Source organism: Phaethon aethereus (assembly GCF_964289735.1).
Source record: "Phaethon aethereus genome assembly, chromosome: 2".
Classification (NCBI taxonomy): Eukaryota; Metazoa; Chordata; class Aves; order Phaethontiformes; family Phaethontidae; genus Phaethon; species Phaethon aethereus.
Window position 1 is genome coordinate 134,615,526 of NC_138582.1, and position 72,089 is coordinate 134,687,614.

At 42.5% G+C, this 72,089-nt stretch overlaps 3 protein-coding genes across 4 annotated transcripts; 1 reads left to right on the plus strand and 2 right to left on the minus strand.

The window, feature by feature from the left end:
• Positions 1–14,405: 14,405 nt before the first annotated feature.
• On the minus strand, positions 14,406–23,621 carry CBX3 (chromobox 3; the record flags this gene model as incomplete). 2 transcript variants are annotated; one of them, XM_082015144.1, is made up of 5 exons in its annotated part: positions 14,406–14,871; positions 16,470–16,564; positions 17,936–18,101; positions 19,628–19,770; positions 23,598–23,621. In XM_082015144.1, 5 exons carry the CDS (start codon positions 23,619–23,621, stop codon positions 14,745–14,747), a joined length of 555 nt encoding a protein of 184 aa, XP_081871270.1. In that variant the 3' UTR covers positions 14,406–14,744. The 2 variants fall into 2 exon arrangements, with proteins under 2 accessions (XP_081871270.1, XP_081871269.1); XM_082015143.1 differs by lacking the exon at positions 23,598–23,621 and adding an exon at positions 21,635–22,145.
• Positions 23,622–25,736: 2,115 nt separating this feature from the next.
• Positions 25,737–40,128, plus strand: HNRNPA2B1 (heterogeneous nuclear ribonucleoprotein A2/B1; the record flags this gene model as incomplete). The annotated part of the gene is made up of 12 exons (XM_082015295.1): positions 25,737–25,766; positions 31,043–31,153; positions 32,135–32,281; positions 33,570–33,780; positions 34,149–34,250; positions 34,340–34,420; positions 35,836–35,898; positions 36,418–36,537; positions 36,801–36,923; positions 37,749–37,831; positions 39,152–39,282; positions 40,111–40,128. The coding sequence occupies 10 exons, from the start codon at positions 25,737–25,739 to the stop codon at positions 37,808–37,810; spliced, it is 1,050 nt and encodes a 349-aa protein (XP_081871421.1). The 3' UTR covers positions 37,811–37,831; positions 39,152–39,282; positions 40,111–40,128.
• Positions 40,129–47,087: 6,959 nt separating this feature from the next.
• Positions 47,088–54,328, minus strand: NFE2L3 (NFE2 like bZIP transcription factor 3; the record flags this gene model as incomplete). The annotated part of the gene is made up of 4 exons (XM_081996491.1): positions 47,088–48,299; positions 50,660–50,743; positions 51,689–51,828; positions 54,262–54,328. The coding sequence occupies 4 exons, from the start codon at positions 54,326–54,328 to the stop codon at positions 47,088–47,090; spliced, it is 1,503 nt and encodes a 500-aa protein (XP_081852617.1).
• Positions 54,329–72,089: the final 17,761 nt, after the last annotated feature.

Consider the following 72,089-nt stretch of genomic DNA (forward strand, 5'->3'; position numbering starts at 1 on the left):
TTATTTCATTGAGTTTTATTTTGTTTAATTTTATTTCAATTCAGCCTATTTTATTTTATTTTTTATTTATTTAGAAATTTTTTTTTTTTTCTTATGTTATGTTATGTTATTGTGTGTTACATTATGTTGGGTTTTTTTTAACTTTTTTGTTTCTATTTCATGTTGTTATTTTATTTCATTTAGTTTCATTGTATTTTATTTAATTATATTTTTTCTATGTAACATTATTTTATTTTTTTATTTTTTAAATTTTAAATTTTTAATTTTATTGTGATGTTACATCGTTATGTTATTTTTATTTCTTTTTATTTTCATTTTTCTTTTATTTCATTTTATTATATTTTAATGTTTATTCTATTTCATTCCATTTTTTAGTTATTTTATGTTATTTTATTTACGTTATGCTGTTATTTTTTGTGAGTCTGCTCCGGAGCCGACGCTCACCAGCACTGACACAATGCGCATGTGTAGCAAGGAGCAGGCAGATGTTCAGCTTCAGTTTAGCTTGAAACCCATCCCCTGCAGCCCGGCAAAGGAAAGCCACGGAGCTGCCGAGAGCAGCGGCAGGAGCGCAGGCCGAGCAGCCCCCGTCTCCTGGCGAGTGAGAATGTGAAGGATGAGAACCGGTCCTGACCGCACACAAAGGAAGAAGAGGTGTGTGGTACCATGGGGTATCCTCAAAAGTATTAAACTTACCGATGGCAATTGTTGCCTTCCAAAAATTCCGCCGCTGTGCTTCCCGGCCAGCACTGCACGACAAGCGCTCTGGTGCCCGCCTGGCGCTCGTATCGTGCGCAGGGAGAGCCGGGAGGCGGCGGCTCCCGATGGTGCGGCAGCCTGGGGCCCTTCCGAGCGCAGGCGGTTTTGCACGAGAACCCCCGGGGAAACGGAGCCGAGGAAGAGCAGAGCTCGCTCCCGCTCCCCCCTCGCCGTGGGAAAGAGAGCCCGCGAGAGCCAGGGCACGAGCGGTGCCTCGGGGCTGCGAGAGCAGCAGGCAGGAACCTTGCCAAAATGGCCCAGAGGAGCCCTGGCAAGGGGCTGTGCTCAGTGCGACAGAGGACAAGAAGCAACCCCGGGGGCCACCCCTGGGGCCCACCCTGGGAGTCTAGAAAGTCTCCTCCCCCCAGATGTGGGGCACGAGGGCCACCTTCGTGGAGCAGGAGCAGCAGGCACCTGGCAAAATGGCCCAAAGGAGCCCGTTGGCTGTGCTCAGTGCTGCAGAGGAAGGCGAAAAGCCCCCAGGGACACTCGCTAGCCCACCTTGGGGGAAAAAAAGCCTTCCTGCCCCCAGCTGCAGGGCACGAGGGGCCATCTTCGTGGTGCACGAGCAACAGGCAGTGACCTAGCCAAAAGGGACCACAGGAGGCCTGGCAAGTGGTCATGCTCAATGCTGCAGAGAGAGGCAAAAAACCCCCAGGGGCCAGCGCCAATCTGCCCCGGGGGAAAATTCCTTCCTGACCCCAGGGCTGGCGATCGGCTGTTCCCTGAGCATGTGAGCAGGACCTGCCTCCTCGTCCCACAGGCTGGTCACACCTCCCAGGAGACACTACCACTGCCCATCCCCTTTGCCCCTCAATCTGGAGCCATCTCAGGGGCTTCCAAGAGTAGTAAAATGCCACCAGCCTGATCCACCTTGGGGAAAGAATCATTCCTGTGCCTGTCAGGACACCAGTGGGTGCTCCAAAGCACCGGGTGAGAGTGCTGGGACTCCTGTGTATCCCATTTCTTACAGCTACTGCCACTGGCTCCGCAGAGGATGAGGACGGCGAGCTCTGCAGTGCTCCTCAAGTGCCAAGAATGCATTCCCTTGGTCTTGGCGCTGCTAGCCAGCTGAAGAAGCCTGACAGCCTCAGGCACCTCCAGGGGTTGATGGTTCTTCTCATGTCCTGACAAGCTTGCCTCTGTTCCTCAAAGGCTAAAGCATGGTTTCCATCCATCAGATGAGCTTTGAATGTGGCCCCACCGGGAGCTGGAATTGCAGTGGAGAACCTCCAACAGCCTTGTCCAGCTTCAAGTCTTCCTCCCTCATCCTCCTCCCAGTGATTCCACCAGCTCCTCAAGGAGTTCCTCTTGGATGTCTTCAGGCTGCCCCCAGATCAGCTCTGTCCTGCGAAGAGGAAGGATGCCCCCTTTATCCTGCCCCAGAGCACTGTGACTGCTGCGCTGGCAGGTGGTGGCACTGTGCCATGGGTGTGACAGGGGTCCCCACAGTCCCACCCACTGCAGCCCCACCTGCTACCCCTCCATCCCTCGGGGGAAGGCCTCTGGGGTGCTGGCCCCAAGGCAGTCCCTGTGCCCAGGAGGTCCAGGGCCTGTCCCTGCCCCTGGTGGCCGTGCACTGGGCACAGCTGCTGGGCATCCCTGTAAATTAATCTGTATGTTCAGACTATGTAAATAAGCGCATTTATACCATATACCAGAGGTGAAAGAAAAGGGTTTGGTTCCCGCTGCATGAACTTTGCAGAGATGGAGAGAGCATGCAGGATTTCCTCACCGTTCCTTACGAATGCACCAAGTGACATTTCCTGCTACACTGCTTATGGTGAGGTCTTCTTCTTGGGAAGTAGTCCTGAACTGTTTTGTGTTCTTGACCATATTTTCCCTTGCACTTCCATAGCTCTTTTCCTCCTTTGGCCTTCACCCTTGGTATCTTTCTTGAAATTGGTGGCAGCCCTCCTAGCCTTTATCTTGCTCTTTCTAGTTGTCTTCTTCTGTAGGCCCTCCATGTCCCTAATCAACTGCTTAGCCTTTGTTTGCTTTCATCCTAGAAGGAATTTATCTTTCTTGAACCTGAGTAATGAGAAAAGTCCGTAGTGGTACAGGTGAGTTCTCACCAGGGCTTTGCACAATGCTTGCCTTTCCTATGGAAAGGCTTGTAGCATTTAAATCTCTTTTGCATTTGTTACAGAAGGTGTTTAGAAATTTGCTGTTTTTTATTAGAATTAATAAGTGTCTAGTTTGGGGGTTTACCCATTGCATTACTACTATTGATCTTGAATGCAACACTTCACTGATTGCTGCTTAATTTCATGTTGTTGACAGATCAATAAAGTTCTTTGAGCCAAATTTGGGTTAAGCTGTGTGGACTGAGCAGGTTTTCCCTGCAACACTCAGGAAAAACAAGTAACTGACTCAGTTGTGTAGAAGAGTTAAAAAAGCTCAGCTAAATATTACGTAAGGGTACTGTATAGAGGGTAGAAATTTAGAGATTGACAATAAATAATCCTGGCAAGTTTGTTCACTTTGAGAGAGGCCTGTGCGACATAAAACTAGTAATAGATTTTCTTGTTAGGTCCCTATATTCTTTTATCTTATACCTATCTTCTTCAGAAATGTCTTATTGAAGATTCCTGCAGTTACAAACGTGATCAAGGTTTTTAAACCACAGACAACACAACATAATGTAAACTTTTCAGTGAAACAAATAAAAGCCAACAAACAAAACTCATATAGAGTAGTAGCAACTAGGTCATGCTGGACAATAAAGGGAGTTCCCAATTAAAATCTGACAAACTAATTAATTCATTTTACACAGACATTTTGAAAAACACTTGTTTTTTTAGTGCCCCAAATCCAAACCTTTTCAAAATGAAAACTGGAGTATGACACTTCAGTTTTCAAAGGACTATGATCATGTTTGTTTGTTTGTTTGTTTGTTTGTTTTTTAGTTCAAACATCTGGAATTGACCAGAGGATCTCCTTCCTTTGACTTCAGAATGGCTTCACGTCATCCGTCTTCAAAAACCCAAGTCAGATCATGACCTCATCAGTGGGACCCAATTCGCTGCAAGGCTGGTCCTTAGGTGCTTTAGCAAAGTAAAAACTCTTGAAATTATTACAGTGTCAGAAGAGTGTTTAAATATTTTCACATAGGTAGTCGGAAATCACACACGCATATATCTAAGTATATATTTCTTGAGTGGTCTATCAAGGGCAAAGGGAAAGTCATTGAGTTTGTTATTGGAGATGTTGCTGTAGGCTGCAGAAGACAGTCCCAGCTGGGTTCCCATCTGAAATGAGGAAAAGTTTGTGTCTGTCTGAACGAACTGTTCTATTAGGCAAAACACCATTATTCACATTGACAACAACAGTAGAAAATGCTACTGCCTCTGCCCACTCCTGATACAAAACGAGCATAATCACCTCTTAGAAAGAAACAGGAAAAAATAATACATACACACACACACCTCTCTACCTCTATCTCTACCTCTACCTCTACCTCTCTCTCTATCTCTATATCTCTATCTCTATCTCTATCTATCTCTATCTATCTCTATCTCTACCTATCTCTATCTCTATCTCTATCTCATCTCTATCTCTCTTGTCTATGTCTATGTCTATGTCTATGTCTATGTCTATGTCTATGTCTATGTCTATGTCTATGTCTATCTATCTATATCTATATCTATATCTATATCTATCTATATCATCTATATCATCTATCTATATCATCTATATCTATATGATCTATATCTATACCTATGTCTATGTCTATCTATATATCTATATCTATACCTACATCTACACCTATATCTATATACCGATCTCCTGGGTTAGTGCAAATAAACCCTCACATCACAGCAGTACTGCGAAGTCCAATGGAGGGCATGTGCTGGGGACACCAGTTCAAAGCACCAGAGCTGCAGCCGAGGCAAAGGGAGAGGAGCCGGGGGGAAGCGCAGTACAGAATGCTGTAGCAGGAGCTGCTCAGAAGCAAAGGCAGGAAACAAGAGAAGCCATGAGGGACAGCTTCTTGCCAATTCACGCGATGTCCTGAGCTGGTACTGAAAGGCAAGGGTAGGCTGTAGGAGTAAAGAATCAAGAAATAGTGACTTCCCTAGCCAGGAGAAAAGCCGGGCCGTGAGGGAAAAGAGGCGATGGGTTGAAATCTCTTTTCTATGGTAGAGAAATACATTGTGTGCTCACTAAAGAGCAGTACTGATGAGTTTTGCTGTGCTGGGCAAAGGACTGGTGTCCTTTGGCACTGGCTGGCATGTCCGTTCATGGGCCCCAATGTCAGCCCAGAACCAATGGTCCCTTTACAGAAAGAGCAGTCTTCACAGCCTGTAACGCCCCAGGAGCTGCTAGAGCCCCTGTCACTGTCATAGTTACCCACGGACTCACACCACATACCAAAGGCAGCGACTTGCAAAGGTTTCTGCAGCATAGGCTACATTTCAGAGAGCTTTTCAGGTATCGTCTGTTTTCACGACCATGCAAACCACCTCTTTTCTTAACATTCCTGCCAACATCTGTGTTACATTGATGCCATGCACTGATACACGAAGATAATGCCTTAAATTACTACAAATAATCCCCTTTGTGACTGTTTTTACCTGAGAGCTGGTGAGAAGTTGGGATACAAATATTTCCTCTGCCTATATTCTTACACCCAAAAACTCTACAGCAAGAACTAAAACACAAGCTTTAAGCATATAAACTCTGAAGTATCATGGCATTGAAGGAAAATCACAAGCTTGTCAGCATTTAGATATACTATGACCAATCTCTTATCATGCTCCTTCCTGCTTGGGGGAATTCTGTGTACAGTGGCTAAACCTGACTGAGAGAAACTAATTCCCCTACAAGAGAATGTGTCCTGTGAAGCATCTAAAAGAGCTCAAACCAAGGAAAGTGAGTTTTGGAAAGTCTGAAGTTTCAGACTGAGTAAACGTAGAAAGTATAAACTCTTGTTTTAAATCTGCTGAGTGTGAAAAGCTGAGCCGTGACTTGCAGAAGTGTACTCCTGTTAAGACTTCTCTTCCCTGTTCTTCTCCCTTCAGGTAGAAATACTGTGAGAAACAATTTCATAAGTTAAGCCCAAAAAGCAGTGTTCCAGTATGAAAAATATTTGTGCGGAGCATCAATTTGCTTCAATATACTCCTGTGAACAGCTGCCTCTGTATACATCATCACAAAATATCAAACCACTGCAGAAAACAAAACAAAAAAAGGAATACATCTTTCACTAAGCATGAATGAAACTTATAGTTCTGCTTCATTAGGGGTAGGTTAGCTGATACTCAAAACAAAAATAAAAATAATGAGAAGCATAATCAAGGTTGTCTTTCAGTCTGTAAAAACTCCTACAAATAAAGAGGTCTACCAGGTTAAACCAATTCCGAGTCTTAGCTCTCAGGCCCAAGAAAAACCTTCAGCCTAATGAAGATGACTATGGAAAAAGAAAAGGCGGTGGCTCAGTGCCACAGTATACAGCTGATGCATTAGCCAAAAGAGACCATTTCTGACTGAAAGTGTTTAATCTAGAAATGATTGAGAAGGAACAAAAAAAAAAAAAAAAAAATTACCACCATCTTCTTTCATTATGATCTCCCAGAGCAGACATGTGCCATTACATGTGTGAACAAATATTCTCAGTTCTGGAATTTAAAACACCTTCAACTTGGGAACAAGGTGGAGATTTGCTCATCTTCCATCCAAAGAGACGTAATTCATCTTTGCTCTGGATGGGCCATGGTGCTCCACTTACAATCTTGTGATACGATGTTGCATAAAGTCTCCACATCCTATCCTGACATTAGAACTGTCTTTAGGATTATTTTGTAAAAATTCCTTGGATAAAATTAAGCAGTATCAATAGATTTGCATCATAGACAAGTTGGTGAGTGAGACAATAGGGAAGGCGCCATGCTGGACCTGTTGTATGCAAACAGAGAAGGACGTGGTGATGTGATGGTTGGAGGCTGTCTTGGGCACAGCAATCACGAGATGACAGAGTTTTCAATTCTCAGAGAAGTAAGGAGCGGGGTTAGCAGAACTGCCACCTTGGACTCGCGGAGGGCAGACTTTGGCCTGTTTAGGGGCCTGGTTGAGGGAGTCCCTTGGGAGGCAGTCCTGAAGGGCAAAGGAGTCCAGGAAGGCTGGACATTATTTAAGAAGGGACTCTGAAAGGTGCAGGAGCAGGCCGTCCCCATGTGCCAAAAGATGAGCCAGTGGAAAAAAACCCGAGCCAGGCTGGAGAGGGACCTTTGGCTGGAACTCAGGGAGAAAAAAAGTTTGTGACCCTTGGAAGAAGGGGCAGGCAACTCAGGAGGACTGCAAGTGTGTTGTGAGGCTATGCAAGGGGAAATTAGAAGGGCCAAAGCCCAAATAGAACTTAAGTTGCCTACTGCTGTAAAAGACAACAAAAATGCTTCTATAAATACATTAGCAATAAAACGAGGGCTAAGGAGAATCACCATCCTTTATTGGATGTGGGGGGAAACATAGTGACAAAGGCTGAGGAAAAGGCTGAGGTACTTAATGTCTTCTTTTCCTCAGTATTTAGTAGTAAGATCAGTTGTTCTCAGGGTACCCAGCCCCCTGAGCTGGAAGACACAGATGGGGAGCAGAATAAAGCCCCCATAATCCAAGGGGTTATCCAATGGTTAGTGAACTGCTGCACAAGCCTATGCGGCCTGATGGGATCCAGCCAAGGGTACTGAGGGAGCCGGCAGAGGTGCTCACGAAGACACTTCTGTCATTTATCAGCAGCCCTGGCTATCTGGGGAGATTCCAGTTGACTGGAGGTTAGCAAATGTGACACCCATCTACAAGAAGGGCTGGAAGGAAGATCTGGGGAACTACAAGCCTGTCAGCCTGACCTCTGTGCTGGGAATGGTTATGGAGCAGATCATCTCGAGTGCCATTGTGTGGCACGTACAAGACAACCAAGGGATCAGACCGAGTCAACATGGGTTTATGAAAGGCAGGTCCTGCTTGACTAACCTGATCTGCTTCCATGACAAGGTGACCTGCTTAGTGGCTGAGTGAGAGGATGTACATGTTGCTTACCTGGACTTTAGTAAAGCTTTTGACACCATTTCCCACAGCATTCTCCTGGAGAAACTGGCTGCTCATGGCTTGGACAGGCATGTGCTTCGCTGGGTGAAAAACTGTCTGGATGGCTGGGCCCAAAGAGTTGTGGTGAATGGATTTAAATCCAGTTGGTGGCTGGTTGCCAGTGGTGTTCCCAGGCCGCAGTACTGGGGCCAGTTCTGTTTAATACCTTTATCAATGACCTGGATGAGGGGATCAAGTGCTCCCTCAGTAAGTTTGCAGATGACACCAAGTTGGTCAGGAGTGTTGATCTGCTGGAGGGTAGGAGGGCTCTGCAAGGAGATCTGGACAGGCTGGATCGATGGGCTGACACCAACTGTATGAGGTTCAACAAGGCCAAGTGCCAGGCCCTGCACTTGGGTCACAACAACCTGTCACGGTTTAACCCCAGCCGGCAACGAAGCACCACGCAGCCGCTTACTCACTCCCCTGCAGTGGGATGGGGGAGTGAATCGGGAGGGTGAAAGTGAGAAAACTCGTGGGTTGAGATAAAGACAGTTTAATAATGTCCTGGTTTCAGCCAGGATAGAGCTGGTTTTCTTCACAGAAGCCAGTGTGAGACTGTGTTTTGGATTTGGGAGGAGAAACTGTTGATAATGTGCTGATGTTTTGGGTTGTTGCTGAGCAGTCAAGGACAGTCCAGCTTCTTGTGCTGGCCTGCCAGCGAGCAGGCTGGGGGTGCATGGGGAGCTGTGAGGGGACACAGCCGGGACAGCTGACCCAGACTGGCCAAAGAGATATTCCCTACCATCCGACGTCATGCCCAATACATAAACTGGAGTTGGCCGGGGGATGGAAATCGCTGCTCGGGGACGGGCTGTCGATCATGGGGTGGTGAGCAATTGCTGTATTGGGCCTCACTTGTTCTTGTACATTCCTTTGTTGGTATTATCATTGTTGTTTCCTTCTCTCTTTCTGTCCTATTAAACTGTGTTTATCTCAACCCACGAGGTTTTTTTTCCTAATTCTCTCCCCCATCCCACTGTGGGAGGGGGAGTGAGTGAGCGGCTGCGTGGTGCTTAGTTGCCGGCTGGGGCTAAACCATGACAAATAACTAGAGCAAAAGCCGCGCACACAAGCAAAGAAAAACAAGGAATTCATTCGCCACTTCCCTTGGGCAGGCAGGTGTTCAGCCATCTCCAGGGAAGCAGGGCTCCATGACGTGTAATGGTCACTTGGGAGGACAAAGGCTGTAACTCTGAACGTCCCCTGCTTCCTTCTTCTTCCCCCAGCTGTACATGCTGAGCATGTCGTCATATTGTATGGAATATCCCTTTGGTCAGTTGGGGTCAGCTGTCCCAGCTTGTGTCCCGTCCCAACTTCTTGTGTACCCCCAGCCTCCTCGCTGGTGGGGCAGTGTGAGAAGCAGAAAAGGCCTTGATTCCATGTAAGCACTGCTCAGCAATAACAAAAAGACCCCTGTGTTATCAACACTGCTTTCAGCGCAAATGTGAACCACAGCCCCATACTAGCTACTCTGAAGAAAATTAACTCTATCCCAGCCCAAACTAGCACGCAACCCCATGCAACACTACTGGCTCAAGGAAGATGGGCTGGAAAACTGAACGATGGAAAAGGACCTGGAAGTGTTGGTCGACAGCTGACTGAATATGAGCCAGCAGTGTGCCCAGGTGGCCTGGAAGGCCAACAGCATCCTGGCCTGTATCAGAAATAGTGCGGCCAGCAGGAGTAGGGAAGTGATTGTGCCCCTGTACTCGGCACTGGTGAGGCTGCACCTCAAATCCTGTGTTCAGTTTTGGGCCCCTCACTACAAGAAGGACACTGACGTGCTGGAGCGTGTCCAAAGCAATGAAGCTGGCGAGGGGTCTGGAGCACAAGTCTTATGAGGAGCAGCTGAGGGAACTGGGGTTGTTCAGTCTGGAGAACAGAATGTTGAGGGGAGACCTTATCGCTCTCTACAGCTACCTGAGAGGAGGTTGTAGTGTGGTGGGTGTCGGTCTCTTCCGCCAGGTAACAAGTGATAGGACAAGAGAAAACGGCCTCAAGTTGCGCCAGGGGAGGTTAAATTGGATTATCAGGAAAAATTTATGCACCCAGAGGGTGATCAAGCACTGGAACAGGCTGCCCGGGGAAGTGGTTGAGTCACTTAGATGTAGATGTGGCACCTAGGGACATGGTTTTGTGGTGGACTTGGTAGTGTTAGGTTAATGGTTGGACTTGATGCTCTTAAGGGTTTTTTACAGCCTAAATGATTCTATGATTCTAAGTTTCTTTAACATGCCTTTTCTTTATAAAGACAGAACTTCCTGATTGTTGATTCTGCTTATAAAAAGTCAGACAACAAGGCTCAGTGCTTTTTGACAAAGATTTTGAAGCAAAAATACATAGATTTCAAATGGAAAATCTGTGCAGAGCAGTGCACCTGAATAAGGAAACCATTTTTGGGAAGGAGGAATCAGACATAGAAGCCAACAATGCCTCCACTAGTCTAACAAATCTGAGCAATTTGTACATTCAACCAAGGGAACAAACCAAACCCTGCCATCCAATACCATATCCAGAAGGGCTATCTTTTCAACAGATTAAAATAACTTTGCAGACGCTGCAATGAATGGAATTACTTGACCACTTACTAAAACCATTACCTAGTAAGAAAATCCATCACAAAAGGTTATTGCACTCTCAAACACTGTCATCAATGCCAGCATCTTTAGACATAAGAACACGAGCTCCTATCTGGCAGATGCCACCTGGAGCCCTGAGAATCATATCCAATTCTCTCACCATCTTAGTAAGTCCCACAGCACTTTACACTGAAGAAAAGCACCGTTCCCGTTTGCATGGGGGTGGATCAATTGCAGGGTCTTTCTCCAGGACAAGTGCTTCAATTTTGCTTGGCATATTTTATTTTTTTTTTTTTAGCTTAAACCATCTATCATTTATTGTAAATGAGAGGCCAGAGTGCTTCAGTAAGAGTTCCTGAAAGGGATTTTGGGAGATGGAAGTTTTCCATTTGAAATTCAAAAGGGTCTGATGTTACCCAAGCTGATGGCTGGGATTGTCCCAACAGGAAGGAGCAAGAGCAAAGCTCAAAGCTTCTGCAGCTCTTTCCAGGTCCTGCTGAGATGAATGTACCACCAAACACTTTTACCACAGGGCTGTGACAACTCAAGGCTGGAAGAACAGCAAAACACTATCAGGTGGAAACTGTCCATGAACAGTGTACATCCGAGACAGATAATCCCCACAACAGCTAGTTGGCATATTTGCGCTGCAGACCACCACACAACTCCCTGAGCTAGTGGAGATACAACTTCATAAATCAGGAGGGGAAAAATGTGGCTCCGATTGACCCCACAACGTTTTGGTCCAGGAACCATACAGCCGCGTTTCCATGGTATTGCACTTCAGCTTGTAAGGTGTAGTAAGTCTGTACAGCAAGGCTTTTCATTTTGGGGAAGGCACCTCAGAAACAAATTTGGGGGTGTCTGGCTTGGCTGCTAGTCCAAGTTGACAGGCCTCTGTCAGCAGAGTAGACATGTCTTAACATAAGCATCTAAATTCAGAAGTTAAATAAAAGGTGCCATTTTGAGAAGAAATTCCAAACAGAAAGAGGCCATGAGAATATACCAATGGCAAGGAAAATGCTGAGGATGTTGGAGAAAGCTCTTAGAACAGGAAAGGGGGACAGTCTTTTACAGTGCAAGAGCCTAATTCAGGTGAGTAAATAAGATGAATAGTAATTTGCAGTTAAAGGAAAAATGTACTTCTAGTTACATTTGAAATTACAGCAACATATGTTGAGCCCTAAATGTACTATAATCTATTGTTAAGAAACTGTCAAGTAGTTTTTAAAGAGAGCTGGGACATAAATCTAGAATTACCATGAAGTGTGTAGAATCTGTTTGTGCTGAACTGGTAAAACTCACTTGCAATGCTGATAGCTTTGTTTGCAGGTACTGAGAATACCCGTTTTATTCCATTTAACAGCAATTTCTCTTTAATTAATTTGCAATTAATTCAATACTGATGAACATATTAGGAATCTTATTCTTTCCTAGCAAAGAAGCAAGAACAGCCCTGTGAGAGGATGATGCCATAACTGATCATGATTTAAATTTTGCATAACCTGGCACTACCTGGTTGTGTTTAACTCAAGAGTATTTTCTTCAGCCAAGGTGAGAAGCAGTACTGGAGAAAGCACAACTGGTGGGGTTTTTGTTGGGTTTTTTTGTTGGTGGTTTTTGGTTTTTTTCAAGACAGCAGCATCAACACAAAGTCATGGAACAACAGCCTGAAACCTACTTGTTTTGGGATCAGAAAGGACAATGACCAGAAATCTCAGCACAACTCACTAACTACATAAGATATCTCATTTATTTAATCAGTTAATTTTAAATTAATAACATTTGTTAACTTTTTGCATATGTATGCAGCACATTCAGCATAATTTTACAGAACTTGTAACTTTAAAGTGTTGCATTTCATTACTATCAAAATGCAGTTTGACACAAAGTGAGGAGAAAAAAAAGGAAACAAATACCAGTCAGCATTTCCACCATCATAACGTAAAAAATCAGAAATCTAAGTAATTGTCTAACAAGCTGTAAAGTAGTTTAAATGTGAATACAGTGCATTTTTACGGCTAATCAGAAGGAAGAACCAAATATAATGTGAAAGCTGTATCTAGTTGCAAATCTGAATTTTAAGGGTTACAAATTGAGGAGAATCAACCTTTCAACAAAAATCTCTATGTCTACCACTTACAATAACTGATTAAGTGAACTGTTTAACCTGTATTGCTTCAAACAGCAACTTCATATAAACTTGATACCCACACTTGAAACAAAGTACAGAAACTGCAAAGCTTGAGACAGTAAAATGCGAACTGTAGAATAACAGTTTTAAGACTCTTTAAAAAGCACTCCTTAGTGAAGAAGCAGCCAGGAAAATGCTTTAGAATTCTTGTTTAGCGTGTATATTTCTCAAGTTACTGGGTAAAAAAAGCAAGGATTTCAGAACCCTATATACTAATATTCCTATTATAGGCCCCAAAGAATTAAGCCATGAACCCTGTAGAAGACTTACACACATGACAAATTCGAGGTAATTTGTCTAAGGAACAGGCGAGAGAAGCTAGCTAAGCTCTGAAATTATCATTACCTGGTGCAAGGGAACACACACACACACACCCCCCCTGCCGCTAACAGGGACATCAGATTTTTCCTAGAGCCACAAATAGACAGCAACTGAATTCTGCCCAAACCCAGTAATAAAAATCTTGACAAGACAAAGCAGTTACGCATAAAAAGGTAATTTAGCATCAGTGTAGCCACCCCAGTGTTTAACTATAATTAAGTGTTTTATAATGACAAGTTTTGATTCACAATGTAAATGGCTTTTGAAACTATGCAAGGAGAAATAGTTACAGTAGTAATTTGTGAAACAGTATCAAAAGAACATCAGGCACAGACTAAATTCCTTCATTTGCCCCTCCGCACACCAGGTGAGAGTTTCCAGGAATACCCATCTTTTTTTAACCTTCTAAGAAAACACCTAGGCAATTTTAACTGTCTCACACAGGACTCTGTCAGTAGCATATGACAGGAATTTTTTTTTAGTCAAAACTCTAAATTAAGGGGAATTCTGAAACAAGCTTGGCCATTGACATATGGAAAGGCACAGCTCAAGGCAAACTATACCATGGTAGTCAAAATACAAATAAAAGAAGGTGTGCAGATGAAAGCAAGTCAAAAGAGGAATGGCACCTGAAGGAAGAATGGAAAAAGGCAACTTTCTTCCTCCTGAGCTCCCCACCCCCTACTTCAGTCCTTCTGCAAGCAGCTCATTATAGGACTCACTTTAAAATTCAATCCGAAACAGAAACAAAATATTTTGTTTAAACTATATGACTTCATATATTCATTAAAATACTCCACTTTAAAGGCAGAGCTAGGTAAATATTCTTCAGGTGATGGCCTGGAGAATAATTGCATCTGAAACACTGCAGGTTACAGCATAGCCTTGCATTAAGACCTGAAATTAAAGCAAAGGCTGATACCTCAACACATGTCAAATATTTCCTAGTACATCTGCAGAGGCCACTTGGCCTTGTGGCCAGCAACCATGCTTAGGCAGGATGGTTGCCATCTGCGACTGAAACAAGTACCCAAAGCACATTCATCCCATAGGCCCTTCCTGACCAAAAAACCCTATATGCCTCAGGCATTGTTCACCAAAAAAATACAAATAATGAAAGCCTGGTATTTGTCTGGTATTGTGATTACAGAGTAGCAATGGGGTAATAGTAATAAATCAATCTATCCCCAAAAACCAACTTACAGTTAAATATATTACGAATTGAGCGCTTAACGTATCAAAAGTTCAGAAATATCATACCGCTTCAAAAGAGTCACAGCCTATCAGTATAAAGGAAGAATATAAAACTATTTTATTGACCACTGTTCACCAGTATTTACAATAAAGTAAACAATATACAGTCTGATAACATTCAAATTACTACAAAGTTAGTTTTCACCTGGTCTTCTTGGGACCAAGTGATCCCAAATACTAAAAAGAATGATTCTACAGGTTTAAAGGGCTAGGTTTGGGTAAAGAAGATACATGCACATCAATAGTATAGAAGACTACAAAACATCTGTGAGTTTGTTTAGACATTCATTATGATTCTGTAATAACTATGGAAGTTTATGAATGTTTTATAAAAGCTTTTACCTAATATGGAGGAAGTAGTAGTATCAAATGCTCTCTTGTGATAAATGAAACAAGTTGCAGAAAGCTTTTATTTACTTGCTGTTGATGCAAAACATACTACTTCAAAAAATATCAAATTTGATTCTTGTTAGAATGTATGCTTCTCACATTGCTAATAAATCAAATTTCAGGTTTTAATATTCATATATATAAAAAAGCAATGCAAACAATTATTGTGCTTCATCTTCTGGGCATGAATGCCAAGTTAGTCGCTCTTCATAAAAAGCAATTACAATCTGAGGACACTTCACGTTAGCTTCTTTGGCCAGCACCAGATCTGCCTCATCAGAGTCTTTCCTAATGTAGAAAAGAGTTGGATTTAAGAAAATGCATAATCATTAATTCAGTAAATTTAGCTCTTGATCTCTCATAAATTCTGAAAAGAACATCAGCTAGCAATCAGTTTTCAGCGTACCTTTCACCACAACTACCAAGCATTTCCACGCTAATGGCACGGTTTCATAGCTGTGTCTTCCTTCCCTTCCCATGTGTTTTTTTTTTTGCTTGAAAGGAAAATGCTATTCAAAGGGAACCACTTATATAGTTACCTTATTGCAGTATGTAACAAAAGTAGTAAAACTTTGCTAATTTTGACTTTTAAAGCATAATCAGGACTTCAAAGTGAGACTTTTAAAAATCAATAGCATCAGTCTTAAGACGTGGTACTTACATCCAAATTATATTTACTGTTTATGCAAGTAACTTCTTGTATTTCATACTGCTATTCTTGATGCTGTCTTGCGTTAATAAAAAACCCAAAACTTCCCAGTCTGACATGCTTCAGATTCCATTTTAAAACATATGCTGCCTTTAGAAGTCAGTTTTGTGCATACATATTCATATCTATGTTTGTTGCCTGCAATCAGTTATGAAAAACTCATCAACTGCAATTGAACTAAACAAAAAACAATACCTTCTTTTTGTACGTTTCCTCTGTTTGATTTTGCCAATTATCACTACAGAAATTCAAATAGTCACAGTCTATATTTTACAACTCCTCTAAGTTTCACATAGTATTTATACAGAATTTGAAAAGGAAGAAGGGAGACAGAATCTTCCAAAGCAGTAATCTTCAGCAGTCCAGGCACATCACAAGACAAAATTTTTTTCTGGAGACCACTCAGTTTGACTCTATTCAGAAAATCATGCCCTTCTCAAAGACTGTGGAAAGCCATCATTCTTATCCCACCACCATAAGAAATCTGACGCCCAGCAAATGTTAATTCAGTCTCTTGTATTCTCAACACTGGAAAAAAACCACTACCTCATCCTACTTCTTCACAGGGCAAGAAGTCCTTCTGTCAACACCATAGCTAATGAAGCTGGTCTCCCTCCATCCTCCCAACAACACAAACTCCCCCCACTCTGCCCTCTTACTAGCCCATAAGGATAAACATCTCATTCATACTGTTTATTCTTCATTTCAACCTCAGTTTCCTCAAACTAGTAGCTCCTTCCAGTTCTCTGTCTACTTGGTTGCACGCAGAACAACAGCTGGCACTATGGTTGGTTAAATGTTTGGCTACCCAGCAGCTGGCTTCTGCTTATTGAAACATGTAAAGCTGGAGTTCTGCCTGCCATTCCCTCAGCAAGAACACTGACAAGATCCAGCTTTTTTGTGCAAATGCCAGTTTTTCCATATTTTATCAGAATTTACCTTTCAAATTTCTACTTCTGTAAAACTGTACCAATAGAACCTAAAGTTATTTTCGGTTTGGAAGAAAGAGGGAATAAGTACTGATTATAGAAGCCTTGTTTTTCTAAGAATACAAGGTTAATAAGTAGACTACCACCTGCTTCTCTGTCTTAGTCCTGAAATTAAGTTGTCTCATTAGCCTAAGTGCAACTGCCTACCCTCCCTTAATACAGACAAGAACTGTGGATGTAAGACTTACCATTTCATGAGGAACATAAGCTCTCCACTGCTATCTGTAGCCCCAATTATCCGCTCAGGATCAAGACCCCTTGCAAACCCTCTTGGTTTATCAACCTATTGAGTAAATTAGAAGATGGTTATCTAGTTTGAGACAAAATTCTATTTTGGCATTAGTGCTAGATACACACATTCTTGTACATATATATACATGTGTGTCTATCAGAACCAAAAATATAGCCCTACATTATAAAAGCTATAATTACATGTAATTATCTGAAGATTACATCAATTTTATTTTTGCATGACTGATCTTCCGGTCAAGTCATTTAGATGTAGAGTAACAATGAAGGATTTTATATCAACATTTCTAGCATCTATTTTTGAAAACTCAATAGATGAAAATAAGTGGTCTAAAATCATTATAAGTAGATAAACAAACAAGCATGATCAATAAAAGCAACAAAAAAGACAAAGCAAAAATGCACTCCTGGAAGTGGGAAAAACACATCCTTTTCAGCAAAACAATAGGCTTGGGTTGGCTTAGGCCAACTGTGAAACTGCACCATTGGTGAATACCTCAACTCTTCTTGGCTCGCTGAGATCGCATTGGTGGTAAGGAATATCATGTCTATTTCCTGTATTAGTTCCTCTAGCTTCCCAGTATCCTTTTTGAGTCAGTGGCCACTACTGTACCAGATGAAGCCACACAATTGACTTCATACAGAAACTAAAATATTCTTTGTATTATTCATCAACTATTCTTTCTGATGCCTTCCAACTTTTCTGACAGTAACCACACACCCAACAGCTGTCTTCAGTAAACTACTGACGTTGCCAACGAGTTTTGTTTCAAATTGCTAGTTTGAAAATTTACAGAGAAAAATGTGAACTATTGAACACATTATTATACATGCATTATTTTTTACTTATCAGGACTAAATTTGTCATGTTCTTCATTCATTTAAATTGCAGGAGAAACCCAGACCTTTAAGAAAAGGTAGGCTTTCTTCAGTCACCCTTGTTACTTGCTCTCCATCATGTCTGGTCCTAATCTAAGTAACTGCCTGGTCTTTGTATTTTGACATCTTGCCACTCACCCATTTAAAATCATATACTAAACATGAAAGCCAAAACAGAACTTCATCTTTGTTCCATTCATGAACCTTTCTCTCCAGTACAAACTGACCACTTAATATCATTCATAAGTAACTCTTAACCAGTTTTACTTTCAATTACTCAGTAAGTATCATGGGACAATGCAAGAACTTGTAGTCATCATGTCAATCAATCATCTTTTACCCACTATTTGGACAGTCTCATTAACCACCATGAATGATTACCCGCTTCAAACCAGTTCCAGATGCTGTGCTATTTTTACAGTTTTAAACCCATGTTTGGTCTCATTCTTAAAGGCACAATAGGACTGGGGGGCCACATGGAGAGGTAGGGAAGGAAAAAGAGCTTAGCACATGAACATATACTTACAGAATCACGCTTTTTCTTTGATTTACTATCATCGGATTCGCTATCTGACAAAGATTTTCTTTTGGCACCGTCTGTTTTTTCTTTACCAGCTTTCTGAGAGTTCAGAAAAGCTTCGATTAGCTCTGGACAATCTAAGTTTTCTTCGGGTTCCCATGTGTTGTCAGCACTGAAACATACACATATTTATGTAAAACTAGGAAAAGAAGAAAAATGTAAAACTAGCCACATGGCTCACCGTAAGCAAGTTAATTTTTTTCTCATTATGTAAGACAGATTTCTTAAACCTAAGGATGCTTATGTTGCCATCTTTAGTAACCTTCATGTACTGCATTTCATGACTGAAAAAATTATGCTCTGCTATTGTTGAAAAACAATGTTTTTACACTGGAGATACAGAGTAAGTGCTATGATCTGGATGGGATCACAGGAGTTAAAACAAGCAATCCCACCCTACCAAAACATACCTGTCTATTTAAACTGACTCCCTTCCCTGGTTCCTCTAAAGACTGTCCATGCAGAAAACCTAGATGATATGAGCACCAAGACTTACAGAGAACAAAATGTGCGTAACACTCACTACAAACAATATAAGTATATAGGCCTAAGCTTCTATATACAAGGAATACTCTCCAAAGTTGTCTCTGAGCACTGAGACCTAGAACTCTCTCCCTCCTTCAGCTGAATACAGGAGGAAGCAAAGGTTCCACGTCCAGACCTGGGCACTACAGATGTTTCAGTGAGCATGCATTTTGTTAACTAAAATGTTAAGAAGTCCAGGAATGTTCCATATAACAACTAAGCACCTCATCAGAAGTCATAGTGCTACTGCGCAAGCAGGATGTCTACGAATTATTTTCGGTTACTAAAACGTATTTTTACGACTTCTAATCAGACCCTTGAATACTAAACGCATTGTGTTTTGGTTTTATGCACTTATCACTACACAGCTTTCAGGTGCTAGAATGCAGAATGTAGCAATGCAATCACTTTGGGAGGTATGCAATAATGTGACTACTTATGTTCAACTGCTAGGTGCATCACCTTTTTTCAGCTAGTAGTCTACCAGAAAGTGTCAAGGGAGGGAGGAAGGAGGCACAACTATGTGCGTTCTTTAACAATCAACTTTTTAAGTCCACTGTAAGGTTTTCTTGTGCTTCCATAAGCCCTGGGAAAGAGACTCAAAAGATACCTTTCAGGTATGCCTAATGAAGGCAACCATGCCACAGAATTCCTTATGCAAATACATCTAATTTGAGAGCAGTACAGAAAAGTGAATAATAAACAAACTATCTGCTTCAAATTCATTGCTTCAGAGCTGCTTGCAGTTTAAATCCCTGCAAAATTTCTTACTCAGAAGTAACATTTATTCCACCACACATATAACAACTGTGAGTCTAGCTTACCTTAACAGGTATTGACACAAGCTAAATCAAAGAACAGTAGTAAAAGAATGATCACTAAAGGCTTGGTAAAAGCCTTGGAACGTTTTATGTAATACAAACACTAAGCTATATATCTTCTATTTTATTTTCCTACTTGACTGGCCCACTTGAATATGCATTTATGGATGTCCTTCCTTTGAGGTTCTTTAAAACGTATCCCCATCATCCAATCTCCTCTCTGCATAGTTATTTCAAATAAATGGTTAGTACTTAGCATTCTATCAGAAAAATATAATAGGTAATGCCTTACTCTGTAAATCCTTTCCACTTCAAGTAGTATTCCACCTTTCCATTTACAACACGTCTGTCCAGGACTTTCTCCACAACAAATTCTTCAGGCTCTGCCTCTTCAACTTTTTTACCTTTGCCGTTCTGTTTCTTTCCCATTTTGTGCTACAAAAGGAATTGAGAATAACATTTTTCATTCTTTTGCTTTACAGAGTTACTTCATTGGCCAAATCCAACTTTGCTCAGTAAACAGCAAAGAATCATGTACTTATTCACACTAAAGCCAGAATCTCAGACTCCTCTTACGTTAGTGCATGTGGTCAGGTAACCTGAGCAAGACACATTAAATGTTTTGGGTTTTTTTCAGTTGCTTAATGAGATACCCAACAGCAGTTTTTAAAAAGGTGAAATATTTTTGTCCATACACTCAGTGCCTCCACTCCCCTTATAAATTTAATTCTCAGAGTGCTACATGCTCAAAAATTTATGAAGCTCCTGAAATTTAACTCTATGCCTGTGAAAAGGCAGAGGGTAAGAAACAGCATAAGGCGGAAGTAAAGAAAAGTAATAAGGGAACTGTGAAAATGCATAAAACAGAAAAGGGATGCTACTCAAAAAAAGGTGGTTACCACCTTTTCCAAAGGAGAAGCTGATGGGAGCAAAGTTTATGATGTATTGCTACCACAAGCAAAATACTCAGCAACAACCCATAACTATTGAACAGGATGCATGCTAGGAGCATTCCATTACTGCAGTCCCTTCTCATTCTTAGCCACGCACCGATGTACCTTACATTCAAACAAATGTCACAATGGTGCAAAACTTTAAGACAGCTACACTTAAGTACAGCACTTAACAGGTAAATGAAATTTTGCTAACTTAAAAAACTTTATAAGTGTTTTAAGTTTACATTTGATACTTCAAATAATATTCTTTACGTTCTTAAAATAAATATTACATCCACATCATCCTCAAGGCATTCCCAGTTTAATAAGGCATAATTAAATAGTAATAGAAGGACACATTTCAGAATTTCCTTGTTTGTAATCTTTAAAAGGTTGGAACAAGCCTATCATGTTGTCATATCACATTGCTGGAGCACTAGCAGACCAAAAGCAGTTTGCTTGCCATTTTGGACTGCACCTTATAAGGAAAAGTGGCAGCCATAAACTGATGGGAGCAGTATTAAGCTCCTAAAACACAGTCATGCAGCACCCCAAATCAAAGTGGACAGAACTAATTCCTCACTAATGTACTTCCTATAGAACAGAAAATAGAGAAGCAAAAATGACAGAACGCTCTATTTGCCTTGATAGCCTTTCTCTAGCCCTCTCTAGAATTAATGCGGTTTAGTTTGAGAATACTGCAAAGCAATTTTGAAACTGTCAATTTTTTAAACTTTATAGAATTTTGTCTTGATGTGGTGAAAAGGTAAAAAAAAAGTATGTTAGACACATGAAAACCTGTCATCTTTTTGTAAATTGAAGATTTGAAGCCAATTCTTTCCTTCCAAAGCCCTTTGTACCCTTTATTTTTCATAATTAATTTTTCCCTCCCTCCCCAAAATAGCTTTACTCTGGTTAGCAACCGATAAACTGAGGTGCAAGCAACAAAGATGAGGGAAAGTTTCAAGTTTGTCTTTCAAACAGCAAGTTTCTGTATGTATCTCATGTGACATTTGTTTTTATTTGGAAGCACAGAAGAGAGATAATCTAAAACAGAGCATGTATTTCCAATTAGATTTTAACTGCCTGCATATTCCAGGTGTATTTTGACCACAGCATTCATGTCTGAAAAGTGTCAACTTAAGCACACTGGCTTTTTTTGCCTCCACAGTAGAAAGAATGTAACACTGAAATTGAAGGAGAATAAAAACATGAGGATGTCCAACGCTTCTATGAAGGCAGCTTCTTTCAAGAAATGGAAGCATGAAAAAGAGAAACGAGTAGAGATGAAGAAAACAAAAAAAGAAGGGGGGAGGGGAGAAAGACACAGACTCACTATACCATAGTAATAACATTATAATTACTGGTGATGAGGCAAGCAGGCTACAAGTGGGGAACATCTCCATCTTTGTTCTCCGTTGAACTAAAATTCTTTGATTCAGTGGAAGATTGTTTTCTGGTACTCTTTTCGGCTTCACTAATTCTTGTCACTTAAAGATAAATGGTTTGGATTTCTGTATCAAAGCAACATTTTTTTTTTTTTTTTACTTTCTAAGACTTAAGTATCTATATCACCTTCCACAGAAGAAAATTAATGTCAGGGGAGGGTCTCTATTTTTTCCTGAAGTGCTGTGAGAAGTAATAAAATTGAGAGTACGTTGCTTTTTGTTGTAAATATTAGAGATTTAATTAAATCTCACGTGCATCAGCACTGCTTTCCAAACTCTTGAGCCTTTCCAACCTATTAAAGTAATACTTGATTGTAGAGCCTACAGAAATACTGGACATAAGTTAAAAACCTGTACATTTCTGAGATTACACAAGCCAATGTAAATCTCAGAAGTGAATGTGGTACCTGACTGAAGTTAAAGGGTACTAAGTGTCCACTATATCCCTGAAGCTCCCTTCTCTAGGGATTCATGCTGTAAGCTGTAACTTGGGCGTTTGACCACTGAATGCTCATCTATGTCTTGTTTCCCTTTCTGCATTCAGAAGTCACATGACAGATGCAGATGCTCTCCAGTGGATAATGACCCTTTCTTTGAGGGGCAAGATTAAAACACTGATGTGACACTATGGTGAAGGGTTTTAACATACAAGAGGTAACAAAATTGGAATTACAGTTCCAGAGCTATGCTATCCCTTAATACATTTAGGTTTTGCGTGCAAATACATAATGAAGCAGAATTAGTTATGGTTCCCATGGGAACCATAACTGATTTCCCTGACCTGTGCAGCAAAATTCTCAACAACATCAAAAGATTAAAAATACTGCACTCAGATTCTTTCCTCTCCCTGAGGCACCCCCTCCCCAGGCTGGCTAACTCCTCCTCTTCCTCAAATTAGGGAAAGTGGGCAACCAATTACTAACAGAAAGTTCAGACATTCATCTTGGTGAAATCTTTTATAGTAGTTTGTTATTGTACAATGCAAAGGAAGCATTCCATTGCACTTCTAAGCCAGGAGTTAAATAGAAGTTTCTAATATATCTCGATCTGGGTCAACCAGTAATCATTTCAGTAAATTTAAGAACAGGCCTTTTGAGCACATTATAAATCAGTTGTTCTGCTATCCAAATTTTGAACTGTACACATGTATTTTTGCTTACTTCCCCACCTCAACCTCAGGTGCATCTCACGCTATACTTTTTCATTTCTGTCCTTCACAAAACTGTCTATCATTATTAGTTGAATGGTAACCAGCAACAAACTGCCCTCAGAAGTCCGTATTTTAATGTCAAGCAAAGCTTTACAGGACTTGAGATCCATGAATGCATCATTAAAACGGTCCAGGAGGCGTTGACATCTGATAATCTCTACTCCTATGAAATTCAAACAAACTGTTATTTGTTAAAAATCATTTCAAAAGGCATCTTAACTATGCCACATCATTTCCCAATAATGTTATTTTTCATCTGTAAAGACTGTCTTTTTCTCAGGCAGTTAGTTTTCCCCAAATACACCAGGAGAAATTAAATGAATACATGATTTAGATTGTATTTTTTACATATACAATGAATTACATGGTGTGCTGAAAGGAGGCTAAAAAAATCCTTAGTGTTTTCTACCATAGGACAGATGAAATAGTGCAGGGTCCTTTAATGTTTGGGTTTTTTTCCCAACAGGTCTCTTTAGAAACGGCAGATTTATTAAAGCCAAAGACAATGTCCTTTCTAGTAGCCTTACTTTCTGGATCTGAAATTTTGGTCAGAATAATGCTGGGGAGGGGAGATGTGGATGTATCTTTTAAATGGAGATGCCAAGTTATAAGTTTGAAGAAAAATATGTTGATTAAATCCTTATATACTTTAGGTGTGCATGAACTTACCAATGTAGTTTTATTGGAGGCCATTTTTATTGCAGACTTGCAGAGCTTTTACTAGAAAAATGCATGACAATTAAAAGGAAGTTTACATTACTCAAAGAAAGGCATCCCAGTACAAGCATGGTCCTTGTTCCAACCCCCATGTATTCACTGCATATAACATTTCTAATACGGATTAAATCCAGAACAAAAAGTAGGTTACTACTTTGTCCGGCATAACCCAGTAACACACCATTATGCTAGGCAGGATAAACGATACTGACAAAGTGGTATATAGGATTGAAAAAAGGTTTATCCCAAGGCCTTCTAAGGCACAGAGATATTTCTAGGGGAAAGGGGGAGGACCATCAGGGATGCTTATTTCCTTAAACCCAATAGAACAGGAGTTCAGATTCTAGCAGTTAATCCAAATATACCTAGGTATATTAACTGCAAATCTGGTAGGGAGCAGCTACATATCTGCGGTGTAATAATGAGTTACCCTTTACTCTTACATCGTAGTAAATGCTTATAAACAGTAAGTATTTATCTTAACGCAACTATAACGTTGCCTTATGATTGTCAAGTTTGCAAGAGTTAAGGTCCTAGAGCGATATTAACTCAGCTACGTTGTACATACTACATATTTAACCTAGGCAAATGACGTTGAACACAATCCATCCCCTTTTCCATGTCATTCCTCATACCAGCCACCTCCTTAGGCATGTATTGTCCCCGCCCCACTGCAAACTATCGAACTGTTCGAATTCCCCATATGCCTGGGCAAGGCAAAAGAGAAAGTCGTTCAAGGCCAGAAAACCTCCCGGACTCAGCAATCCCGCCCAATTCTCCCCTGACACGGGCGGTGGATTTTGGTAGTCCCATAGGCGGTGGGGTAGGTGAGGTGGGACGGCAGGGGCTAGGGCCCCAGCGCAGAGGGGCTTGTCTCGTCCCCGTTTGAAAGGCAGGAGGAAGGGGAAAAGAAACAACAACAACAGTAATAACCACAATAATAACAAAACCCCCGTGCCACCCCCACCAGAAAACGCAGGCGGCCCTGCGGAGGCCTGCTGGGGGAGGCTGCGCCTCGGGCCTGTGGTGGGCGCACGTGAGGCCGGCGGGGACGCCCCGGGCGAGCTAACGGGACAGCCCCGGGAGGCGCGCCGTCGGCCCGCCGCCCCACAGCGAGGGCCGGGGAGGGGGCCCGCCGCTCCCGCCCCGGGCAGCCGCCGCCACCGCCCGACGGGCCCTGTGCGCCGCGCCCCCGCCGCCAGGGCCCCTTGCACGCCGCCTCCCCCACCCCGCCACGTTTCCCCCGGGCCCGGCATACGCCGCCGCCGCCTCCCGGAGCGGGGACACCCGGTGGCGGAGGCCACCCTTCGGCGCTGGCGGGCTGGCTTTGTCTCCCGAGCGCGTCCGCCGCCACACGGGTGCCGCTGCCCCCGCCCCCCGGCGCAGCCCTCCTTCCCCGCGGCAAAGCCCGCTCGCTCCGGGGCCCTCCCTCCCTCCCGCTCTGTCCCCCGCGCGGGCCGGGAGGCGCCGTGCAAGCGCCGGGGCCAAGGCCCCCCGGCAGCCCTGCTCCGCCCGTTACCCCCCGCCGCCAAGGAAGCGGCTGCGTATTGACGGGGGGGAGGGGAGGGTAGGCGGGCGGGCTGCGTTTCGCATCTGCCCGCGGCGGCCCGCCGGCGAGGCCCGCACCGCCGAGCGCTCCGCGGGGCGCAGAGGGAAGGGGAGTCGGGGGGGGGGGGGGGCGGAAAGGAGGCGGCTGGAGCGAGAGAAAGGGGGAGAGAGAGAGAAGGATACAGACTTCAATGGTGCCCAGCCGCTCGGGTCTCCCGTCTCCTCCTCGCTCTCGCCCTGCGCGCACTGAGCAGCGGCGGCGGCAACAGCGACATCTGAGGGGGGTTGAGGCGGGGGGTGGGGGAAGGGAAAGAGGGGGCGGGTGGGAGCGGCTGGGCGGTGGCGCGGCGCAGGGCGGGCGGCTGGCGGGGCTGGGCTGGCCGAGCACTGCGCGCCGGCGGCTGACGGGGCAGAGCGCACGACGCCGCCTACACGCGAGCTGCAACCTCCTACCGTCGTCGCCGCCAGCACAGGAGGGGGGCCAAGACGTCTCTCCAACGGGGGGCTAGCGCAGGACCGCGTCAGGCGTCCAAAAGAAGGAAGATGCCTCGCGGCGACAGAGAAAGCGACTGGGTGAGCCGGGGGGGGAACGGGCCCGCGGCGCCCGGTAACTGCAGCCGCCATGATGGCCGCCGCCATGAGGGCGCGAAAGGGCCGGAGCGGCCGCCGCCCGCCGCGGTAGCGAGGCCCTCAGTCGGTCCGGGAGGGCGGCCCCGGCGAGCCCTGGGAGCGGGGACGGCGGGCAGGGAGCGCCGGGGTGGGTTTGAAGCTCGTTGCGGCGTGACTGAGGGGGCCGTTCGCAGAGCGGCCATTTCCCGCGTTGCGGCGGGGAGGCCTAGTCGTTAGCGAGGGTGCGGGGGGGGGAAGTGGGCTCGGAAAGCACTAGCGGGGGGGGGTCGAAAACTCCTTAATTAATGGGGAAAGGGGTTGGGGTCGTCGAGGCAGGCTTCGATCCGAGTGAGGAGCCACGGGTGGATCCATGCTGGTTTTCTCGGGGAGCTGGGGGGGGGGGGGAGAGGGGGCGGGAAGAAAGGAGCAGCTCCAGCGCCATTTCCCTGGTGCGCGGGGCGGCAGCACTCACCCGTTGTCGTGGTGCGTGCGGGGCAGCTGAAGAGAGAAAAAGGGAGGGAGGGGAGAGAAGGGAGGCAGGAAGGAAGAACGAACGAACAGAGTGCCGAAGCGGGCGGCGCGCCCGATGTCGGCCGTGCGGGGTAGAGTGGAGTAGGCTGCGGCGAAGTCCGCCTCCCTCCGCTGGCTCCCGGGCCCCGTGCTATGCCGGTGCTGGCGCCAAAATCTGTGTAGTTATCACTTCCTCCTGCCCGGGCGGGGGGGAGGGGGCCAGGCCGCCAGCGACGGGGGGGGAGGGGGGGGGGGAGATTTCGGGAGTGCGCTTCCCTCTGCTCCCACTCGCTCCCTGCCAGTACCACAGGTGGCCGCGGGGAGGGGGTGACACGGGGCCCCCTTCGGCTAATTATACCCCTTCGCTTTGCTGTTTGAGTCTTCGGGGCCTTTCGGCAATTTCCGGTAAGGAAAAAAGGGGGGGGCACTGTGCCATTCGTGATCGGGGCCGTTTCGGCTCGGCTCGGGCACGTATCGCGAGTCTCTTCCGTTGTCGGAAATTGCCGAACGCACTGGATGGGGGATGACTGCAGCGTCCCTTTCTCCGGAAATTGCCGAGGTTGTTCCGAGCGCCGTTCCTGTCTGTTTCGGCAAATTCCGGAAATTGCCGAAGCGAGTCGAATGGTCTTCCATTCCCGTTTCGGCTTTTTCCGGCGACTGTCGAAGCGGATAAGCTCGACGACGACAGCTCCTTCGGCTCATTTCGGAGACAGCCATTACTAACGGGAGTTGATGAGTTTTTATTACGTGATAAAAACATAGGGGCGTTATACAGAACTGCTGCCCCTTTGGAGCTATTTAAGCTCCAGATTCAAGCCTTTTGGGTTTTTTTTAAAACTAAAACCTCGGAAGCGAGCCTGGGCTGGAGAAGGAGGGCGCTAGCGCTACGTGGAGCTGAATTTCAAATTACGTAACAGTTAAGGCAGCCATTACTGACCAGTTGTACGGTACTCTCAAGCAGGAATACGTAAACCATGAAGAATATGGTACGTGAAAAGGGACAATTCAGAGTTTGTTTTTAAGGAGGGTGGCACGTTTGGTTATGCGTACGGAGTGAATTTTTGCGGGTCTGGGCGTCACGGGTGGGGTTGAACCCCTGTCAGCGCAGGTCCGGGTGCCGCTCTTGGCTCCCGATCGGTACGCGGCGGGTAGGGGGCTGGTTGTCTTTCCGCAGAGGAAGCGTTAGCAGGGAGGAAGGTTCTGGAAGCGGCGGTTGGCGCTAGTGTGCAGCCGAGAGAGGAGGCGGAAGCTGCGGTAGCCGTGCATGGCGGGTGGCGAGTTCTTAAATCGCTTGACGTACCCGTTAGCTGAGCTGCCGTTAAGGTGGCGTTGGAGGAGGGGGGCACACGACTATGGAGGTCAGTCACTGCGGGATCCGGGGAGTCGCCTTTGCCCTGCGGGGTGCTGACCGGCCGGGGTGGCGCTGCTAGTAATGGCGGTGGCGAGGGGGAGGGGTAAAATGGCGGCGCCGACACTGGCTTGTGCCTGAGGCCGTGAGGATCACTCCGAGGATGAGGAAGCGGGTAAGGCGGGAGGGCGGTAGGGGCTGACATGCAGGCAGGCAGGCAGCTGTAGTCGTCTGTAGTACCTGCGGGGGCGGAAAACAGTGCTTGCAAAGCTCTTCCTGGTACCGTGTGTGCAGGTGCACCCTAGAAGCGCTTTGGTTTCTGTTTAGCCTGAAGACCTGGGTGTTATTTATCTTTTTTTTTTTTCTTCCCATCTGGGGTCGGTGCTTCCAAGAAGTTCTTTTCTTCCCGCCCCACCACTGTCCCTGGAGGCGACGGCTGGTTCTGGGCGCCATTTTCCCCTTCTAGCTGCAGGGGCCCCTGTGTTCCTGATAGCCGCCACATGGCGGAGCCGGCACGGTAACCGCTTCACTCCTGATAACATGAGGCTGCGAGGACGGGGGAAGGGGGAGAACCAGGCTGTTGGATTGCAAATCCCTATAGAACGTATAGTGGCTAACGGGGCCCTTGGAGAGCAGGAGAGAGATAGAGTAGTGTCTTTCTAGCTTGTGACCAGTAAACCCAGCTTTCCTTTTGGCGGGCTTAGCTGTAGTGGTTCAGAGATCCCACTCACTTATCTCTGTTAACTGTTTTTGCTACTCGGGTTCTTAACTCCGCAGAAGTCTGCGGTCAGTTTGGAGTATTTGTGCACACATTACTGCTAAATGAAACACATTTCCTTGCTCGGATGATGAATTTTCGAACAAAGGCTGCACGTTTTCCAGTCCTTTGAAGTGCTGTTTTAAACATGTGAAGGAGGGCTTAAAATAAGTGCTAATGAAGATTCTACGGAGTTCATAAAGGTTTCCTCTCACACTCCATTCCTGCCACAGAGTGTACTATGGAAACCCTGAAAGAGGTTTTTCTTCCAGCTTTGATATTGTGGCCCTTGGCGGGGGTGGGCTGTATGTGTATTGGGTTACTACACGAGGAGTTTCATCGAGATTGTGAGAGGGACTGGAGTGATAATTTTGTAAATTTGTAAAATAATTTGTAAAGTACATGTTACAGCTTCAGCATAAACTTCAGATGGTCAGAGCTCTCTGGACCCTGGTGGGAGGTTAATGCTAGACTAACCGGAGTTTCTTAAACCTGTCACATTTAAGGCAAATAGTCATTCTCTCTACACCCAGAGGCTGTGCATGTATTAGTGGAACATGTTTATGATATTTTCACACGGTGGTTTTAATTGAAGAACTGGTCGTGAATTTTGTTATTACTGTGTCCTGACGTGTGCAGTGCCTAGATGTTCTGGGTAGGACAAATACTACGTGACACTTAACGTATGGTAGATTCCAGTTTCTAAGAATTCATACATCTGTAAAGTGTATTATTACTTTTAGTGTTTTAGTAATGTGTGGTATATATTTATCCTTTAAAAAACAAATGCAGTTGTTAACAGCTGATAGATTCCATTCTTTCATTGAGTTTCATTTACATGTTTATAACTCTTTTCAAAGGTAAACCTAACACTCTGCAGGAAAAATCCTACCCCCCAACTAAATTTCCTTTGTTCTTACATTTTTACAGGAAGATAAATGTGCATTATTAGACATATTATAATTACATAGGGGCCAATGGAAGTGTAGCAAGTAATTTTCAAGCATCAGAACGGAAGTAATTTGAAGGGAGTGGTTTTTTTTGCAGTATCATTGCTTAAAATTATTTGTCTGCTAGCCTACTCAAATTATAAATTACAGTACGAGTTGCAGCATATGACTTTTTATTTCAAGTCTGTTACGCAGCATCCTTTCCTTTATCCCTTCTAAGAGATGAGGGGGAAGGAAACTTGACATGCCGTGGGTTTGCTGCTTTTAAACTCCTGTGTCTCATTTGGTCTGCCTGTACAAAGAGGAGACAGTACTAGCTTCCTCTGTCTTCCTTAGAAGAAAAATATACTAGATTCAACAGCAGATTCGAAGTGTTAAGAGACATTTAAACTGATAGTTCTCAAAGGGGGGAAAAAAGTTTATTTTTCTAATGGTTGACTTCCTTGTCTCACTGCAGTATCTCAAGCTGGTAATAGGGTGGTGCATTTTGAACAATAACCAGTTCAGTCCTACCTACAGTAATTAAACACGCAAGCAGGTTTTCTTGATTTGTAAAATTATTTAACAGTATAAAGCTGAAGTAATTTTTGCAGTTGAGTTTTCTTGTTCCTAGCAGGACAGTTCTCTTTCAAACTACTTTTTAGTGCATTTTTTTAATTGTTGCCATTTGACATATGAAATTGCAAAATGTATAATGTAGTAATACTGTTGTGTGTAGGAAATCACAACTATGATGCTTGCTTAGTATAAAATGTTATTATAAAAGTATTTTTAACTGGTAGAAGTTGGAAGATTGTCCCTCCTGCTTTGGTATAATACCACACCAAAAAAGTAAATGTAATACCTTATTATTTGTCCTGTTTTTTTTTTAATGATGTACTCGGTCATCACAGCAGAAATTTCTGCTGAACAAGCAGAGTGGTGATTTCTCTGAAAGGTGATAGAACAGAGTCTTACTGAAAGCATAATTTAGACTGGTGGATACAAATATGTTTTAAAGGGAATCCACTGAGGTTTTGATACTGCTGCTATTGAGGGTGGATATGTTTGCCACTAATTCCAATGGTGTAGGATCGCAGATTAATTTTACATATGCTCTGGCTTTCATTCATTTTAATAATTAATGAGAAAATACGAATCCATGACCCATTTTAGAACATCTTCAGCTGTATCTTCTTTTTTTTTTTTTTTTTTTTTAATGCCTTGGCTAAATAGCATGATAGTATTAATGTGCAACAATTAGAGCCAAAATTGTTTTTTAAAATAAATGCCATCTGGAATAGAATCGCATAGTATGTATGAATTCATGTTATCTGTAATGAGAACTTGGGGGTTTGTTTTTAATTTCCTTTTCTTTAAAAAGCATCTCCTAAAGATCTTTGAGAGGACTATTCTGGAAGTCTTTGAGTGTGGTCCCTTGTTCTTAATACTTGGAGAGAGAGATGGGAAGAAGCACACATTATTAAAATCTGTATTGTAAAAGTGGACCCACAGAATTGCATAAACTGCTTAATTTCTTGAATAGTGGTAGAACATTTAGAAGAGCCAAGCCTCATTTTGAAAAATGTGTCTTAACTGAAAGTTTCTGACACAGAAATCTTTCTTAGTGTCTAATTATGCTGATGCGGAGGGGGTATTGTTAATTAAACTAATATAATCTTCTTTTCTGTGATAGAGGGAAAAGGAGCAGTTCCGCAAACTGTTTATTGGCGGCTTAAGCTTTGAAACAACAGAGGAAAGCTTGAGGAGTTATTATGAGCAATGGGGAAAGCTTACAGACTGTGTGGTAAGTTTGGCATACTAATGTGCAACGATGGCATAGATTGTTTAGAAATTGTAAAAGTGAGGAGTTGGTTTTCTGGATAGCTTAACAAAAAGATGGAATATTAAATTTTGTTACATGTACAGTTGGGTTGGTTTATACATAATTCAGTCCATTGAAGCTATGCATAGACTTCCTTTTGCAAATTCTGCAGATAAGAGTTAGGGAGCATTCACAATCTGTTTCCTGTAAAATCTCCCAGATTATTTCTAACCACCTATTTCAACAGTTTAAGTTTACCTTGGGTCTCATTGTCAGGAGTGCTTACACAGAGCACTGTTAATCTGTGTGATTGGTAACCTTTGGCAGAAAGCTGATGTCATGGTAAGCAGCCTCAATAAAGCTAGAAAAGGATGTCTTTCTGTGTGATGTTTTCATAGAAGAACTGTTTAGGTTGGAAAAACCCCTTTAGATCATCGAGTCCAGCTGTAAACCTGACACTACCAAGTCCGCCACTAAATCATGTCCATAAGCACCACTTTGATACGTCTTTTAAATACCTCCAGGGATGGTGACTCCTGCAGAGAAGTTCCTCCACTGAATTTGTTTTGGGAGCAGTAAATACGTACTTTATAGCACAAAGTTAAAGTCTGTGGTCTTCAGAAAGCTTAAAAGAAATGGGTTTTTTGGGGGGTTTTTTGGGTGTGGTTTTTTTTTTTTTTTTCCCCCGAAAACAAACATAAATATAAACGTACGTCACTGATACAGCAGCATTTCTGAGTTGTGTGTCAAGTCTCAGAGGACAACAATGGCTTGAATTTCTGTGATGCCAACCAGTGCCATCCATGTACTTAACCAGCATAGCCTGCTACTTTATTATAATTGTGTTTTGAAATCAAATCAAGGAAAACATAAATTAAGTTTACATGTTTTCTCCAAATGTTGTTAGTGTTAAGCTTGACACGAGACAGGTAGAGATGGTTTAAACGTATTTATTGTTTTTAGGTAATGAGGGATCCTGCAAGCAAAAGATCAAGGGGGTTTGGTTTTGTGACATTCTCCTCCATGGCTGAAGTTGATGCAGCAATGGCTGCAAGACCTCACACGATTGATGGAAGGGTGGTTGAGCCTAAGAGAGCTGTGGCTAGAGAGGTAAGCATGGCTTTGAAAGCAGATACTTACCATGCTTTGAAAAAGGAATCTCTGTTTTGGTCAGACAGTTATGCTTTGTTCTTGTTTGAAATTGCCTGGGCTTAAATTTTGTAGTTAAAAGGCCATAGTTGAGGCACTGTTTCCCACACTTTTGGTCTGTTCAATGACACTGTTACATAAATGTCTATTATTACATTGAATTACTAAGTTATTCTGGTTGTAGAATTATGTCTGCAAGTGATGCAACTGGTGTCTGAAAGCGTTGTTAGTGAAAACATGTTGAATGCCTGTAATTATGCAAATTCCAAACTTAACTCTTCTCTGGAATGGTTACTAAAACATTCGGAGTTTAGTAAACCTAGAATTAATAAACTTGTCATCTTTTCTGACTTTATTCCAAAATATTTCTGGGTATTTCTAAAAAGTATGTAACTGAAGTGACTAGAAATAGAGAATGTAGTAGGAAAACTCCTGTGTTTTCCAGTGGTGGTGTAGGATCATCTTGGGACTACTCTGGTTTTAGCTCCAGGCATATTTGGTTTTAAACTTCAGGGTACAAATTAGGTGTGTGCACAGGAGTGCAGTGCACCTGTAAACTTTTCAGCCAGGTTACTGTGGCGCAGAGGTATTTGAGGATCAAGTGCACGTTCCGGATGACTTCTGTTTACCACATTGTGGGAGCTCTGAGAGAGTTTACCAGTTTAAGGTTGGACCTAGGTGTTTAATGCATTTGGACAGGTGTAAAAACAACCCATGAATGTGAGAAGTTGTCTTCATATTTTGAATAGGGGTTAAAATGCATAGCTGTGGATTTGCTGAGGTTGAAGTGGAATGTGGGTTTCACTGCTGGTGGAGAAATGGGCAGAGGAAGCTGAGACATCTTTGTTTTAATTATAAAAATTTGCTTTAGTTTAAGTTACTAAATACTTGCAGTTCTTTCAAACAGTTGATGCTTGAACAAACATGAAACTGAACAGTTATGTTTTCTCTAAATATGTTTAAAGGTTTTTTATTTCCTTTTATGCATTTCATAGCACTTTTGTTTGAGTCTTTTTCAGTGCTTTTAAGGCTTTGACATAAAGCAGGGAGGAAAAACCTCCAAATTACCCCATGTTACTTCCCTCCAAGAAGGCCCCCCCCCCCCAAGCACGGTTGCAGGGGCATGCATCATAAGAGGGCTATCTTAGTGCTGGAAGAAATCTTAGTTTTTCATTCCTCAAATCTTGGCAAAATAGTGATTTGTGAAATTGTTTTTCTTAGTGGTAATTTTAAAGGATTCTTTTAACAGGAATCCGGAAAACCTGGTGCTCATGTTACTGTGAAAAAACTGTTTGTTGGTGGTATTAAAGAGGACACTGAAGAGCACCACCTTCGTGACTACTTTGAGGAATACGGAAAAATTGACACTATTGAAATCATTACTGACAGACAGTCTGGTAAAAAGAGAGGATTTGGGTTTGTTACATTTGATGACCATGATCCGGTGGATAAAATTGTGTGTAAGTAAGCTTCATTTCACTCTTTCATTTGATAATATAATCCTTGCAGTCATGGTAATTGCGTAAAGCCAAACTTAAATCATGGTAATTGTGTAAAGCTATACTTAAACTATAGAGGTAATGGGATTAGTTACATGCATGAATATTTGCTACATCGTAATTTTGGCGGATTGTGCGGGAACACTTACTTTAAATAAGTACTGGCTTCTTCGCTTCAAAATTGGATGGTATTTTTGTTTTTTTAAATTATGATATGAAATACATATGGATTAACTTGGAAACTACTTCGTTTTTGGAAGCCTGATATTCTTACTTGTTGCCGGATCAGTACTTAAATGCTGATACTATCTTATTTGATGTGGTTACAGTGCAAAAGTATCACACCATCAATGGCCATAATGCAGAAGTAAGGAAAGCTCTCTCTAGACAGGAAATGCAGGAAGTTCAAAATTCTAGAAGTGGGAGAGGAGGTATGTACAAGTAATAGTTAAGGGTTTATGGTTGATATTTGTGTTCACTTCCCATGATCTCACTGCTTACAAATGTTAAACTCTTACAGGGAACTTCGGTTTTGGTGATGCACGTGGAGGTGGTGGCAACTTTGGTCCAGGACCTGGCAGCAATTTCAGAGGGGGAGCCGGTAAGACAGGCATGTTTGTAGCTTTTTTTTTTCCTCCCCCTTACTTATACCATCTTTCTGGTTCTGGGTAACTTTATAAGCTGCTGCTGTTTAATTCAAATGCGGCTGTAGCAGTTACAGAATTTTTAGGAAAAATAACTTGCAAACCTTCTGTAGTACACATTCATTATGTGGGTATTCAGTAAAATGAAGTTATTTTCTTTTTCTGTTTTTTTAAGGGATTTTATTAAAAGCCAAAATTAACCTAAACTTAATAATTTTGTTAAGTAACTCAGAGATTTCTTCTTTGTAATTCTATGCAGCACTTGCCTGACCTTTATAGTGGAAAGGCTATGTCCAAAATTAAAACTGGGTACCTTACAAATGCACGAAAAGGGAAGACGTAGAGCAATAACTGGATGTGTTATTTCACACATATTTTTCCGAACTCAGGTGTACATGCGTGTGGTGGGTTGACCCTGGCTGGATGTCAGGTGCCTACCAAAGCTGGTCTATCACCCCTTCTCAACTGGACAGGCGGGAGAAAGTGTAACAAGAAGCTTGTGGGTCGAGATAAGGACAGGAGAGATCATCCAGCAATTACTGTTATGGGCAAAACAAGACTCAATTTGGATGTATTAATTTAATTTATTGCCAATCAAATCGGAGTAGAGATCAGCAGAACTAAACCCAAATCTTAGAACACCTTCTCCCCAGCCCTCCCCTCTTCCCAGGCTCAACTTCTTCCTGATTTTTCTACCTCCTCCCCCCAAGCAGCACAGGGGCTTGGGAATGGGAGTTGTGATCAGTTCATCACACGTTGTTTCTCCCTCTCCTTCCTCCTTGGGGGGAGGACTTCTCAAACTCTTTCCCTGCTCCAGTGTGGGGTCCCTCCCACAGGAGTCAGTCCTCTGTGAACTTCTCCAACATTACTCCTTCACACTGGCTGTGTGTAGTTTTTCACAAACTGCTCCAGCACGGGCTTCCCATGGGGTCACAGCCTTTTTCAGGCATCCACCTGCTCCGGCGCCTGGAGTATCTCCTCCCCCTCCTTCTTCACTGATCTTGGTGTCTGCAGAGTTGTTTCACATACTCTCACTTCTCTCTCTGTCTGCAAATGCTGTGCTGTTTTTTTTCCCCTTAACTATGTGATCCCAGAGGTGCTGCCACTGCCACTGATGGGCTTGGCCTCAGCCAGCAGTGTGCCCATCTTGGAGCCGGCTGGCATTGGCTCTCTTGGAAATGGGGGAAGCTTCTAGAAGCTTCTCACAGAAGCCACCCCTGCAACTCTCTCGCTACCAAAACCTTGCCATGCTAACCTAATACAGTGCACTTAATAATCTCTGAGATTTGGCCCTTAAAGGTCATAGGGGTTTGAGAATTCAGTTAGTTTGCTACATGTGAATTGAAATACTTCGGGGGTTTTTCTCCAACAGATGGATACGGAAGTGGCCGTGGATTTGGTGATGGGTATAACGGATACGGTGGCGGACCTGGAGGTTAGTTTGTTTACTCTTCTGGTGGTGGCAGTGGTTGTTATTTTTGCTCATTCAGAAACATTTTTACGTTCACTTACCATTTGCATAAAATTTATATTAATTGCCAAAGCCATTTTGTTGGCTTTAAGAAGCACACAGCTGTTGGCTTATGTCAGACTTTCATACGGCAAATTGTATGGCTATTTCGTGGGCAACCATGCGTTGTTTTGCTGAGGTTTTATTTCAGTTTTGGTTTGTTTTTTTTAGAATAGCAGTGTTTCTTAAATTTCCTGAAAAAACAAGATTTTAATTAAGCTTCTTAATTGAGGCTTTCAGGAGTCTGACTGGTGGGTTTTGGTCACAGTTAGGCTGGGAGTAGGTGTGTGCTTTTAAAAATAGTTGTTCATAGAAATTTCTTTACGAAACTCCTACCCTTTTCTTCCTCTGTAGACTTCTAACCAGAAAAATGTCCTCTGGTTCTGTAGAATTTGCCTGCCTTCTACACTGAAAAGTTTATTTTAAAGGTTTATATTGTTACAGGTGGCAACTTTGGTGGCAGTCCTGGTTACGGAGGAGGAAGAGGAGGATATGGTGGAGGAGGACCTGGATATGGCAACCAGGGTGGTGGCTATGGAGGTGGTTATGACAACTATGGAGGAGGTAACCTGCTGTCTTAAATGACCAAGCATTTCAGTTGTAAATCAGTGCAAATCATTTGAGATTGGGGGGGGGGGTTTCTAAGTGTTGTCTGAGGAAGCTCTTGTTTTCGAAATAGTATCAGAAAGAAGTCTGTTGCATACACTGCTGCAATACCTGTGTGATCTTGTACTTCATTTAAAATTCTAATACTGAGACAACTTTGAGAGCGCTTTACGTGTTTTAACTCACCTAGGCATTTCTCCACTTTTGTATTGATAATGCAGGCAATTACGGAAGTGGAAACTATAATGATTTTGGAAACTACAACCAACAACCTTCAAATTATGGTCCAATGAAGAGTGGAAATTTTGGTGGCAGCAGGAACATGGGGGGACCATATGGTGGAGGTATTGTATATGTCCTGACCTGTCTTTGGTGCCAGAGTGGGTAGGCTTTAGTCTTTTGGGGAGGTGGAAGGGAAGATAGGACAGATAACTCTTTTGAACTAAAAGAGAGTAGACGAAGATTAGATATGACTCTAAGATTGATATGTAGAGAGTGGATAACATGGATGCAATAGATAGACTGCAGTGCCTTTGTTCTTTCTGTAAGTTGGCTACAATTTGTCATCTTGAGACTGTAAAGCTTGTCTTGGGGAAAATTATTATTACTATTTTTCGAAAGATAAATTACAAGATACTAACTTTTTCCAGGCTGTTATGAAATGTTTTGTAGTTTCCGGGCTGTAAAGGTTTTGGCCAAGTTTCATATTCTTTCCTATCAGCTCACATATTTGTAGGGAATCTAGTTAATGTCCACTAAACTTGCTGGGATTTCTTTTTGCCCCCTCTTTTAGTGTCACTTTTTTCTGATACTTTCTGCTTTTTGTTGTCTAAATGTTAGTGCGGCATGTAAAGCTTGTGAAACAGAAACTGAAACATGAAGTCCTTTCTTGTAAGGTTTAGCATGCAAATAAAGTCAGCCCTCACAGGCTCAAGACAGTACAGTGCATCAAGTTACATGTGAGACTTTCTAAGATTTCAGCATGTAGTTCTTGTGGCAGTTCTTGGAGGTTATTTAGAGGAAGAGAGTGAAATGTTAAAACCTTTATTGTATATGCCATCTCTGGAAGTAAAGCGGGTGTTAATCTTCATACACTAACCAAACGCATTCCTAGATTTAAAAAGTGTACTGATGCACCTGTTCTGTGTCTTGTTTTTCTGCAATTGCAGGAAACTATGGTCCAGGGGGCAGTGGAGGAAGTGGTGGCTATGGAGGGAGGAGCCGTTACTGAGTTTCTGCAAGCATGCCATGGGTAAGTATGTTTATATATGTTAAAATTGCAGTGATTCTTGAGAGTAGCTGCAGGAGCTAAAAGCTTTCTAGGATCATATTATCTTTCCTTTAAAAAATGGTTAGATGAATAATTTCATAACCTATTTTTTTACTCTTTACTTCTGTTGAAACAGGCTTCACTGTATAAATAGGAGAGGATGAGAGCCCAGAGGTAACAGAACAGCTTCAGGTTATCGAAATAACAATGTTAAGGAAACACTTATCTCAGTCATGCATAAATATGCAGTGATATGGCAGAAGACACCAGAGCAGATGCAGAGAGCCATTTTGTGAATGGATTTGGATTATTTAATAACATTACCTTACTGTGGAGGAAGGATTGTAAAAATGCCTTTGAGACAGTTTCTTAGCTTTTTAATTGTTGTTTCTTTCTAGTGGTCTTTGTAAGTGTAGAAGCATTCCTTTGATAATGTTAAATTTGTAAGTTTCAGGTGACATGTGAAACCTTTTTTAAGATTTTTCTCAAAGTTTTGAAAAGCTATTAGCCAGGATCATGGTGTAATAAGACATAACGTTTTCCTTTTAAAAATTTAAGTGCGTGTGTAGAGTTAAGAAGCTGTTGTACATTTATGATTTAATAAAATAATTCTAAAGGAAATATTGTGTAATTTTAGATTTTTTTTTTAAATATTGTAAAATAAGGCAAGGAGTGGGTAGTATAAGGTCCCACAAATAATATAAAGCTATTGTGTACATGTAAAATTAAATGTTGGTCAGAAAAAAGTATGTTGTCTGTAAATGATCAGGTTTAAAACATCTAGATAACTTAAGGGATATCTCTGCAAGGAGAAACACCTTTTTAGATCTTTTAGATGCTGCTTCTTCAATGGCAAGGAAAGGAAATATCCCCAGCGAGGTACTCTTCCAGGGACACAGGTCTAGTACAAGAGAACTCTTGAAAACGTCACTAAGTTCAGCCAGTCTTAAAAAGCTGCGCTGTATTTCTGCAAAGCTTTAACTGCAATAGTTTATAAGGATGCCAACGAAGGCTGAGGGTGTAGAGCAAAATAGTTCTAAGCTTCAGTTAAACTTCTTTAGGTAAGATCTTATTTACTTTTCCTTTCTTAATGTTCGAAAACCAAGCAATTAATATTGTTTGACAGTATTCTTTCAGTATAGTGATTATCGTTATGTAGTTTAACATAGCAATGAATTGAGTTAACAATTACCAATTGAAAAGAAATCTGTGAATCCTGTTTTCTTGTATTATTAAATTTTTTACAAACAAAGTTTTGTTAATTTCAGCTACTTAACATATTTTTTTCCTACTGGAATCTAGCTATGATATGAACCCTGGACAAGCATAGACTGCTGCCACTGTACACTGCTACAGTTGAACAAATGAGACCTGCAAGTGTCCATTAGTAAAGCTTTGCAAGGGTTCCATCCCTGGTGTTGGTAGTTAAAATGGTAGGTCACAAGTTAATTAAATCATACAACTTTATTTTTGCATCCTGCAACATTTTATTTTTCATGGGAGTCTATGCATTATGGTGGTTGCAAGGTAATGCAATGAAGGTAGCTCTGTGCTGTTGAAAATGAACTATGTTGTTATGTGTCTTGTCTACTGTAATCTATTTTATATAACACGTTTCATCCTGAAGGTTCCCAAGTAACTGTAGACTGTTTACGTGTAAGGAAAAAAAATTGCACCACAGAATACATCTGCCTCTTGTGAAGGAATGTGTCGTCCATTCTTTTAACAACTGCATAAGCAGTTCTTTAGGCGGGGAAGTGAAACTTCAAATGAAACTGCAGGTGGTATTTCATGAGTGTATAATGTAATTAACGTAAATTGGAATTTGGCTAGAATGTTGAGGTTTCCACCATTTTTTATAGTTCTTGCAGCTAATAAACCTTAGTGCCAAATTCAGTCAGCCTTACTCTCACTGCATTGAATGTTTGCACCTCAAATTAATGACAATTGATCAAGTAATGAGTTACTCAGAGTAAGGGTGGCATACTCTACTAGATTTGGTTTTTAAATGAAAATCAACAAAACCCACCCAAAAAAAAGCACAGCCAAAAATGCCCTAATTTCAAAGTTCCATTGCCTTTAAAAGGCTACCCACTGAAGAACATGGACTCAGCTAACAAAAGTCCTGTTCCTTTTGTGTTAGACACACCAGTGAACTGCTTATACTTTTTTTTTTAAAATGGCTGAAGTTCCCCTATTGGTAATTTGGTTTAGACATATGTGATAAACATCTTCAGATACACTTTTTTTTTCTTTGGCAGGAAGGTGCCATGCTGCAGGTAACTAATGAAGAAGTGGTCAACCACAGAAACGCTTCAAGAAATAAGAAATTCTGTATCATCAGAAAATAGTTGTTTTTGCTGCCTTCATTAAAAATCTAGAGGTTAAATGAATACTGATAAACCATCACAATTAGTACAGCTCCCTGTAATGCTGGGTTTTTTAAATTATAGTAATAATGTCTTGTAAACCTTTCGAATAAAATTCAGATTCATTAGGAGAAACAAATCACTAATGTTAAAATAGCAAACATTCTGTGAGTAGAAAATTTAACTACATATTTTTATAACTTTCATAGCTTTAAAATAAAGTATTTTTTATACCAAAGTAGTTCTAGTGTAATGCTTAATAAAACTTAGTGTGTGTCTAACATTAAATAATGCTTATGTGCAGCTTTTAGACCCTTTCATGATTTGAAACATTCCATTTTGAGGTGGATTTAAAACAAAGTCAACTTGAAAGTGTATTCACAGAACTTGTATCTCTGACCGTAAGCATCTGTTCTCTGCTGGGAGAAACAGTGCTACAAATTAAAAAGTACTATATTTTTTCTGTTGGACACAACTGCTTTAAAATAGCTTTTTGGATGTGTTTTATATCACTTAATAAAAATAATTCCTTCTTTCCTGTTAATGAAACTAACGACTTAAGACAGTTTGTCAAAATGTGATAGGACAATAGCTTTATCATTTTCACTTTTAAAGAGCTTTTAGCATCAAGAGAGAAAGACTGGAATGTAGAGTTCCTGCTGTACCAGAACTGATAGCTGCATCTTTGGAGGGGGGAGGAATAACAACAACAAAAAAAACCCCAAAATCAAAACAAACCCCAAGAGTCAGCTTGGGAAAGCTTCGGTTCTGGAATGTATTTGAGGGAAGGTATATTCAGTCTGTACGGTTTTAACCTGTTACCGACATGAACTGTTTATTCTGAACTTGAAATTTATATGTTTAGCTTTGGTAGAACATAATGTCATTAACCTTCTTTATATAATTAAAAAATAATATTTAAGGATTCACATAAAATTTTTTTTTCTGTGTTTAAGTTGAAATTTGAAATACTTGCATAGGTACCCGGTGGACTGCAACAGAAGCAGAACATGAAGATGCACAAAATCTGCTTTACTTTCTTCTTTCCAACAGAATGAGTTACCAGTTGATAAGGAATTTGCCTTCTTTCCTGGAACGTTGATTTAGTTAATGGAAGTTTTTCTTTACAGTTGCGAAGTCCTCATTCATGTGACACTAAAAACAAACAAACACACACTTCAAAGGGAAGTAATTCTCTCTTTAAGCTGTTTACACTCTTTCAGTAGTTTTGCAACAAGGTTCAAAATTTACTTGAATTAAGGATGTTTTAATTTTCATCTACGGGCGAATGGAGAAGGGAGTGTGTAGGGGACAGCAGTACATAAAAACTAAGTTATTGGGTATTTAAAGTCTTGAAAGCTTGGGGTATTTGAGTAAGCTTCTTGTTGTCTTACTGTTGAATTTTCATGACTTCTTTCTTGGTATGTTCTTACGAATTAAAGCAAGTAACAAGCACAGTGTTTACTGATGAATTCAGTGAGAGGGGCCACTGTTTTGAGTCAACCTGATAACTGAAAGCTAGTAACTTCGAATAAACACAAGTGTGTGGTCAGTTACTGGTCCTCAACGTATGGACAATGTATACTTTTCCTCTTAATTTCTAAGAAGTTGATTTTATGTCACTCTACAGACTTTCTGTTTTCAAAGTAAGGGTCATGTTGCTGGTCAGTATGTTTCAGTGTACTAAACTGAGGATCGCGTTGTCAGTACTAGGTCTAGCTTGCCCCCAGCAAGCACTTTCTGCAGCAAACTGAGGGAAGAATGTGAAAGACAACATAACTTCTTGGTAACTGCTATAGGAGGGAAGAAAAAAAAACCCCCAAAACTACAGTGTGTGACTTGCATTTATAAAGTGGTGGTAAGGAGAGGTCAATATTGGGGCTGTGGCCACTCAGACTTTGTGTTCTATGTATTATTTATAACGAAACTTAGATTTTACTCCTATTACTTGCACTTTGGGTCCTGAGAAGTGTTTAGGAAAATGTGAGAAATTGCTCCCAATATTGTAAAATTGGCAGGAATTGAACTTTGTCATGTTGTGGGGGAGAAGATAGCATTCTTACAGTTCTGTGATGAGTGTACATATTATCTTAGGGATGAAATCATACTGCTTCTCGTGAAGAAAAAACAAATGCCCAAAAACATAGATCTGAAGTTTGAAGAAGCTGTCAGCTGAATTTGTTTGGGCAACTTGACCACATTTGTGAAAGAAGATGATCATTTGCTGAGAACTGGAAGAGCACATTCCCTATAGCTGTAGTGTTTAGGTTTGTTCTCAAAGCAGAGCACATGGTGCACGTTGGAATCCCATGGCATGCTGTTAATTTTTTGCTTTTTTTCTCCTAAGGGAGATGCCAGGTTCTCGTCTCGTTTATACAGCGATACTGGTAGGAACGCATAGGAGTGTAACATGGGAGGGTGTTCCCGGGTAATGTTGATCTGCTTTGCCAATGTGCGTTGCCTGACAGTGTTACGGACGTACTTAGCCAACAGCGTTGGGGGCCACTTAGTTTACAGACTAGTTTCTGTGACTTCCCATCCTGCTTCATTGTACGAACGAGGTGACTGGGCATGTCCTAGAAAATTGCTGTTCCCCTCCAGGTTCTCACCAACATGTTACTTCCTTCCCTGCCGTCACTTCCTCTCACTTGGTCTGCTCTTTCTAGGTCCATTTTTAAGTGTTCCTGTATGAAAATCAATGGCTGATGCATTTAATGGAGTTTTAGTAGCTCTGTAGCAGGTATCAAGTTGCAGTGCTTTTGCAGGGTACGCTACAGGAATAAGACTTCACATGGTTACGTGTGTGATCTCCCATTTCTTTTATTTAATAAAGAGTTTTTCACTAGAACCTCATGCGGAGTGTCCTGTTGCCTCATTTATAGGCTTCTACCTACTCTGTCCTCAAGATTCTCATTAGAACCACGCTTCTGACTCCCATAAGATAGGAGTGTAGTATGTGCGTTCTGGGACAAATACTGAGCTGTTAAAACTGACAAACTGATCTCGATGAAGTTGTTTTGTCCTTTGTTTTCTCATCAAAGTTCATTACTCTGGTTTATCCTATCTACAACTAGATTGTAAGCTCTTGAGCAGGAGCAGTCTTGGCTTGTAAAATTTAGCTTCTGTAAAAAGCAAGGTGTATTAAATAAAACCAAAATGTGAAACTAAAGCTGCGCTTCAGTGCAGTGCTGTTAGTGGTCACTCAAAGCGTCTCGTGTTACAGCCGTACACGCACGTCTCTTCTGTGAGGGCTCCTTCGCAGCATGCCTGTGCATGAGTGTTCAGCCTTGCGTTTCATCGATGACGCTGAGGGTATTGCGCTCTGATGAAGAGCTAAGCTTGTGTTTGTTCCTAAGGGATGCTTCTCCAGAAAAGGCATGGATCTAAGCGCAGCTCGCAGCTAATGCTGTTCCATCGTGCCTATGCGCGTTGTTACTGGCAACAACGGAAGGTAATAGGTATGCTTTGTGATCTTCCCACCACCCTGTTTTTCTCTGTATGTACTCCAGCTGACCTTTTCTAGCTTGCAGATAACCTATTTCCATTATTAATGTAACAAAAATGCAGTTTACCATTCAAATGTTATGGACTACTTAATAGCTTTACTATGGGAATGATATTTTAATGAGAACTCCCATGTTGGTATTTGCATTTTTTGTTGCTGTGTCAACAGCTAAATGTATGATCCTCACCTTTGCAGTTTTCTAGCAGTATGACAAGCCTTTTAAAAAAGTGTTTTCATTGTTTCTGCTTCAAAGAGATGCTTTTCTCCATGTTAGTATTCATTAAGGTAGAATGTGCCCCAATAGACTTTCACTAGATGTCTGGCTCCAGAGTTTGATACCACATCATGTCTTACTCCACAGCGTACTTCTTGGTTTGTACGTTTAGGATTTTAGTTTCTTGGAAGTTAGGATCTATCGGCAAGAAAGCCAAGGTTGCCTTCAGTCAGGGGTTTCCCACCTTTTACAACCATTTGTTACAAGTTTTCTTTAACAATGCTCTTTCCCTGAATAGTTCTACTCCTGTAGTGTCTCCTTCTTGTGTATAGGCTGAAAATACAGTCTAAAGCCATTATATGAAGCTTATCAAAAGTAGCTTCAGGAACCCTTTGTCTTGAGAGGAAAGCTTGCTATAAAACCTCTTACCTGTCTAGCCTAACTTTCACAACCAGGACTAAGCAATGTTTGGGATTGTTTTGGTTTTTTTCTTTAGACATAGGCGAGTCACTGAAAGGGAAAACACTTCAAAAGTATCAACAGTTTTTAGGTGAAATTTCATGGCAGTCTACTAACATTAAAAAAACAGGACATTGTTCTGAATTCTGCCTACAGTTTTGTCTTTTCTGGGGGTAGGTATCTGAAGGTTTGAGAAAATTACGTAGTACATCCAAACCTAACACTGTGTCGTCTCACAGACCACCTAAATCTAGTAATTCACCCAAGAGGTTCTGTAGAGGTATAGTTAGTTGAGTTTTCAGAAATTGAGATGTGTTCATGATGCTCTGCAGTCTGCAAATCCACAGGGAATGGAATGGGGTTGGGGCTGATGTGTTTCCCAGTATATATGGATCATCTGGAGTATGCTGGTTTTTAAGATTGCTCTCTCAAAGAGTTCCAACATCCTCATACTTGGTGTGTGCCAAAATTTAACCGTGTAACTGTTGCCCAGTTGGGTGTGTGCTTTACTTCATTAGTTGCTGGCTTTACGAGACTCTGCAGAGCTCACTCTCCACAGCTACTGAAGGAGTGAGCATCGGAAGGTTTAGCCACTTTTTTTTTTTTAGCCCTTTATTTGTACTTGTACTGTAGAAACTTGTGTTGTGAGGCCTTAAAACAAATACTTGAGTTTCTGGTTTTATCAGTTATGGGCCTAATCTAATATCTTACCAGAATTTGTGCACGTGGGCCATGAAGTAGACTTAAAGACCTGCAAAGGCTACCTGCATTGACTTTAAAATGCTTATGATGTCATTTAATTAAAATATTACAGTCATACTGACTCAGACATGGACTTTTTTTTTCCCCAGACTAGAAGTTCACAGTTCATCATGTGTATCTGTTAGCTGTTGCATGTTTTCGTTGATGTTCACGAACAGCAATTAAGTAAATTCCTTGTGAATACCAGTTGGGATAGAGATGCTTTGTGCTGATGCTTAACCAACAGAAAGAAATTTCAGGGCCTCACCGGTGAAAGTTTCCGCTCTGAACTTACCCTATCAATCTGAGGCTGTGTCAAAACTGATAAATAAAAGAACAGATGCACTCATTTCTTTAAAGACACATTTTAATATAAAATGCAGAGCCCAGTGTTCGAACTGGCTGATTTCATTATCGTTAATTCAGTGTATTTTGCACTCCAAGACAGCGCTCCCTTTCTAAAAAATACCACTCGATGCTACCGGTGACTGTAAACACAAGTGCAAACAAACAACATGATTTACATGCTAATGGCATAGTTTGTTTCTTCAAAAGGTGTAATGTGGCATTTAAATTTGTATTGCATGTATGCGTAGTTTTCGGTGCAAGTGCTTTTTTTTGTAACATAGCTGACTGTAAAATTGCTATGTTGTCATCATGCCATGACCAACGAGATTTTTTTTAATACCAGTTTTATGGTGTTTGCTTATAAAATATGTAAAAAGTATTTCTTGCCATCTAGTTGTTAATATTAAATTATTTTGATATCTTACAAACTAGTATACCTCAACATTCCTTCGTTATTGTTCATTACATGCCTTTTAGGCCACCTTTTTTGCAGACCCTTTTCAGGTTGTAAAATAGAAAAAGATAAGCTGTTGTGAAATAAACATGTCAGTGAATAAAATGTCATCTTTTTCATAGCACCAATAAATAAATATCAAAACCAAAAATTCTCCTCTTCATTCAAAGCCACTAACAGAGTGTAACCTTATTATCACAAGTACAGATAAATAGTAATTTGGTTCAGTTTAATTTACTTTGAAGATTTAGGGAAAATTTAAAAAAAAAAAAACAACCCGTAACACTCAAGATACTTACAAAATGCCAGTTTTAAAAAGCTAAAAAGAAAAACTTCTCCTTGAGGAAGGTACCCAAATGGGGGGGAAAGGGAAGGTACACAAGTAAATATATCGCATTAGGAAACAGAACAGGAGCTCATTCACCATCACTCATTTTCATGGAAAAAAATTGAGCATGATTCAGTTGAAGAGGATGAAGGTAAGACAATACTGAATCAGATACTAATTATTTTTCAGAATCTATTTGCAGATTGACAATATGAGTTGCAAAATTAATTGGTACGTTATGTTTGCTTGGAGCTCACGAAGTAGTGAGGAAAAATGGGTTCCTGGGCCTCTTTCCTCAAAGGAAAACTAGGAAAAGCAGAACAGTTCTGAACAAATGTCAATCACAGAGTATCTCTTGGTATATTTATGAATACATAAATCCACAGTGAATTTAAGGTGAAGATGAGCTACAATTTTTCCTCCAGTGCTAAAAAAGAATAAAAAAATAAGGTCACTTTTTGTTTAAAGAATCAAGCACTCGAGACTAAAACATGTTTTTTTTCCATGTGTAACTTTGATCTAAAGCTCGGGCTTTTTCCCCACTAATGGTCTCCCTCCCCCATTACCAGAAACTAAATGCCTAGTTTTATATAGGTCTATATAAGTACACTTAGACTGACAGCCTAGCTCCTTTCTCATTAAACACATTTCCTCCTTCAGCAGATCACAGTTGGCTGGGTTTGCCAGACCCTTGAACGTGCAGTCTTCTCAAACGCAGCCTTTTCTCTTTGTACTACCGTAATCGCCGACCTCCAGTCTTCGCATAAATACCCTTATCGTTCTTTCCGGAAAAATCAGACCTAAGTGTTCTTCAGCCATCTTATTTTTGTTTCTGTTCTTTTCCGTTACCTTGTTTCTGTTCTGGTTTGACCAAGTGTTTGGGTATTACGAAAACTCTGCCATCGCTACTGCAGTGAATAACGTATTGGCACGGGTTAACGGGTCTGCCCTGGTCATCCCTCAATCGACTGAAAATGTCACGGTACAGGTGCTTTAACTTTTGCTTCATCCGGCTGATTGATCTGCTACACTGAGAGTGCTCCTTTTTAAGGCTCTCCTTTTGTGTTTGAAGATTACATACGTCTTCTTCCAAGTTAAGGATTGCATTCAGTTTACGTTTACGACAATTTTGGGCAGCAACTTTGTTTTTTCCTCTTCGTCTGATATCACGTAGAAGTGACACCTGACTATCTGTCAGATGGTTCTTTGCTAGCATGGTGTTGAAAGAGTCAACGGGCATGCTCACGATTTCATCTACCGAAAATGGTATTCTCAGAGCTTTTGCATGGTGTTCATCGCTCCTAAGGTTTTTATCAGTAGAATTATGGCACCTATCCTTTACTTCGTTTGGTTTCTCCATCCACATGTGCTGCTGATGCTCCAGAGTGGATGCTGCTTGACTTGGCAGCTGATTATAAGCGTGGTTATGAAGAAAGTGCTGAAGTGCGGCTTCTCTAGAACATTCTGAATCACCTGGAATTTCCATTTTGCCGTATTTACTATGTTCTTGGCTATGGCCACCAATGGCTTCTAAGCCATGCGAAGAAAAAGATTTAACATCACTGCTGTATCCAACAGCACCTTCACTGCGGACTGAGTAAGAGGCAGTGCTGTGACTTGAATTCAAAGGCGTTCCTGATTCTGAGCCAGGTTCTTCAAGGAGCTGAGAAACTTCTATAGGATCAAAGCCTTCCTCCAAAGCCAAAGACATGAGTTTAATTTCATCAAAATTATCATCATGGGCCGTTAGGTTTCTAATGTCAGCAGCTGAAAACAGCCCTGTCAAATCTGACCCATTAAGTAGTGATTCTGGATCTGTGGTATTAGAGCTTGACTGAGGAAAAGACTCTTCCTTTTCTAAATGTCTTGTTTCTGAATATGATTGAGTGGGGTAGTCTGTTCTTAGTAGTGTGGCATCATGAGGACTGAAACAGTGGCAAAGCGTCTGGGTCAAACTTATATTGTGGTGGGAGGATGATGGGTCTCGGCCTCTACTAGATGTAGCAACTTGTGTATCTTCCAGTAAACTCACCTAAAAGATGATGGGGGAGGAAAAAATGGGATCTTTTATGAAATGAATGCCTCTACATACCTCACCTACACAGCCTTGATGGATTTATTTTTTAATATTCTGCTATTTGAATCTATTAAAGTCAAAATTTTATATGTTAAAACTCTTCTTATAGCTATCCTGAACACTGTTTCCCATTTGTACACCACATAACCTGCGCTGGCATGTGGCAAGAGGAAGCGGGAAGGGTGCAGAAGAAAAGTGACTGAAGGGATGGGAGGAGGAAGACTCACAAAGGACAGTGTGGGACTGACGACTGTTAAAAGGTGGAAATAGGACTGTTGCTAAATGTACGTCAAGCTACAGCCTACGTGTTCGTCTGACCTCGTCTAAGAATAGGTTCTTCTAGGAGGGGCCGTCCTGCCCCTTCCCTGGTAGAGGTTTTGATGATCATCTGATTCCAGGGTGAGCTGGTTCAAGGTGCTAAACTGTTAGAAGATTAACCTTGTAAAGAAGATAAATAGCTCACTGGCAGGACTTAACCAGTAAGAACAGTGTTGTAAGAGGGAAGGAGGACTGGAACATTACGGTCGTGCTGGCGCATCCTCACTGCTTTTCCTTCACAGTTAATAAAGCTTTTGGGGCTGTGAGCTACTGTGTTCAGATTTCAACTCAACTCCTTTATTAATCAGTTTGGAGGAAACACACACCCCCCCCCCCCGCCCCCGATCACATCTTCTGTGGACGTCTTTTGACTTTAAATTACTACTCAGTTTTTCTTTACAAAAATACAGCTGCTGGGTTTCAGACAACAGACTAGCGCTGCAGTAGCATTAAGGCCCACCTTTTCTGTGCCTGGGTTATAGCTGCTGGGTCCTAGAAGTACAAAGCCACTGCGCAAGATTATGTCAGGGCACTTGCTGACAAGTAGAGTAGTCATAAAATATGTGGACACGAAAAACTTGAGAATGTAAATATATTAAGTAGCAAACGTATGATATGCTTCCTCCATAGCTGAGCATCCTGTGGTGCAGGAAAGGACTTTTCCAACTGCTGTTCGTTGAACAAACAATGTAAAAAGCACTTCCCGCAGGGAAGGAATGATGTACCATAAAGACCAGAATGTCTTAAGTTCTCTACTATGCTTACTGGGAGCTCAGGTAACAGAAGAGAGTCTTGCCTCTAGGGAGTTACCTTGTACTAGACCATCTGTAGTCTGAGAAAGCGAGCTGGTATTTTCAATTAAGCCCTTGGAAAGAAAAATTCTTAGCAAGTTAACTTTTAAAAAATACCCCACACTGTAAAGACTTGGTACCTGTTAAAAACAAGCAATCCATTTTCAACAGATAGATTGTCACAAGATGGCAGTGCATTAATAGTCTTAAATAAAATATGCAACCGTGTATTGTTATTGCTACACAAAGGCTACAGCCAACTTCCTTTCCAATTATGAAAAGAACAGAGAAAACTAAATTGGTGAACTTCTGAACCTTGTTAGCGTGGAATCCATTACCAAAGCTGAACAGAGGAGGAGGGTAATTTATGGGCTGGGAGGCACTATCCAAGCTAGAGATTCCCAAAACGAGGCATTCCAGAGAAAAACATGAAGTTATATGGAAAACACTAATGACCCTGTAAGGCTCCTAAGATGGGAAGCATATGTAAGACACCCTTGGGGTATTACAAAAAAAGGAATGTAGGGAGTAGCTTCATGGTTAATGATTGCAGCTACACACTGTGGGAGAGGAGGGAGACTCCAATTAAGATAACAACTGCTTTTTGTGAAGACGGGCACCCAGAAAGCAAACAATAGTATCAGAAGCCCAGAAGATAAAAATAGAAATCAAAATGGTTTTGCCTCTAATGCTGACTGACCTGATTTGCAGCAAAGATGGGTCTGTTCTCCTTGAGGGTAGTATCCTTGTAACGACCTGACCCAATGTTTGTGGCAACTCTAATCTTTGGCTGCAAATGCTTAATAGCTGCTAGTGCTTAATAAGCCAGCGTGCTCTAGAGAAGTACACCAAGAGCTGCTGTATAAATATGAATTGGCATTAGGTTTTAGAAAGGGAATTATTAGCTGAACTAATAAAGTTGTCCGATGGCTCCATCCAACTTTGAACACCAGGTGACAGAGAAGATGGGACTTTGCAGTTTTCAAATCCCAAACTACTGGGGAAAATTTTTCAAGTAGAGCCAGTGACAGCTACTGTAAAAGGTGGACACTACCGTCTTTAATGTCCTCAGGTAAGTTTTACTGCATTGATTTGCTGATATATTCAACTGGGGTTTTTTTAATTAGACAGAACAGATTAAGTCATTATCCAGTAATCACTGACTGTATCCCAATCTATTAACAATACATGTGTTTTCCCATTTACCTCTAGCATATTTTCCATCTGCGACGACAGAAGCTGTAAATAGCCCTCTACGGAGAGACGGGAATCTACATGGTTGTGGTTTCTCTGTGACAGAAGAAACAGAAATGCTTTGTAAAGCACAGTTATTTTACATAAAAGGAGGTAAAAATCAAAGTCTGAGAGAAAACAGAGCAGAGCTCTGTGAAACGCTGCTGCTGACACTGCCATCAAGTCTTCATCCTGATGGGAGATGTCACATTGCTAGAATGAGCAGAATGACTCCATGGCAAGAGCATCCTACTCTGCCCCACAACAGCAGAGGCCTTCCTCCTCTCTGAGGCTGCACCTACCCACCACTGTGGAAAAATCAAGTATCTTTTTCAAAGCTCAGCTGCCAGGGCAGTAGTGAACAGAGGGGCTGGCAAGAAAACCGGATCGGATGTTCTCAGCTCTCCTAAGGTCTCAAGAAGAATGAATGCTCTTTTCCTTGTAGCTCTCAGAAAGAGCAAAACCCGAACCCGTTTCAGTTTAACATCATTAAGGGTATTCCTCTGCCTTCTAGTTACATGTTAAGATCTGAACAATCCAGCTTCCCAAATGTAATTCTACATCTGGGAATCAAGCTTTATGTAAATGGTAAAAGCAGTATAATTATAGCATCCACGTCTCAAGTGTCTGTAGGTCAAAAAAAGTCCTTGCCCACAAACACAATACCTTCACAATGGAGAAAATAAAACCAAATTGAAAAATGGTTAGTTGCAAGTGATTTTTGTAAACTTTAGAACATTTCAGCTACATAAACTATACGGGGGGGGGACGACAATTTTTGAGAAGGTGTACGAGGGCATCATTCACAAAGTATCCTCTGAAGTCACTGTTCCTTTCCTGCCCTTGCAAAGGACATTCCAAATGAAAAGAGGAAATAAAATATTTCTTTCAAAACTATTCACTCCATTTTTTTTCACTAGTCTTTATCTCAGTGATAAGCCCTACATATTCCCTCAATTCCTCTTCTCAGTTTTCCCTCCTTCCATTTTTTTCATCATTTACTTCATTTATGTCATCCTCTTCCTCTTGCAGCTCCAGCTGATCATCTCCTTGGTGCAGACAGCAGTCAAGCAAAGCTTCCTGACATGCTTTCAGGTCAACATCCTGAAGACACAAATAAAACAGTTTTATTAAGCAACAAGCTGTCAAAATTAATCTTTAAAATGCATTTTTTTCTCTTTTTTTTTTTTTTTTTAACAACTATAGCATTTCAAATAAAATACACACTGGACAGTTCATTCATGTGGACAAACTGACTCTGGGTAGACTTTGGGGGCAGAATGAGACCGACATCAGTTCAGAAGTGCAGACACCGCCTCTTCTTTTGGTGCCCAGGCACTGAACCCATCTGCGGTAGAAACGGACGTTCATAAACACCGGAAACAAATTCTTCTAATCCAGACACGTGATAATGTGATTTCATGGAAAGTTTTGGGCTGTCAGTGTCTTTTGGATGTCTTTTCACAACAATATATCCAAGCCAGATATATACTTAGTGATGGAATCTTAAAATAGGCAATTATACATGGACAGTTAGCAAAATCCCTCGCTTTTTCTTTCGGGAAAACAATCACATTAACACATATTGTAATAGCAACTCTGTTTCCCCATCACTTCCATGTAGCCATTATCCAGTTCCCATTTATCCAAATTATGTTGTTTTTTTTTTTTAATCTCCACTCCAGCAATGAAATTGTTCCGATTCAGTGGTCTCAGCAGTATTTTTCAAGTTATCTTTTATCTACAGTCATATCAGCAGACCTTTTTCGTTTTTGTTATAGAGCTGGGGTATTGCTAGGGTAAGAAGGAATCACTGCTGAGGCCTTTGCATATTTTTTTTTTTTAACTTTGATATTTCAGCTTTACAGGGCAAGTCTGAGCTATTAACATGTGAAACTCAGTGGAATGGCAACCAGAAAAGCAAGTGGCCCCACTGCATTAGTTCCATACATCCCCAACAATATGCTATGGCAGGAGCAGAAAAAACAAACTCTCAACAGCAGCAAACGTACCGAGTTAGTGTTCTGTTCTTAAAATCACAACAAATTTACTTTACAGGTTTTATATGAAAGCATAAACTATATAAAAACTGCAGTTGTAACTGTCATCAAAAGGTATAAGAGTTTTTTTAAATTATTGCTTCATAAAACACACATTAAAATTAAATGTAAGAAGATTTAAAAGTAGGACTCTGGAGTAAAAATAAATATAATTTGAAAATAAACTAATATTAATTTAAATTTTAGTAATTCTATTAAAAATTATTTTTAGAATTATGAAAATTAATTTTATTTTAAACTTATTTTGTTTGCTTTCCATTTTTCTGTACTTTTTTCCAAGGATTGGAAGGGAACTTTAATTTTATAAACAGTCATTTCTAGCAACAAATAGATATACAGGGCACTCATCTGAGGTAAGAGGTGCTTTCCCTCAATGATGCCAAACACATTTTCTAGCTATCAAAAATTACATTCCAGTACAGTATGTCTTTTTTGTCAGCTGCAGTTGGAAATGACCCGATGACTTATCATTGCCAAATACGAGAAAACAAATTTACTTTTCTAAACACACATAAAAAAAATACAGTCTTCCTCTATTTAATAAAACAGCAGGGGAGGGAATTTAGTGTACGGGACACTGAGCACATGGTAACTTGCAAACACGTAAATGAGTTCAGAGGAGCTTCTCACAGGCGTGAAGTCAGTCCCATAATTACATGTTTCTGAGATCAGGGCTGGTCTTTAATTTTACAAACCACCACCTTGTCCAATGAATATGACCTATTATCACCCTAAATTAATAAAATTCATCATCATCAAAAGCAGGCAAGAAGTCAAGGACCATCGCTATTGAAGACCTTAAAGCAGCTCCTCTTGAGCTGAGTGGCCTGGGAAGCTGCTGCTAAGGCAGAGTATTCAGATCCTGAATAACACAGCAAATTCATTACTCCACCAGCTGACGAAGAGGCAAATGCAGGAAACAGTTAGAAATGTAATACCTATATGGAAATGTAGCATCTATAATGTGAAGCCTCAAAAAGCACCTCTAGGCACAGGTTCTGAATACAGAAAGTATATGGGTGACATCTAACTCGATGGTTCCTGTTAAAAATACCAGGGTTACAAACCTGTTCTGCTGCCCAGGAAAAGAAAAGCTTGCGATAACTTCACGAAGAGTCCACGGTGTGCCCTGCAGATCACTGGAAACCCTCGCAGTTCAATTTGGCTACGGTGGAAATCTGCCTGAAGACGATGCCAGCCTGCTGAAGTCTACAATGGAGATGGTCTTTCCCAGCATCATCGTGAGGACAAGCTGAATTTCTGGTGTGCCCGAAGAGAAACTAAATGCTCCCAAAACTCATTTGTGAAGACTGTCATGCCTTCAGTTTCCCCAGGATGTCAAAGACAACTGAATTTTTAGGTCTTTTCCCACCGATATCTAGACCTGTTGACTACTAAGGAGATGGGGAATACTTCTGAACATTAATTTTAGGATTCATCTAGAGTCTGTATTGATTTTTATCTATCTTTTCAGAAATAATAATGTCTTTGACTATTTTCTCTGCCAAGACATACGCAGTGTCTTGGTACCCTTAGTTTCCAGGCTGAGAGCTACCAGCTGCACTACGGGATCACATGCCATTTTGCCCTAACCACCCTTTGGCATGGAGGCCGGAGCCTCCCTCCGATCTTCGCACAAAGCTCCCGCTGATGTGAACGGAGGTGCCAGCAGGGATGGGAGGGAGGGCTGGGTCTCACATTTGCAATTGTGCCCATTCACCGTAGTTTACCAACGGGAACGTATCATCGCTACTGAATGAGCTTAGTAACGCTGCACCGTGTGGCTTTGAAGTTTAGTCTTACCACTACCGTTTCTTCCTCCAGCAGATAGTATTAAAATATACTCATGCCTGCTCACACTGATTATTACTGCAGTAAGTCATCCCTCCTTTTATAAAACCCGTTTTCACCGCTAGCAGGGCAGTTTCTGAAGGAGCATGGATGGCCCTGTGACCAGCTTTGCACAACACTGGTGGTACAGACAGAGCGGACGCAAGATGGTTCACAGCACCAGTTTCTACATACAGGATCGTTTCAGTGAAACACTCTATATGGAAATTATGGAACACAACCAGAAACTTTCCCCCTTAATTTCTCTGTTTTGGCTTTTAACAAAAATCCCCTGGATTATGCTGTTGAAGATTTACTCTCTGATGTTGCACTTCCCTCCACCTTGTTGGTCTTTCTCAGTGATGGAGGACAGCTGGCAAACGCTGCTCCACAACTGAACGCTTCCTTCCAAAGCCCGTGCATCACTTGGGATTGATTGCTGGGCTGCTGCTACGGGGAGAACAGGAGGGGTGCCTCCCCTAGAAACAGCCATGCCATGTTTTCGAATAAGGCATTTCTTTAAAGATAGCTTAATTTTGCAGTCTGAATATACATCTAATGACAAAAGGGACTAGGTGTAAATACTACTTAGTACTGCATTGCCATACTTACTGTTTCTATCCTGCCTTATCTTGCATTAATGGTAGCAGAAGAAATAGTGACTGAGTTATAGTAACACCAGTATGAGCCTAAGAGCTCGATGAAGACCACATGTGGGTGGTCTCCATACAGAGAAAAAGTCTGAGTCTTGCTGATTGTAGAAGACTTGCTGTTACCACTAAACCCAGTTTTTGCAGCAGCCTTTCCACTTCTGCCACTGGAGGGTGTGGAAGTTCACACCTCCCACTGCAGGCTGTTTATAAACCATAAACTTCAACCCTACCTGATGACAACCTTCAAATTGCATTTGGAAGGATTTCTGTGGAAGCACACGGCAGGAGAATTACACTAAAAAAACCACACACACACAAAAAAATCCAAGTATCTCAAATTCTAATCTTGCTTCTACCATTTACTAGTTTCAGCTGGGCTACAGAACACAATCCCAGACTAAATCGGATTTACCAAATTATCCACCAGCCTTGTATGCCAAAGAGCTGGGCTCTAACTGTGCATCTCCCCTTTTCCTTAAGGTACAACTTACTGCAGGTCAACTATCAGCTTCAGTTTGTCCGTTTTTGGAATATCAAAAATAGTAATTTATGTCAAATCTACTACTTAAGGTGGTCCAAGAATCGATGCAGAGATGAGAGAGAGTATCTCTACATTACATCTTCCTTATTTTAGTTGTCAAGTTTTAAACTGCTCCATTACTGTCCTTAAACTCCAAGATGCTTTTCTGTGAACTTGTGCCCCTTCTTGTTAACGGCACTTCTCTGAAGAACTGTCCCTCTCCTTCCTACTATCTGAAAAGATGTGGCACAGGCCTGGTGATCTTTGCCACATTTTGAATAATTAAGTAACTCTTCCAGAAAATCATCCCACACCAATACCATTTAGGCAAAAGAAATAGAGCTCCTAGTAACATAACCAGTTCTTTCACTTTACTACTTTGTGGGATTAAATACAATTAATAATTAAATATAATGACACTTAACTGTTTTCATATAGTTCTCAGGTTACTGATGTTGCTCTTTGCTTATGTACTTTAAATATGCAATGATAATTAAACTTACCCAATGATACCTACTTAATCTCAGCTAAAAAGCAGAATGTTTCTCTATATTCATAATGAGCCCTAAAATATCCTGAAGAGTACATTATTGCAGCCAGGGTGCAGAAAGCACGGAGGGTGGAACGGCGGTTGGAAACACCAAATATCAAAGTAACCTTCATGTTACATATGGCTAGGCTTAAAAATCACACTAAACCATGCTAACTAAGCGATGCAATGGAGTAAATCAGATGATGCGTAACGGTGACTCCGAACGTGGCACCTTCAGATGTCTATGACATCTACCCCAAACCCTAGTAGTGCTGTCTGGGCTGCAACCAAATGCGCGCTGTTAAAGGCACTCCTCGTTGCAGTGAGGTGTTCGCAGCTCTCCAACCACGTGCATTTCGGGAACAAAAGCACTAGGGCTTTGCACAGCGTGGCTCAGCTATGTCAGCTGTTACAGAACACACGGACTCTGTGCACGCTACATGTTTGGCACATACACAGAATTAACACCTGCCTACTCCCAAATGGAGGCAGAGACGGGTACAAGTTGAAGACACAAATAGTATCGTCACTGTTTTCATGCCAAAGACAGCTCGATAGCCCCTTCAAAATGAGCCTTTTAAACCGCTTCTGAAACATAAACCAAACGGTTTTACGCTCTGGACATTTGGTCCTGAGCTGGTGTTTTGCACCAGAAACTAATTTCATCCTACAGGATGCAACATCTCTGACAGTAAATCTGATGAAGGTTATTAAATTTATTCAGTCACTCTTTCAGAGTGAGCACATCAAAAAAAGAGCTCGCTCTTTCTCTGCCTCTGCTGTGCCAAAAAGCTTTCTATTGTGGCCAGTGAACTACACCACGTTGGGGCTCTCTAAGAGATTCTCTTCTTCCCTTCTCTCTTTCCCTACCTTTACCCAGGCTAGATTGCTAGTATATCTCTACTGGTACGACACAGTCACTACTGAATAAACACCGTTATCCAGGGACCACCCTTTCTGATAAAACTTTGTTCACAATTCAGTTCCCAGTGTCTGTCTTTCGAGCCCTCCCAGGCGAACATACTTTCTCAAGTATACAGCTCCCACCTTGCGCAAGCTACCGGCCTCACTGCAACCCCAAACGCCTGCCAACTCACAGCTCGGAACAGGGAGTGGTGTTAAAACCCACAGCCTGGTATTTTAGCTCCTCTGGGATCTGAGTATCTTCACCTTCCCTCTGCCACGGTACGCAAGTCCTCTTCTATTTTCCACATTCACCACACGCTAATTCTTTCTTCGTTCTGGCTGATATTCCCCTCACCTCCTCCCACATACACTTCTCGAGCACGTCCTGCACTGGGAGTAGCTTCCTCGCTCCCCGGGGAGCAGGAGAACGCTGGTGTAGGTCAGCCCTACACCACTGACTCCCGCTACACCCTCCTCGTTTGACTCTGCTTTTTCAAAACCCTTGTGCCTCCTGCAAGCACACTGTAACAAAAAAATCAAAATCACACTCTTTTAAGACAAAATGTACCTCAAATGCTTGAGGTTCTTCCCCTTACTCCCCCTCTCTCTGAAACACCACGCGGCCCCTTCACACACCCTTTTATTAAACCTACCTAAGTTCTGGCTAACGGGCAAGAGCCATCCCCGAGCAGAGACCTGGCCCATTTATCTATTTGCAGATGTTCCTCCACAGTATTGCCATGTCCTAATGAGTTGAAAAAGAGGGGAGAGGGGAGAGGGGAGAGGGGAGAGGGGAGAGGGGAGAGGGGAGAGGGGAGAGGGGAGAGGGGAGAGGGGAGAGGGGAGAGGGGAGAGGGGAGAGGGGAGAGGGGAGAGGGGAGAGGGGAGAGGGGAGAGGGGAGAGGGGAGAGGGGAGAGGGGAGAGGGAGAGGGAGAGGGGAGAGGGGAGAGGGGAGAGGGGAGAGGGGAGAGGGGAGAGGGGAGAATAAAAGCGAAAAGAAAAATTTGAAATATGTTCTGTAGGTTAAGCATGCAGCTTCAGTGAGAATGCCCTCAGAGTGGAGAAAAGCCTTCAGGAAAAAAAGCCAACCTGGCTATTACTTATCTTCACTTTATGAAACTTTTGGCATTTACCATGGAAAAAAAAAAAATCCCTAACTCAAACCGTTCTCACTCAGTGTAAATACTTCAGTGCCCAAAGTCTGGGATGGATTCACCCCATCCAGTGCTTTAATACTGTGAAACTCTGCCTCTAACAGTGTTCAAGGAGCTGCGCTGGTATGAGGTTCCACATGGCCTGACCCAAACTGGCCTTTCTAAACGTGAACATAGAGACTACAGTACAAACAATACAAATTATCCACTGTGCATCTTCTTCCTTAGCTTTTGTAATTCATCAACAGCAATGTTATGCTGTTAGCTATTAATTAGAACAGGTGTTCTTTAATCCAGCACAGGAATTCAGCTTTTGGGAAGGGCATTGAAATCTGTCCAACAGAATATAAAACATCCAGATATAACAAACCTACTTGGTGTGGGTGGGTGCTGAGCCTTCCTCCTCTGTCCCACCCCAAGCTGGAGCACGTCCCACACATGGCACAATGACCCAGCAGCGCAACTGCTGCCCTCGCTCAGCTGCTGCCTCTTCTGCCGGCATGGGCAGCAGCAGTGCTTGGGGGTTCCCACGATTTGCAGAGTGAGAATATTTTTACTGTAAGATTCAGGCCCCAGATAAAAAACTGAAGAGCTATGTAGTCCATTCCTGCTAATCTAAATAATTCCCCATGTATATTCTGTGAAAGATAAAGAACCCATCCGATTTTTTATACTCCCTTTCTTCAAATGTATACGTACATAGACACACACGTATTTAACACACATAGAAATACTGATACACAGAGAGAAAGGGAAAAGAAAACCACTGAATCAAGCACAGCTCTTAGTTCTTGCAAGATCTTCAGCTAAGACACTGCTGTATTACAAGCTTCTTGAGACTTCCCATGTACTTGTGAATACTATTACCATACACACAGGACTGATGCCACATCTTGCAGCACCGAGGCCTCAAATTTCCACACGCACAGTTCTTAAGGTGCTTTGGAAAACAGGTCTCGTTCATTTTGAATATGGACTTGTGGTTCAACATAACAGCTTTCAGAAGTGTTGTTGGGGCAGGTTTACAGTGAGAAGCCTAAGGAAAATGCAGCCTTCAGCTGGCACAGTGGGGCACAGACTGCATCCCAGGTTAGTGCCTGTGGGATGGCTTCTCTCTTTTCCCCACCAATATCAGACCTCTACCCAGTGCCAGCTGCATGTCTTTTTTGCTGTATTTGTTGTTGCTTTTTCTATGCTCAAAACTTCAAAATTTACACAGACACACACAGTGTCTCAATTTAGCATTTTCCTTAAAATGCATTGCTTGAGCAATCCAACAATTGACGAGCACATTGGGAAAAAAAAGCAGACATGCCTAACTTTACCTGTGTAAGTCAGTACGACCAGCTCACATATGGCCTACTCAGTGTGACCAACCTGTGTGAGTAGGTCTGAGCAGGACAAAAAAAGTTAGGCACCCGCGTTTTCAATACTGGATGTCGGCATTAAAATAGGTGCTGAACATACTGTCAGCATTTAAGGAGTAAGTGTTGCTCCGATTATAAATTCTTTCTTAAAAAAACAGAGTTAGCAATCTGGTTTTTTTCAGCAAACTGTGAAGAGGAAGACTAGGTGGTAGACAAACACTGTTGTATCTGGGAAAAAAGCAGCATGAGAAATAAACACCCCAAAGAAAAGACATTCACTCTTATGCTTTTTATGTATTTCCTTAGCAAACATGCCCACTGGCGCCTAAAATCTTGGTCCAGGGTATTCTGCATATGATAGGAACTTTCATTACTATAGAAATTATTCCATTTCCTTGCATGAACTGATGCATGTTTTTCTGGCTACTCAAAGCAAAAGTTTATTGCTTTTTTAATTTTTTTTTTTTTCCATCTACAGATCTAACTCATTGTTCCCGTGCAGGAACTCTGGTACCTTAGTCTCAATCTGAAACATCCATGAGAACCAAACCTACAAGCTTTGATTCTGTAATTGGCCCAGATTAGAACAGCACAGAGACACTAAACCAATGTCCTAAGACATACGAGCACATCTTCTACCAACCACCCACTATGGCCTGCTGTGAGTAATGCGGGACAGTGAATTATGTATAGGATTCAGAACAAAAAACTTTTAAAAATGTAGTCTCTGCTGTGGTACAAACACTTTATCCCTGGTCCTGTTACACACATCCATCTAAGAAAACGGGCAGTGAGACTCTGAAATCATATGATTATTTCCTCCATTAAAAGGTGTATTTCAGAAGAAATATATTTTGTTGTTTTTATTACTAAGGCAACAAAATATTGTGGGGTTTACATTTCATCAGCAAACTTACATTTGATTACAGAAAGGGACCAAATGAAATAGTTTGCTGGGAAGATAGTGAATACAAAGGTTAGGGCTGATCCCAGTCTGCCAGGCAGCAAGCTACATGTAGGAACCACCTTGTTTGCTTTACTCAGGCTGTCCAATGAATAAAATTAATCCAGGGGTGGGTGAATCCAGCTGCTAAGTTTTCAGAATGTCACAGAGACCCACAATACAGAGCAGAACAAAACACTTTCATCTGTTTACACAGACTCCTCGTCCTGATACAGCATGGCTAAGAGAAACGCTACAGGTCTATTTTTGCAAAAGGAAAAACAAAGGTTATCAGCTAAATCAGCTAAACCACTTTGAAATCCATTATACCGCTACAATAACATTTTGACAGCACAAGTGGATTTATTCAAACCTACAGAGGTCACCTTTAAAACAAAGATCAACATGTTCCTCTGTGTTTCATGTTTTGGACCTGTCATGCACTTCAAAAGAAGTCTGGTGGAAGAGACACAGGGGTTTTCACTTAGAAGTCCATTTACATTTTAGGTCAAGAACTTAATACTGTCTTACCTTGCTCCAATCATTCTTTCACTTAAATAAAATGCACTTAAGAGAGAGGCCCAGACCTACATTTAGCAAAGAAATGAATCGTCTTTTTGCCACAGCAACGAGCGATCCCTTACAGTCAGGGTGTTGAAACTAGTTTTGCAACTACTTTACAAAAATAACTAGGCTAACACATGGGGTAATACGGGGAAAAAAAAGAGGAAAAAGAAAAGGAAGAAGGAAAAAAGAAAACCTACCATTCAAGACAAATTTAAGCATTGTTAGTTGATGCTGGCCCGTTAATTCACAGTAAGGAGCAGCTATTCATAATGGTTCAAAACCAACTTGAAAAATGTTGGTAGTCCAACTTGATACTTCAAAATAATACGGAACATCTGAGTCACAAAATGATCATCTTGGCATTACTGTACCTTTTGTATCCGCACAGTGTATCACAAAAGTCTCAGATCATAAACTACTCAGGAAAAATGAAACTCTATGCCTGCTAGCAACTTAACTCAGAAAAGCAGCTGAATGGCTCGGCTGATCTTCGAATTACAGAGGTGCGCGGCTCTCGAGTCGGAGCGGCGCACGCAGCCGGAGGTGCAGTCAGGACTGCGCGCTGTGCGACCGAAACAAGGACACCGGCCATTGCTGCCGGGCACGTACTGCCCGAGCGCGCTGTTGAAGACGCCGCACTGATGACAGAGGCAGACACAAGCAGGCTGGAGTTCAGCCCTGGCGCACTACGGCTCCCCGAGACGTACGAAATGTTCCTGACCGGTGCAGTTACCTGCCTAGGACATACAGGTGCCCTTCCCCAAGGTGAGGGGTGCAGTTCTGCTCCTCATCCTGGTGCACTGTGGAGAAGCCGCACTTCTGCGGCCGCATGACGTTCCTGAGCTGCCTCTCTGCCCGCACGAAGAAAACTGAGGCGATTCCGGAGGAAATGGTGGTCCTGGCCTTGCAACCCCCCCTTGCAGGTGACGGGCGGCGCTGGCCCCGGGGCGGCTCTGAAGGGATGCTTGGCCAGGGCAGCCCGCTAGGATGCCTGGAGAGCCACCACCGGCTGCTGCGCCAGCACAAGGCTGCGTGGCGTCACCTCACAGCACGGAGGTCCCGCTCGCGTTGCTGTCGCTCCCCGCTGCCCGTGAACCCCCGCGGGTGGGACGGGAAGCCACCGCGGGAGGCGGGGAGCGCACAGGCCACCCCTGCGGCCAGCCGCAGGCGTCTGGAGCTCTCCCCCCACAGTTCTGGGGGGTGCGAGGGTCTGGTTCGGACCCCTTGGCCTCCCCGCAGCCCGTCCCGGGGCGCGCCCCGCCTCGCTCGGCCGAGGCGGCGGGGCGGACCCGGAGCCCTCCGCGCCGCTGCCAGTGCCCGGCCGGGACAAGCCCGCTCCTCCCCCGCCCCCGGGGCCGTCCCGCCGCCGCCGCCCTTACCTCCGCCATGGGGCAGCCGCCTGCGCGCGGGGCCGCTGCCCGCCCCGTCCTCCTCCGCGGGGGGCGGCTCCCCCGGGCGGGGCGGGCAGCGGCGGGAGCCGCCGGGAGTCCCGGGGCCGAGGCGGGTACCCGCCAGGGCAGGAGCCAGCGGAGCCCGAGGCAGCTCGGTGACCCATGGCCGCCCGGCGGCAGCTCCGCTGTTCCCCGCAGCCGACGCGCCTCGTGGGGTGCGTGTGCGTGGGGGGACGACGACACACGGGCACCGCCGCCCCGGCTCCCGCAGCCAGGAACAACCCCCTCGCTCCGCTCCGCCGCCGCACCGGGCCTTCCCCTGGGCGGGAGGCGGGACCGGAACGCGGGAGGGGGACACGCCGGCACCCACCTGTGTCCTGGGGGCTTCCTGCGTGGCCGGGGGAAGTACCAGCCGTGGGTTGCTGGAGGAAGCTAGACATAAAGGAGACGAGTTAGAAAGTACGGCAGCGAGAGAAAGAAAAAAAAAAATTCAAAGCGATTCTCCACCTGCCTCTGGTAGTAAACGTTCTCCCCCCACCCCGTTTTAAAATCCCCAAATGAAAGAAAACAACAACAACAAACCCCAATAGGCACGAGTTTTAATTACAGCCGGCCTGGTATCTAAATTAATCTATCCAATGCCTTTGCTTTCCCACCGATTGCACCACATTTCCCACAAAACATCTACTTAGCACTAACGCGAACTTACTCTCGCACATGCTAGAGATATCTTTTGTTCTCTCTGTCCTCGGAAAAGGCCTTTTATCACTTCTCATCAGTTCTACTTATCTGAGTGTTTCAGACTTGTTTTGGCATTTACAAAGCGTAAGGCTGTTCGGGCAGACCCCAAAAGTGTCACTTCTTCAGCGATAACGGTGTGTGTAATGGGTGCAGTTTCTCATTTCTCTGTTATCACGGATGACATTTCCCTACTTTCGTTGTGTCCCGTGTGATACTATGCAACGGGTGTGTTACAATACTCCCAGGCGTTTTCTTGCTCCTTGTTTCTTGCATTCCAATAAAATAACAGTCATTTTTCAAAAATCCAAATGAACTGGAATCTGATACAGTCTTCCATTGCCAGCTTTTTTCTCCATGCTGGAGTAAGATCTCTGGCTTCTTAAGTGGAAATATAATTGTAGGTAACAATGTTGATTTAGCTGTTGCAAAAATAAATGTCTTCAGCTAAGTACGTTTACATGTTATGATTCACAGCACAAATGCCAAGACAGACATCCACCTTAAAAAGTCCTTATATTCCACAATCAAAACTTTTGCACATAATTTTTAAGCTTGTAAATCAAGTCTTCTAATGATAAGAAAATATATGACAATTGAATATCGCCTATAGACTTTCTTGCAGGAGATGGAGAAGAAAAGGAGCACGTGTTTTGAAGGTGCTGGTAGATATCCTGTGGGAGAAGACCTTGGGGGACGTTTGGGCACATCTCAGGGCTAGAGACCAGGGTTATGCTTCCTTTAACTTTTCGGTGATGATGCCCAGTGCATCTCCAGTACTACCTGGAGTACAGCTGTTGTATTACAGCACAGGGCACCCTCCTCCCTTACCCAGCACAACTTGGCACATCCCGCTCCTCACGGGAGACAAGAGCCTCTTTGTGGCCACTGTGGGCCACTACAGCAGTGCACACTAAACAGGCCCGTTTAATCGCTTAAGTCTTTTCCTTTAACAAGATGGTGGATTTTAAATGGTTAAGAGGGTACAGAAGCTCTGTACTGTTGCAGTTGCTTTTGACTGTTAGTCTTTCATCTGAACCGAGTTTTGAGTCGTGGTCCCTCAGCAGCGCGCACGGGCCACCAGAGAGGGACCAAAACCTTTGTCAGGCTGGCCCAGCTGCCTTAAACTGGAGATAACCTTCACTCAGGGGGGATTTTATGGTGGTAGATTTAGGGATGCTGTTCAGGTCTCTGGCTCCCGGTATTCAGGACTTTAAAGTCCTGCCCTCAACCCGTGATGAGTAAAGGTGTGCTCAGTTAGCAGCGTCCCACAGAGAAGGCGTTGGTGTCAGAGAGCTCGTGTGCCCTCTCCTAGTCAACGCTGTGGCTGTTTTGCACGTCAAACACTCTGTCGGCTCACAAAGGCAGTCAGCCCCCCATCCTGGTCTGCAAAGTCAGGATTGTTTCTGTGCGTGTTTACTAATAAATCAGTGCCAAGACCACTACATAGATGATGTCGTAGCATGACCACTTCTTTTAGCATGAACCCTTGAAACAACCCCCAAACCTCTAATCAAGTTCAGCACAATGGCAAACATGCCAGTTTGTATCAGATCAGGGAAAAGAGACAAGCGACTTCCCCAGATCTGACTAAAAGCTTGATCTGGGTGTGTGAAAAATGTTATGACGTAAAAATGAAGGCCTCCTTCTCCTTTCTTAGCTCAATTTGTAATACAGTAAGTTCTCAGAGTTTCTCCTGAGTTATTCAAATGGGAGGAGAGTTGGTCCCTGTGGCGTGTGGCGTATGGCCCCCCGACTCGTCTCCGCAGAAGGGAAAGCCGGGCATGCAGCCCAGGTCGGTGCCACTGGGTTTTTACCAGACTCGTGCTCTGAATTCCTAGGGAACAAAGAGTGCATGTGTGTCCGTGTGTGGAGCTGCAGGTCAGCTTAGACTACACCTCAGCTGTTTACAGCTCCTAAATGCATCTGTAGTCACTTACTCCAGAGAAGTCTCTCAACAGTTTCAAGTACTCTGCTGGTCTCACATTCAGTGAATCTAGTAAATAGCTTGTTTGTTTTTTCCTTATCGTTAAATTCTGATCATAATTTATTTTGCTTATTAACACATTTTTAATGACAAGTTTCTTGCATGTGATGTTTCATGCATCATTTCTGATTATTTCAACTTACAAACCTACTTCTTGTGAAACATACTTTTAATCAAGGTAAGCGATTCGTAGATAATCTGCTCTCAGAGAAGCATTAACATCAGCTTTAATAAATCCGTTACTCAATTACTTGGTATTGATTCTGCTGTGTTAGATGGGTGCATTGCTCCCCAGCACGCCTTTGTGCTTCATGCCAGTACTGAAAGGGAAGGACAGACTCTTCAGCATCAGGGTGTTTATGGTGGAGGCTAAGTGATCCAGTAGAAACCCTTACAGCAGCTGATGCAAGTGTTAAGTTCAGACCCTTATTAGGACGTATTGTCAATTCACAAAAACATGAATGTCAGGAATTTGTCGCCTAGTTTTAGACCGTGATCATTTTCCTACTTTATTATCTGACTGGTTTCCCACCATCCCATTAGTTTATCACCCTGACTGTGACCAAGTAGCAACATTTTTATTACTTTCTCAATGGTGCCCCTGTTCTAATTTTACTTTCATACTTGAGGCGTAAGAGAGCCTTCAACCGATACTGGTTTTACCCACTCTTGTGAATCCTTATATGCATAAAGGACCTCAGTTATCAATCCTAGCAATGTTAGCTATAAAACACATAGAAAAAAATTTCCTTTGTTAATTTTTGTCAAATTTTTGCTCTGTACTTTGAAAAAAATTAACTCATTAAAGATGTTTGTGTGGGCAGAAACGAGAAAAAGAGACTGAATCTGCATCTGGCATATTCTGAATCAAATGGCACAAGCTGAGCATACATTTGGGACCTGCTTTTCTACACATCACACTTTTGTCACATGGCTCGAATCAGCTCTCCTTTATGTCAGATACACAGATACTATACCAGGGAAATCACCATATAAATACCTGGATGGATCATGTATCTTATTAAGCTCTTACTACAAATCCTTTGTCAGGGCTCTGAAATAACTGCATTAGTGCTGCTGAGGCCATGGTTTATAGAGCTGGACACAGATCATGGGAGAGTGGCTCACAAAATTCTCCTAAACAGGTCTGTACACGTGTACATGCTGCCTTCATGCCTCATCTCCCAGGACATTCCCTTGCAAGGAAAAATACAGATATATATACACTCAGGGATGGGAATTCAATTATGTTCCAACACAGAAAGACCTTATGTTCAAGATATTGAAAAAGTAAAAACCTTTGTCCCCTGGACATTGAGCGACCCATTCACAGATTCAACTAGCTAAGTGTGCTACAAGAAGTGATGTGAAGCTGCAACTCACTTGCTTTTTGCAACTTATCATCTGCGTTCATCCTGACAACTTAAACAAGCTGTGGACTCTCCTCCAAACCCTTACCCGAACTGCCCCGCTCTTACTGGTGCTCTGCATATGCACAGCAGGCTCCCTCAGAAAAGTCATGGGCCCAGGTTTTCTCTTCTGACCCATATCCTTGCCCACATTAGGAAATACTTAGTGTATTTCTCTCTACGATCTGGAGAAAAGAAAATAAATGTCAATTCCTTTCAAAACCAGGAAGGTATCGTTTTCCCTCCTTGACATACAGTTCAAAAAGTAGCAGACCTCCCAAGTCCAGCATTGCCTTCTTCGACGTGTGCCCAGATAGGATCCAGTTGCCTCTTCATCCTTCACAAGGGACACCATTTGCCCTGGCTCAGTAGCCTCAGTTCAGGAAAATCCACCCTTCATTCTTCTGCGGGCATCTTTTCGTTACATCAATGGATCTCAGTGCAAGGACAGTTGGTAGCGGCCCTGTACAGATGGGTGTTAGGCACCTATGTGCTTATTTTGAATCTGTGCCTCAATGCTTCCTTCTTCAGACGGTAGCTGGGGACCAGCTGAGGCCGCGGCTCAGCAGGAATTCCTCCTACCAACACAGTCACAACGGCATGTGCCAAAGCAGAAGACAGCACACGCATACAGAAACACACTCGGAGAGCAGGGCTAGTGGAAATGACAGCTGTGACCTGAGGAACACTTGCCTTCTTCCTGGAGAAGGTGATAAATGAGAAGCCATTGATCCTTCCATACAAAAAAAAAAAGAACCCAATACCCAAAGCCAAAAGATTACCACAAAAAACCCAGCAAGGACACCAGCTGAAAGCCAAGGAAAAGAAGATGAAAAGAAAAAAAAAAATCCAAGGAGAAAACCCTCTAAACAATCTCAAACAGAACAAAGTATACTGAAATGCAGAAAATAAAATAATTTTATACCGGTAACAGGAATGAGTTGGCTTGGTTTGAGAATTGGGAAGGGAAGAGGACAAAATCCATTGCTTACTACACATGGCTAGCACTTATCAGTAGAAAGGACTAAATTTCCCTTTCTTTTTTGGTTGAAGCTGTCACTTCCATGGTGACATCTGTGGGATCCAAGGATATGTGATGTGATAAGAGGTCCTGACTTTCTGGAGGCAGTCAATGTTTTGGTAATCTTGATAGCCTGAAGTGCTGTGCTGCTGCTGGCTGCTAACTAGCAAAGTAGAGGAAAATAGGAACGACAGAGCACTTGGTGCTTTCAAGATCTGTTTGCTGTACATCTAAAGCTCTTGGAAGAAACAAAATTTTTTATATTTGGTTTCTTTTTATTTACTGATGCAGTGGTATGCCAGGAACAATTTGTCACTGAGGCTGTAGGAACCCAGGATAGAAAGGCAAGATAGTGCAAGGTGAAAGGGGAGATTGCATTGTATTTTGCAGCCACAGCATTTAGAAAGATAGTATCCAGCCAGCAATGGAGTTCACGGCTAAATAACAAGTATGTTTTTACTCAGGTGGATTAGCTGAAAGAAGAAGAGTTACGTAGCTCTGAAACTTCAGTCTTAAATGATTTAGCAACTTCAGGGGTTTAGCTTAGGCTGGAGATTTCAGCTGGAACGTGGGAGTTTCTCTTAGGCAGAGGCTTATGCCAGGTCCATTTAGGAACCTACACCTGTCAGAAAATATTTTGTTATGCCTGGAAAAAAAGATTTCAGCTCCGAGGTTTCTTACTCATTCAAGCTGCATTTATATTATTGCTAGTTGCCTGAGCAATTTTTGAAACTTACTTCAGTGCCTATTGGTGTTTATCCTTTTTTGCAACCGTATCTTTAAAACATTTTAAGGGTTCCTAAATCTCTTTCTGCCTGTTTTTCCTTTTTGATATCTTAAATCTATATGACTCATGGATCTCTCATACTACGTTGCTATGTGCCAACAATGCACTGTACCCAACCTGATTGGCTTTGGGATGCTTCCAGAGAAAGGGTGGGAAAAGTAGAACATGTTGTATTGATCTAGATGAGTACAACAGGTGCCACCTTTGCAATGGCTGGATCTTCACCATGATTAGACCAAATGTATGTTGGAGCTGTATGTGTATCATACTGCCTTTTCTCCTGGAAGCTGTTTGCAGAGGCATTGCTAATGCTATGTTTGCCTGGACACCGTTTAGGTAGCATCTCTTTTTTCTGTTTTGTTGATGTGTTCAGCATCAGTATCAGCCTCTTTCAAGCATCTGCTTGTCTTCTCCAATGGCATCCTTTACGATCGGGATGACTTACACAAAACAATTCACCATTGCCAGATTGAAAACCTTTTGCAAAAGATCTTCCGCACCAATTCCTCCAAGTGATGAGCATGTTGCAAGGCACCAACTATGCATACATAAATAAAAAGCTAAAACCCCTTATATCTGCTGGTATCCTGCACCTCATATTTCTTTTAAAACCCTTAATATGGTTGCTGTTGGTAAAACACCAACAAGGATGATAACAACAAGAATAATATTTGAAGAGCCAACAAAGCACACAGGGTCTGCTAGTGACAGAGTTTGCTACCTGCATTTGTGTGCCAATGCTGAATTGAGACTCTCTTCTGTCTCAATGTGTATTGAACCTACATAATTAATAGAGTAAAAGTTATTCCTGAGTATAAAATTGATTTTGAATCCCATAATTAAATTAGAACGGCCACTTTCTTAAGCACTTCCCAAAATTCTCCTTCTTTAAAGACTTAGAGCAAGGAAATGTTAGCAAAAACTTGGCACTGTTTCAAACCTGGAGCTTTTTTTTTGGTCACCTGGATGTTTTTAAATGTCTGAACAGCATGGCTTTTCACAGGAGGCAGTGAAAAGAGAAAGCGTCCCTCATGGGTCACACCGGTGGGGTAACCCACCGGAGGGCTGCTGGCTCTGCAGCCCACACCACAGCATCGCCAATGTTTGTGGCCAAAAGGAGCCAGCAGAGCAGGAGATGTGAACTGCTGCCAACTCATATCCCTCGTATCACTTTGTTCAGGACTGAATGAGATCTGTCAGTCTTTTTCTGGAGTACGATCTCATGGCCCAGATAAGGACCTTGCTCTTGACCTCACTTCCCCCCTCCCACGGTGTCAGATGCTGACTTGCCTGATGAAAGTGTTCATTTAATAATGGTTCTTTCTGCCCTGCCATATCTGCTCCTTGTGTCATTCAGATGATACCAGTATGTTCTTCACTCTATTTTGAATAATACACATTTTTTTAAAGCTACTCTTAGATGAGGAGAAAGGAATGAGATGCTGTCTCCTCAAATCACAGTCCTGGGTAATTATGGCTAGGTTAAGCACTGAAGGCCTGAAATCAAACCCAGACTATACAATTGCTGTAGCTAAAAAATAATATTCCCTAAGATTCAGGGTGTTACAGTGTCATCTTCATAAAGAAAAGTATTACTTGTCTGGCAGGGTACCCTCCAGCTAATTTAATGACACTTTTGATTCTCTTGTCCCTGCTGCAGCGCCTGGATTTCTGCATGACAAGAGCTCAGCTCTGCCCTGCATTTTGGCATGTATGCTTTGGCTCTCTGCCCCTGAACTTTAATGGGAAAGCATTGCAAAACTAAGCAGTAAAACCATTGCTGCCTTACTCGAGGTGAGATGTCTGACTCGGGAGCAAAGCAGTTGTAGTCACTGCCTGCCTGCAACCTCCTTTAAGTTTCTGCAGGCGGAAATGTATAAAGGATTCCTAGATGGAAACCAATCAGTAATTCCACAATCTCATGTCTGCCTTGTGCCCCAGTGCAGGCCCCAAAAACCCCTCTACTTCATCAACTTTGCGCTGCTCCAGCTACACCAAGCAGATGGCAAAGTGGAGGGAATCATATGGAATATATGTGTTGTGATGGATCTCTTCTGTCTAGGCACAAGTGTGACTTCTCACCGCCCTGCACACTTCCACCCATAGCATCACCTTCAGGTGCTTCATGAATAAAATAGCTGCTACTCTACACTGGAGACCACACTTATAGCTGAAGTCCTGTGAAGGGAAACCATGCGTCTGGGATCAACTTTTTCTCCTATTTCCTAATTAGCATAGCTTTAATGCAGCTCAACATCTGGGCTATTGCCGTCAGCATAGCCCCAACCGGAGCTGTATTTGCTGTCCTGGACTCTAGCAGGCTGTTTCCACAACAGTCAGCAACCAGCTCCCTGTCCAAAGAAGAAATTTCTCCCACACTGTTTGCTTGTGTATTAAGTTTTTGGTTCTCTTATTCTTTATTTTTCAAATGTACATAAATGCTGAAGAAATGTCGAGGATTTCGAAGAGGAAAAGGAGGGATCACAGATGTGGAATGGGAAAGGCTAAGCGTGACAGAGAAACAGTACTGAGCCATCAAGCAGCTAAGGAGGCGTATTTGGTCTGAATTTGACACTGACATAGCTAGCTGTTTTTTGTCCTTCGTCTTCATCATGAAATACTTTTCATGACATCATTCACTAGAGTGATACAGAGCTGTTGGCTAAAGCATACATTCACAGTCACGCTTACCAAAAATACTGAGATTATGCATGTAGTCAAGTATTTCTGAAATAGTCCAAGTGGCTCTTCAATGCGTCAACACGTTATTTTCTTTCCAAAAGGTCTTTGTCTTTCACGTCAGCTCTGTTTACCATCTCATGCCATTTATTGTTTTTTACAAACTTCTCAAAATATTTTAAGACTAGAGTTTAAACAGTTTAAACAGTGACATGAACTAAAAATTGAGGCTTCCTATCTGAACGGTGAAAAGCAAAATCTTAGGTTTAGTTGTAACAGGAGACAGTACCAATCACCAGATTTGTGGTTCCTTGCAACCAACACCACAGGTCTTAGTTTTATTGATGGTAGACAACTCTGGCTTCTCTTATACATACTGGGTGCTTAGTATTTCCAAAAAAAAGGTTAGTTCTAGAATATCCTAGGAGACCAAACATGCTATGGGCTATGGTGTGTATTGTCTGAACCCCTAATGGGAGAGGAGGCTGCGTGCCATTGTGCCTTGTCTAGCTGCAGTAACCAAATGAGGACCGAAACACTCCAGTGGGCATCAAGTTCATTATTTGCATTTGCTTTTTTCTTTAGAGTTTTGAATCTGTTCCACAGCAATGCCCTTATTTAGCGACTACATACTTCTGGTTTTTCCTTGACCGCAAAGATCTGTAACTTCTTGACTCCTTTTCCAGTATTATTCTCATTTTCTTGGCAAACTTGTAGAAGGAAATTAGGAAAAGGTTACAAAGAAATCAGAAGTTGCACTGTGACTCACTCAATGGAAGCAAGATGTCTGAGTATAGTAATATGTTCTGACAAATTAAAAATTATTTTAATAATGAAATTATTCAAGATGGATAATAA